This window comes from Eubalaena glacialis, chromosome 2, assembly GCF_028564815.1.
Source record: "Eubalaena glacialis isolate mEubGla1 chromosome 2, mEubGla1.1.hap2.+ XY, whole genome shotgun sequence".
Classification (NCBI taxonomy): Eukaryota; Metazoa; Chordata; class Mammalia; order Artiodactyla; family Balaenidae; genus Eubalaena; species Eubalaena glacialis.
The window spans coordinates 117,791,556-117,858,595 of record NC_083717.1 but is presented as its reverse complement, the minus strand read 5'-3'; the positions used below and the strand labels follow the sequence as shown (position 1 = coordinate 117,858,595).

Genomic DNA, 67,040 nt, shown 5'->3' with positions numbered 1-67,040 from the left:
CAGATAGGACTCACTTACCTGAAGATCTTACTATTGGAAACAGAGAGTAATAGAGCACCTGTGATTCTCCATTCGTAGAAATAGAGTTTCAAGGTTCAAAATTGCACAGAGATATAGGGATGTAATGAAAAGGAAAATATGCATGGGCCATCCTTTCTTTCCAAGTGTCCTTGAGGAGAGAGAACATATGAATTGTGCTCAGTGAAGCCACTGGGCTGGGATACAACAGCCTGACTCTTAAGTATGCTGTCAGAGCCTCCTAACGAGAGAGAAAGTGAATGTGTACAATTGGAACTTATTGTGATGTGCAGTATTTGATGTTTGGTGGATAAAGGCAAGGGGAGAGTAGGAGGAGGTGGTGAGGAGGGGAGGGTTTGTCTGAATCTGTCTCATTTTCAGCATTTGTTGATATGTTAAATCAGATGATCTTTCTATGGTAACAGTATACCAGAAACAGTATCTTTTTTTTTTAATTGAATCTTTACTTTATATTGGAGTATAGTTGATTTACAATGTTGTGTTAGTTTCAGGTGTACAGCAAAGTGAATCAGTTACACATATACATATATCCATTCTTTTTCAGATTCTTTTCCCATATAGGTTATTATAGAATACTGAGTAGAGTTCCCTGTGTTATACAGTAGGTCCTTGTTGATTATCTATTTTATATATAGTACTGTGTGTATACGTTAATCCCAAACTCCTAATTTATCCCACCCTCCACCTTTCCCCTTGAGAAACAGTATCTTTCAAGGGGTGAGAGTATTGTAGCTCACTCCCAATTGTTATCCTGAAGGAAGGCTTCCTTGTCTCCCTGTAAGAAGTCCAGCCTTACATTCCCTTTAAACGCGGTTATTCTGGTTTTTGTTTCATTTTGTTTCTAAAAAGGGGAGTGGCTGGATCTTCTGACTGTCCTTCGAGTGAGGAGATGCACATTTTCAGTCTTCCTAGCTCTTTGGTACTGACTTGAGCCAAAAATGCATTTTTTAAAAACACGAGTATTAACCTTACCATACCTAGTTCATGCCTTTGTGACCGCAAGTTGAGGTATTTCTTTTCTACATAAGAAATCACTGTTGAGGGTTGGTTTCCTTCCCAAAGGACCCTGTAATATTGATTATTTTACTTCTACCCAGGATGTTACTACATCACAGGAAGCTGACACAGTGGGGAGGTGAAAGAAACTAGCCTATGATTCTGTTATCAGGGACATTTATTTCAAAAGTTCAGCTGGGCATCTGAGACAGGAAGGGTACAATAAATTTTTAAAAAGTCTTTATCTCTGCCTTGGTATTTACATTTATTTAAAATATTTGTAATGAAGATAGTTCTATAAAGAATAATTAAGTATCCTTCTGATACTTAAAAACCTTAATATAGATGTAGAATTATAACTAGCTCCTAATATGCTTATCTTAGAGAAAACAGTTGTATTGCCTATTGGGAGGTTTTCTTCACAGACCTATTTATGGAGGGGACATAAAATCTGATGCAAAGATGGCAAAAATTGATACTTGCTAAAGCTGGGTGGTAATTACATGGGTACTGGCTGTCTGTTTGAAGTAATTCAAAGTAAGATATTAAAAATAAATAGGGGCTTCCCTGGTGGCGCAGTGGTTGAGAACCTGCCTGCCAATGCAGGGGACACGGGTTCGAGCCCTGGTCTGGGAGGATCCCACATGCCGCGGAGCAACTGGGCCCGTGAGCCACGACTGCTGAGCCTGCGCGTCTGGAGCCTGTGCTCCGCAGCAAGAGAGGCCGCGACAGTGAGAGGCCCGCGCACCGCGATGAAGAGTGGCCCCCGCTCGCCACAACCAAAGAAAGCCCTCGCACAGAAACGAAGACCCAACACAGCCAAAAATAAATAAATAAATAAATAAATTTAAGAACAGTTTAAAAAAAAAAATAAATAAATAAATAAATAAATAGAATATCAAGATATATTTCAGAGTATTTTAAAACGTTTTAGGGGGAAAAAGACTTTGCTCACTTGGGAGATTGGCTTCAAGATAGGAATCATTTGAGATTTTGGAATAATAGTTGTGGGAATTCCTTAGTAAATAGGAAATAGTGCTGGAGATGATCAGTGAATGGAAATGAATAAATTATTACATAACCAGTGTGTCACTGTGATTGAAATATGTTTTTTGGGGGATGGAAAATGATATTTCCTCTTGGAAAAAATCAAAGGTTGCTTTTATCCACTATATCCTGCTAGATATAAAATTTAGTTGTGTATGGTTTGTAGTTTAAATACTTGAGCCCTATCTCATTCTCAAAGTAAATTACAGAGCCCACAAACCTGGAATAAACTGACGGTAACTAAAATGCTTGGCACAATGTTATCAGTGACAGAATATTATAGAGGAAGCTTCTTGGATTTCCAACAATTAAATTCTGTTGATGTCTCACACTGCATTTTGCCTCCTTTTATGACATATTCTCACTCTTTGATTTCCATGCCTTACTTCTTGATTGCAAATGATATAATTTTCTGAGATTTTGTTAATTTTAGTTACTTCTGCGATATCCTAACCCAAATTACAGATGTTTAGTCCATGTTTATCAACTTGTAATTTATTTGACTCCTTGGTCTTGGTTGCTTGACCACTGTTGAGACAACAGAATAAATGAGTAGCAGTCTGCATGTCTAGCCAGCACTGTTTTGCTTGCAATGTGTGCCCACTTGGGCTAGCAAAAGCCAGGACTTGACATGACTCATTTCAGGAATTTTAGATAAGAGTATTTGGCAGTGTCTATACGGTTTTAAATGTGTGTATTAAAATAGAGAGGAATGCTTTTGTGGATCCTCTAGATGGCAGAACAGTTACAACAAATATACCTCAGGAGCCTTTCCAAGAAGTATGGGGAGGGGAGAGCAAGGAGAGATGGGGTGCGAAGGGAACCTTCTAGCTTGCATGGCTCCAGGCTTTCTATCTCAACCCAACCAGAGGAGGTCTGCTTTTATATGCTTTATCTTGAAGGTCTATCTGAGATCTTGTTTGGAAGAATGCAACACTGCTAAAAAATGATGGGATAAAGGTAAAAAAAAAAAACAAACCCTTGAGCTGTGCCCACCAACATCAAACCACAGATTTTTATGAGGACTAATGAATGCATTCGTCCACATACCCTGAGCATCTCTAGAGATTGTAGCTGACTCCACCCCAACACGTATGCTGATGAATTCCAGAGTGATACCGGCCTGCTTCCACACTCTTCTCACCTTAATTTCTATCAGAGAGGATCAGGTGCGGCATAGACTCTAGCCTTTGTCCCTACTTTGAAAGAGATCACCATTGTTGGCATAGATTTAACAGATAAATCTGATAATGCGGCTCTCAAACTCAGAAAGGAGACTAAACTTAGGTACCCACATAGATTCATTCCTCACGTAGAGGGAGCATAGAATAAATGTAAGATTGTAAGTATGCCACTTCCCCATTCTCATCTTTGAGTAGAAAGCTGATTGTAGTATTGCTTCAATTTCTTTTGCAAAATGCTCTCCCAATTCTCCTGTAATCACCTTTTAATAGCAAGATCAATTTCGGTCCCTTTGGACTATTGATGAAGTTCTAGACCACAATATGGTATGGCAAGTGTGATTTCCATATGTCAAATACAGCAAAAGTGTAAGGGATAAATTTGCTATCCTGTGTTTGCATACCTCATAATATCACATAACATGCTTAACAGATCTGATCTCTTTGTAGCCATTATTTCTGTATGACTGCTCCAAAAGATTCCTCACATTGAGACACTTCTGTATTTGTCTTAGTTGCTCATTACTAGTGAGTTGAAGCTAAGGTATATTTCAGGATCACTCTTCTTCGGCCTGTTTGAGATTGTACTTGAGAATGTATTAGGATACATTTGTACGTTGACTTAACTATTGATTAACTAGTCCTGTGCTTATCTTGGGAATAGACACATTAATGAGATGAGGCCCTCACCCACGAGGGTGCAGAGTTTAATAGGCAAGATAAGTATATAAATAGGTATTCAGTGCAATCTAACAAGATGTTACAAAAGAGGTGTTCCCAAAATGCTATGGAAGTTTCTAGGCATGAAAACTCTTCTGTAGGTATTACCACAAACTACCCAGAAATCACTGCATGCAGAGGACTGTGTCCTTGCAACACATACGAAGGAAAACATGCAATCGATGAAGGATTAAATATTAGAGTGGTAGCATGTTAGGTACTAAGCCTGATAGATTTAGATTGTGCATCAACCAGCATATTTAGATGATTGCACCAGGAAAATTCTATAAACAGCTAAAGATTTTTATTGGGATAACTGAACTGGAAGCTGTCTTTGACTTGCTACTTGAAGAACATTATTGAATGCTACATTCCTATAATGACAATCAGTAAATGGGAAACCCATGTGTTCTGATGATGACAACATGTGACATCGCACTATGAGTCTATAAAAGTGGTCTATAAAATTTGGTCTGGGTTATTGAGCTATTTCACTAATACCTTCAATACCATATGAAAAGTGGAGAATGACAGGCCCTTCCAACAGCTGTTGAATAATAAAGTGCTAGTAATTAACCAGCGTGTGGGACTGGAAGAATGCTTTAGGAATTCTCTAACACAGCATTGTTTCAAGCAAACTGAGTTACTATAGATGACAAGTCCTCAGGTTGGCTTCTAGTAATTCATGGAGTTGTTATTTTTTGTGAGTAATGTAATCATTACACAGACTCTGAGTTCAGCAGGCTAAGACACAAATGATAGATGTTGAGTTGGGGCTACTGCAACTAATCAAAGGATAAACTGCACATGTGTTCACTGTGGAAGGATTGGTGGTTCTGCTCTGTCCTTTGCAGCGAGAGCTGCATAAAAGATGATAAAAAGAGGAGAGATGGTCTACGTATGTTTACGTGTTTGTAAGAGGGGTCTCATTTTGTCTCCTTTGCTGAACTCTAACTTCCAAATTATTTTTTGCAAATTTTTGTTGAAGACTTTTATAGAACACACTAGGTTTGCTTATTAAAGAGATTCCTCTTTTATGAATTCATGTTTTCTTACAAGGATGTTCACCAGCTTCCTCCTCACCCACCCCCCCATGTTACAGTACTGTGTATGTGCCTCACACTAATTAACTATGTCATGGGTCACTTTATAACCCATATTTAGGGGTCTCTTTCTCATTCAGAGATTCCTTCCCGTTTTGAGTGTATTGATCATTTTCTCAGTTTCCTGAGCAGCGTCAGTGTTTGTTTGAACCAGGGTGGAGTTGTGCACCCATCCCTCACTCTCCGTGTCCCTCTTCCTTTATTGTCTGGTTACTCGCTGGTACTTTCCTCCCTCCCATTTTATCACTATCTGTGAGTTTTATTAACATGACGTTTACTCCCTCTTTTAAATTAATAATGAAGTAAACTGTGAAATGGTACTTTTATCTTCAATGGCTGATGCTGTAGAAGTGACAAATGCAATGCAAGCATCTTTGCCTAACTTGACTCCTGTCATGCATCTCAGTAGTGTCTCTGTGACAGGACTTGAAATGATAGCACCCACACGTCTTGCAGCTCATTCACACTGAAAGGATATCATCATCGGTTTGCTATCACAGCCACTTGCCCAGCTCAGACTGTGATGTCACGAACCAAAGATGATTCTCTCTCAGCAGGAAGAAGCTGGAGAGATGAATCTCCATGATGAACCATCAGCCTTATTCAACTTTGGTCACTTCATGAAGAAAAATTAACCATAATAAAGATCAAAGATACCGGCTAGTTGAAATACCCTGTTGAATTAAGCTTGAAAAACTTTTCCATGATACTGGAATGAAGGAAATTCTTTCAAAATTCTAAGGGAAAATTTGAGAGTTATAATAATGCAGATATCAGTAAATATTTATGGAATTAAAAATATTATGTAGTGCTGGTCCCTTTAAATGTTAACACTTAAAAATAACTTATAGGTATGTTTCTTATTTTCTATGCAAAATTATGTGGCTTGCTATTTCAGACAAAGATGACATATCAATCTGAAAAGAGTCAGCAAAGGCACAAAATGGATGTACTTTATTTTGACCTATACACCTACTTTTATGTTCTCATGGTTTAAATAAAAAGTACAGCTTTTGGATTATTTAAAAAGAGCAGAAGCTAAAAATACAGTACTAAATATCATTGCAAGGATTTGGTAGCCAAAATATTTGCTCCATTTCTATGAAAGAATCCATTAATACAAAATTATATGACTTTTATAATATGATACTTTTTATATCATGTGCGCATGAAAAACATTCTAAATTACAGAAACAATTAGACAGTCATTGAATACTTCCCAAGATGTTCAAAATCTCTTTAATTGTTAAATCTATCAACACACAACACAAAAACTCTCATAAATAAACCACATCTTCAGGTATCAAACCAAATGTTCTAGCATAAAATTCCTTATCCGTTTGTACCCATGAGATGCTAACGTTGAAGCAGTTTTCAACTTGAATCATTGATAAATGATGTGTTAAAAATTAGCTAATGTTTTTATTCTTTACTTTTTCACTTAAAATGAAGAAGAAACTGTAGATTGGGCTAATTTGGAATAAATTGCTATAGAGTCTTTTTTGGAAAGCTGTTATTTAAATCTCAATAATCATTATTCAGAATGGGTTATTATAGAGAAATAGCTTGATTTAGATAGGAAAGAAAAATGAAGATTCACTGGGACTGATGCTAACCAGGGCTAAAGGGGAGGTGGGTTTGCTCATCCATTGTCTTTAGAAGATAAATCATAGAAGCAAAGTCCCTAACCTGGTGGGACATGGGTCTCTTTGTACATTACAATGAGTAAATAAAATCCAGAAGACTTGAGGAATGTAATTTTATACCCCCTTCAGTTCTATTTATTGGAAGCAAATTGTTTGAGTATAATATTGTTAATCTCTTATTTTTGCCTAAGTTAAACAGTTCTTTGAGTTGAAATAGTTTTTTAACTTAAAAAATATATGCCTATTTTCAAAGCATGTCAGGTTACACAATATAATGAGGAAAAAGATGAATTCTTAAGGGTTCAGGTACATGTCAGTATAGTTAAAAAATACTTTTAGTTAGGGCTGGTATACAAAGTATTTTGAAATTTTTAAATAAACATTTTTCTCTGCAACAAATTGATACACTACAGTATTACTGCTTGTATCTGAATTGCTGCTTTCCTTTACTGGAAAATGACGGGTGAATTTCTGGAATGAATTCCGACGCAAAAGATTTATGACATTTAAGGTTATTGATAGACTGTCTTGAAAAGAGTGATGGGATCATGTAATTTACTCTATTAATTAAAATTTGAAAAAAGGAAAGAATTCAGTGAAATGGAAGAATTTCAAATTTGACTTATCAGGCAAGTACTGAATAATTACTTTAGATAAATTTCCTTATATTATCGGAAGATCTCTACAGTTAGGTGTGATTTGCTTTTACTGTTTCACTTATCTCCTGTCTTTTAAGATAATAGAAGCATATTATTTGTAGGGCTTCTTTATGAAAAGATTAAGCTTTGAACTTTTCCTATTGAAGTTAACTAATATGGTTGAATCTTTGCTAAAAATCTATGTAGGGAATTCAGATTCTGACAAATCCTTTTCTTTTTTTTAAACATAAGATAGTCTCTCTAAAAGTCTCATTATGGAGTGATTTCCAGGGAATTTCTAAAAGGCACTGTACCCTTTAAAATTCTGTGATGGTTTCAGTAGTTCTTTGCATTTTACGGTTTGGGCCATTTGATCTGAGTTAAAGCTTGTGAGGTATTAAGATACCATTTGTTTCTGTTCTGTTGTTAAATCAGAAAAATGTCCTCATTTATAAATGTTATGAAAATATGCCCAGAACCTTAGGGTATTTTAGCTCCATTCTACTGAAGTGCTTGCTATACCTTAGTTTACTAGAGATTGTTTTTCCTGAGTGTGAATGAGAATGACATCACAGGGTTTTTTTATTTTTTTTGGCTAATGATAAAAACCAGTCATTGAGCTTTGTTCTTTTGCATCAATAGAAATAATATTAAAAACGATAATTTTTCTTTGTTTTACCAAGTGCCCTGAGAAGCAAATTACATTTGAATGTGTTTGGTAAATAGCATCTCTGAATGACTCTTCTGCCCCATTCAGGGCTCTCTTCGTGCATTTTTCCCCCAAGCTATTAAATAAAACAAAACTGGGAGTTTTAAGACGAAGACAAAGATGGGACAAATCTATTGAAAAATGAATGGAATTTTTGGAGTGTTTTCTTACCTAGTTATATGGATGATTAGTTTATGCAGCATAAGTAAAAACAAGTGTTTACCTTACAAGGCTTAAATCTGCACAGAGCTCCAGGGAGGATCACATGAAATTCAAATCTACTAGCTCATTCACAGCATCAGCAGGTTTAGTTTCAGTGGTCGAGACATAAATTAATGTTATAAAATTAAATCTTACCTGGCAGTGGTTTGTTTGAAGCTCAGTCATTTGAACTCCGGCTGGCAATAGTAAGCTTCGATACCTGAAATGCTGTCTCTACTTCCTTTCGTGTTCTCTTTTACCACTGTGTTTTTCTTTCCTGCAGTCTCTGTCTGTATTCCTGGTCATCTTGGAGCATTAGTTAGGACAGCATGCAGTAGATGAAGCTTCCTTTTGGATAGGGTTATAGAACTAGAAGGGTGAATTTTGCCTTTCTGTGTCTGATGACAGCTGTCGATCTGACCGCAGACAACTTGAGTGTTCAGAACTTATTAAAAATTCATTGACTGTTTCAGCAATTGAGAAATCCTGGGTCTTTCTATAGACGTTTTACCTTCTGCAAAAGTTCTGTCCATATTTCAGAACTACACATGCTCCTGAATCAAGTTGCCTTAAAAAATTGTCTGGACTAGAAGCGTGGATGTTCTCTTGCGTTCTCTCGCTTTCCTTGTTTTTCCCTTTACCAACTTTTCAGTCCATGAGCTTCCTTTCTGTAGAGGTTGAAGGGATTTCTTCTGTCCTTGTGTTCCTGTAACACATAGTTCTGTGAATAGTGAGCGAAAAATCCAAAAGGAGGTACGGCTTTATCGTAATCTCCGGACAGTGAGCACACTTGGCATGCATGAAGAGCTGATATGAGCTATTCAAACCAGGCAGCAAACTGATGGGATGACGCTTTCGTACATAGTAAACCCATTAATTACTTCTCCTGATGGACAGCAGTATGCCCTGAAAGGAAAAAAGGAAGGAGCAGACGATCACATTCGGTTTAATAGGTGCTCTCTGAGCAGCTTGTCATTGAGAAGTGAATCCAGGAAAAGCTGCAGCTTTGGAATGTGATCAGGTAGAGTGGGCAAGAGTTGTTTTGACAGACAGTTAAGTGACGTATTTTGGGAGGAAAAAAAGAGCTGAGCACAGAGGTAGCTGGAATAAGGTTCCAAAATGCTTTTGAAAATGTTCATTTTCCCCTGTTAGTCCTTTTGGCTGGAAGAAAGTAATGTGTATTTTACCTCTGCATTATTTGCAGGGATTTTGCTGAGCTGTTTTCTCATGATATAGCTTTCCCTAAAGAAGGAAAATAATTTTTAAAAAGTCTGAGATAGAAAAGTATACTGTGAGTTTAAAAAATTCGTAGCAGGGAAAAGGCTACTTTTTTGTGAAAGATGTGTAAAAAAAAAAAAAACAATTGTAAGCTGTGTTCCGACATAAATCTGAGGGTAAGCAGAGAAAAGGCTGCTTTTTAAAAAATATATTTTTATGTTTTTATATATGTTTTAGGCACATGCATTTTGTTGCTTTGGAATAAAGCATCACTTGACATAAAAATTTAGCAGGGTCTTCCTTTTAAGAAGTTCCTAAATTAGAGGGAATTTTGAGTAGTTGTATAAATGAATAGATCTAAAAATGTCAATTTCATAATTTTTTACTTCATTTTTGAAATATCACAAGATGATTTTTTCCCCTACATAGAGTCCTTTAAGGAGGGTTTCTGGGCAATAGAATGCTTTTAAATGTTTTAAAAAAAAGTATTATGAGAAATTTCAAATTTATACAAAACTGCAAAAAATAATATATGAACTTCCATAAACCTACTACCCAGGTTCAATAATTACCAAGGTTTTTGCCATATTAGCTTCATTTAGCTCTGTTTTTTCTGCAGCTGAAATATTTTAAAGCAAATCTCATTTCACCCCTGCATACTTTAGTATGTATATGTTTAAAGCATTAACACTTTCTCACGTGACTACTGTGCCATTATCACACTTAACAATAATAATAATTATAATTAATAATTAACAAAGGGGTTAATTGTAATAATCATTTGGGGTCATATAATATCCAGACTATTTAAAATTTCTCATGTGTCCTAAACTGTCCCTTTACATAGGTTTTTTTTGAATTAGGATCTAGGCAGAGTCCACACATTATATTTAGCTGTTAGGCATTAGAATTTTAAACTCTGACTAAGATGATCACATATGAGGAAGAGGTAAAATTTCATTTTATTGTGGTATTCTACACACATTCATAATATGAATATCTACAGAGAACATATCTCTAGAATATTTTCTTGAATATTTTTCCACTTAACATTATGCATGATACCAAAAAAGGAATAATTTTATATGGTAATGATTGGCCATTCGTTAGGTTCATTGCTTTCTGTAAGTTTTGGTTTTGACTTGTTCTGGAGTATGTGTTGATAGTTCAGGATTCTGCGCAAGCTGTTGAGCCTACCATTTGGGCCGGGCAAGGTCAATCCGATGCATTCCAGTCAGTTCTGCTTTATTGCTGAAAAAGACCATCTTGCTTGTTTACCTTATCAAACACAGTAGAATATTGCGATAATAAACACTCCAAGTTTAAAGCCATTGATTATTAAGCCACTTTCAACATTTGAATGTGACCGACGAGTTCCGTGAAGATCTAAAAAGAAGTAAGAATCAGATGGGGTCATTGTGTTCATGAGGACCAATGACTGTAATACTATATAATTACATAATATCCATAATAGTGTATAATTTTATGAATTATTGTATAATTATTTCCAATAATAGCAGTTTTTTTCCTATGAATTTTTATTTTCCTGTGAGATTTGAACTCCCAGCCCCTTTCTGAAAAAGCAGAGCATTTGGCTGCCTACTTAACTTTCTCAGGAGTGCAATAACATGAGGTCCTTGAATAACTTGTGTGCTGCATTCTCCCCTGTTGAAATTCATTCTTCATTCTCATCCCGATTCTCTCTCTCCCTCTCCATCTTCCAGGTTGGCTAGATAAATGAGAATGGGGAAGATGAAATATGGGGGGGGGGGGTCACTAAAAGGGCATGGATGGAAATTATACCCAGGTTCAGAGCCAGTGCTGAGGACCATGCTCCCATTTCTCTGGAGGCTGTAGAATTCTGCTCTCCCAAGTTGTCCATGGATGGTACACCCCTGGCTGTATCTCCTGTCCCATGTCATGTTATGGCATGATTGTTTGTGTAACACTTCTTTATGTTGTCAAATCATGCCTAATGAGGTTTATATGTGTTTATTATCTACGTATGTGAAATCCTGGCAAATACTTAATGACTATGACCATTTTATACACGTAAATGGAATAGAAAAAGATGAGCCAAAATGCTTCTGCTTTCTGTAGGATGGACTTTCTGCTTTGAAGCAAGGCGTTATCGCTGTGAATAATATTGTTCAGAGATCTAATGGGTTGAGCGGCTAGTTGGGTAAATGGCTTGTTCTCCTCACCTCCACCTCCATAGGAAGAGGAGGGAAAGTCTCAGGGAGATAGATTTTATGTTCTCTTTGATGCATGTGAAAGGACAATTTTCTTTTGTCCAGATGTTTCAACTCCCATCTTCCATTTGGCAACTCCCTTTATTCTCTAAATTTAAGTTAATCTGAACTCGCCCATTTCCACTATAAAACTGAGCAAAGAACTTCAGAAGTTTCATAGTCTTTATAGATTTTTAAAGAGCTTCATGTATGATAAGATAAACGACTTTTCCCCACAAAGTTCTTTCTTGCAAGAATGTTTTGTCCATACCAAGAAGTATGCTCACAGCTGTTTCTGAGTCTTTGCAAAATCGTAACTGCTTTTATAAAGGAAAAAAAAAAAAATAGCCCCTTCTTTATGTTCTCCAGTTCTTAGATGAGTAGGATTTGTGTTTCAGGACTGCTTCTGTGGCAACTGCTTATTTTTAGGGCATTTTAAATATTCATCATCTCAATCGAGTGTCATTATTTTTCAGTTAATAAAGAAAGAAAAAAGTTGCATTTTAAGAGTATTGTAGAATCATGCAAGTTCTTTCTAAAATATGCTTTTTTTGGTTGCTCTTGTTAAAGACATCAAATCTTTGTTGGCTTACATGGGTCATTCTAGATCACTTTAGCCCATTAGTTGTAATAATTAACAAGTATTTGATTCCTTCCTAGGTACACGACACAACTCTAGATTCTTTGAGTGTGTAATAATCTACTTTTTTGTAGCTTTGGGGCAGAGACTGTTATCAATCATATTTTATAAAGGAGGAAATTGAGATACAGAGGGGCTAAGTAACTTGCTTAATTTGACCCAACCAGTAAGATGCTGAACTGTGGTATGAATCCAGTAGGATGCCCTACTAAGGAAAAAGAAAATGGAGCCTTTTCCTTTACATGTGAGACTCCCAGTATAATTTTGACAGTGGTGTGTCTCCAGCATAATCAACACTTTACCAAAATGAGGTCTGCAGTTTCTCTGAGATCCCAGATGACTGGCAGATGACCCTAAGAATTGACTGTCCTTGAGAAAAGGACAGTGAATTTAATCTAGAATGAATGTTGCCTTTCTAGCTTCCCTGCTTAACACTTATAAAGGGGTGATTTTTTCTTTCTAAAATTATTCATTTTATTCTTTTATAGGCTCTCAAATAGTAGTATGTTTTAGAATACCACTCACGTTTAATTAAACATTTTTAAACTGAGTGTGGTGCTATGAGGGGATATGAACTAGACTTGTACTTGATAATAAAATTGATAGGAAACAAGTCTTCATATGTGTCACATTCAGATAAACTGGCTGCAATTTTATCTTCTTTGGATTTGTTTTATGTTTCACTTTTAAACTTCTTTAGTTCATTACGCTACCGTAGCACTTACTTGTTTCTCTTGTCTTGGGCTTTAACCTGTGTCCTGGTGTTTGGCCCTTTCCATCCAGTCTGTCCTCCTTCAGATTTTGACTTCTCCTAGTGACCTGCAGACGACCCCTAGAGGTCTCCAGACCACAATTTAGAAGGCTGATTTTACAGGCACACCCCAGTGAGTGGGATAGATATGTTCCTGGGGAGATTGGTTACTAATATTTCTCATTAAATATTTATTAAGTGTTTCTAATGTTCCAGGTCCTAGACTAGGCTATGTTCTGGGGGTAGATTAAAAAAAAAAAAAAGAAAAAGGTAAGAACCTTGAGAACCCTGCAGCCTAGTGGGGACACTAAAGTGAACACATGGTCCCAAAACCGAATGTTAGGTATGGCCACATCATACGCTTTTAGATCCCAGTTACTGGGGCCCTTCAGATTTCCAGGTTTATTAGAGCTCTTCTAATACTCTTGAACTTCTCTGTAGCTGTTCCTCTGTTGTGAGATCACTTCTGCTTTCTCAGTGAGCTCTGATACTGCATCTTCATCAGTCTGGCAAGGAGCCATTCTCTGGAGCAAACTGGATTATTTTGATAGGCTGTGTTTTTTGTTTTTGATGCCCTTCTCAGTGGCTCTAGGCATCTAGTCTTTAGGGAATCACTTCATACAAGAGTCAGCCTCTCCCAATCCCAGGGAACAAGGTAATCCCCACAATTTGGGATCTTCCATTTCCATTTTGCTTTATACTAGAGACATGTTTTTAGAAAGCGTCTGTGTCCCGTTTGCATTTCTCTATGTTAGGAGTGGTCTCCTAGTAACATGCTTATAGACTTACTCTGAGTGATCCGTGAAGAGTACCCAGCACAGTGCCCCACATAGATGGCAAATGCTCAATAAATGTCAGCAGTTATGATTATGGAATTTAGTTTTAGTGCTGGAAGAACTTCAGCGATAATTTAGTCTAACCACCCATTTTACACAGTAAGTTTTTTTTTTTTTTTTTTTTAAACAACAGCTCCTGTTTATTTTTTTATTCTTTCTATTTATTTATTTTATTTATGGCTGCGTGGGGTCTTCGTTTCTGTGCGAGGGCTTTCCCTAGTTGCGGCAAGTGGGGGCCGCTCTTCATCGCGGTGCGCGGGCCTCTCACTATCGTGGCCTCTCTCGGTGCGGAGCACCGGCTCCAGACGCGCAGGCTCAGCAATTGTGGCTCACGGGCCTAGTCGCTCCGCGGCGTGTGGGATCCTCCCAGACCAGGGCTCGAACCCGTGTCCCCTGCATTGGCAGGCAGATTCTCAACCACTGCGCCACCAGGGAAGCCCTACACAGTAAGTTTTAATGTTCTTTTTCAGACGGGCCGTTGAACTGGAATTGTTATCTTTAGTGCTATCCATTCCAGAGTAGGAAGGCCAAAATTTTGATTCGGTCATTATCAGCTTAATGATTACACTATTTCATAGGAGTTTCTGTGTGGATAAATATTTTGAAGTAAATGGCAATTGTGCGTTTTAAAAGAAATTAAGGGTGAAATTGGGAAAGCACTAAACATTTCTACATAAACAGTGATGGTATAGAAAACCTGGCAATTTGTTAGTCTTCTGTCTGTAACAAAAGTTCCAGAGGGAATTCTGAAAATTATAGATTAGTAACTTTCTGGAGGGTATGTATTTATTTAAAATTAGTTTTTATTGGAGTATAGTTGATTTACAATGTTGCATTACTTTCTTCTGTACAGCAAAGTGAATCAGTTATACGTATCCATATATCCACTCTTTTTCTAGATTCTTTTCCCATGTAGGTCATTACAGAGTATTGAGTAGAGTTCCCTGTGCTATACAGTAGGTTCTTATTAGTTACCTATTTTATATCAGTAGTGTGTGTATGTCAGTCCCAATCTCTCAATTTATCCCTCCCCCCACCTTTCCCCCTTGGTAACCATACGTTTGTTTTGGTAGATCTGTTTTTTTTTTTTTTTTTTTTTTTTTAATATAGAATTGTGCAGCCACTTTATTTATTTTTATTTATTTATTTATTTATTTTTGGCTGCATTGGGTCTTCGTTGCTGCGCGCAGGCTTTAGTTGCGGCGAGCGGGGGCTACTCTTCGTTGCGCTGTGCGGGCTTCTCATTGTGGTGGCTTCTCTTGTTGCAGAACCTGGGCTCTAGGCACGCGGGCTTCAGTAGTTGTGGTACGCGGGCTCAGTAGTTGTGGTACATGGGCTTAGTTGCTCCGCGGCACGTGGGATCTTCCCGGACCAGGGCTTGAACCCGTGTCCCCTGCATTGGCATGCGGATTCTTAAGCACTGTGCCACCAGGGAAGCCCAGTAGATCTATTTTTAAAAGTGTAGAATCCTTGACTACTTAGGTGAGCAATTATTGAAGCAAAGGTAGCTTGGTTTCAGAAATAAATAACTCTATGAATGAATACAAGCGGGGGTTTTATTTTAGATTAAAAATATATATTTTGACAAAGTATATACCTTAAAATCTATTTTAAAAAGCTTAGTAAATAGCTGAACATTTAAGTAACCTTGGGGACCTTTAAGTGGATAGCCCAGTTGTCTGAGCCAGCAAGAAAACTGTAGGAATAGACGTCAGTTCTTGGAATGGAGGAGCTTTGGGGATTGTCTAGGAGTTGAGACAGTTTTCATTGAACATTTTTATAGATTATTTGAAAGACAGAGGATAGGAGGAAAGCCCCAAGATTAGGCAGTAGTATATAAATCTGTTAGGGATAAATTCTAGACTAGAGCTCTATGAGTGGGAAGTGGTAGATGCATTTTAGTGTGGGCATGAGTAAGTAAAACTAATATTGATAATAACTATGTAATGATAGGCCATAAGATAAGGGGGTAGTTATAGGAAGGTTTCAATCATTCCATAATTTGCCATGTTTTTATTTTACTTTTATTTATTTATTTATTTGGGTGAACCAGGTCTTAGTTGCGGCAGGCGGGCTTCTTGGTTGTGGCTCACTGGCTCCTTAGTTGAGACAGGCAGGCTCCTTAGTTGCGGCTCACCAGCTCCTTACTTGCAGCCTGCAAACTCTCAGTTGCGGGATGCATGTGGGATCTAGTTCCCTGACCAGCGGTTGAACCCGGGCCCCCTGCATTGGGAGCGCAGACTCCTAGCCACTGCGCCACCAGCGAAGTCCCCTTGCCATGTTTTTAAAAGATCTGAGTCCTGTGTGGCATCATAAGAAATTAAGAGATTGGTAGCCTAGTAAGGAGATGATTGTGATGATCTAGGCAAAGTATGATGGTTCCTATCTTGCTTAGGCTGCTGTAACAAAATACCATAGACTGGTGTCTTTTTAAAAATTAAGTAAAGAATTTATTAGAAATGCTTAATCCAAGTTTAATAAACCTTCTGTAATTCACTAGTATGTATTTTTAAAAATTGAAGTATAGTTGATTTACAATGTTGTGTTGATTTCTGCTGCATAGCAAAGTGATTCAGTTATACACATACATTCTTTTAAAAATTCTTTTCTGTTATGGTTTATCACAGGATATTGAATATAGTTCCCTGTGCTATACAGTAGGACCTTGCTGTTTATCTATTCTATATATTGTAGTTTGCATCTGCTAATCCCAAACTTTCGATCCACGCCTCCCCACCCTCTGTCCCCCTTGGCAACCACAAGGCTGTTCTCTATGTCTGTGAGTTTGTTTCTGTTTTGTAGATAGGTTCATTTGTGTCATATTTTGGATTCCACATATAAGTGATAGCATATGGTATTTGTCTTTGTCTGTCTGACTTACTTCACTTAGTATGATAAATCCATCCATGTTGCTGCAAATGGCATTATTTCATTCTTTTTTATGGCTGAGTAGTATTCCATTGTATATATACAATCACATTTTCTTTATGCATTCAGATCCATTCAGTGGACATTTTGGTTGTTTCTGTGCATAGACTGGTGTCTTAATCAACAAGCATTTGTTTCTCACTGTCCCAGAGGCTGGAAAGTCCAAGTTCAGAGCACCAGCATGGTCAGGTTCTGGTGAGGGCCTTCTTCCTGCCTTGCAGATGGCTCCCTTCTTTCGGTATCCTCAAACAGCCAAGAAAGGAAGCTGTGTTGTCCATTCGTCTTCTTATAAGGGCACTAATCCCATCATGGGAGCTCTACTCTTGTGACCTCATCTGAACCTAATTACCCCCCCAAAGACCCCACCTCCTAGTATCATCACATTGGGGATTAGGGATTCAACATATGGATTTGAGGGCACACAAACACTCAGTCCATAACAGTTCCTTAGACTAAGGTAATAACGGTGGAAAAGGAAAGATGTGGACAGATTAAAGGAATATTTTGCAAGTATGAAAGATAGAAGTTGCTGATGAATTGGGGAGTGATGGAGAGTGGAGTGATGGAGATGTGAATGTTGAGAATGACTCTCAATAGTCTGGCTTGAGTAACTGTGGATGGAGATGCCATTTGCTGAAATGGGGGAAGCTCCCTGAGGAGGAGCTTTGGGAGGGGGAAGATCACTAGTGAAAATACTGAACAAGCTGGGCTGTGGATCTGGTAAGGGTTACCTTCTTAGTTACTTGGGGCATGTGAAAGAATACAGTCTTTATAGGCAGGGGTCAACATACTCATATGTAATCTTTGTAATAGGCCTTTTTGTCTGTTTTAAATGATGGTTTCAGCTTCACTTTGTTTTCTCTTGTCTCCACTGTTTACATGTAACACATACTCATCATAACTTCTCTCCAGGCAGGTATCCCAGGGAGGTAGGAAAGGAGTGGATAAATTAATCTCTCTGTATGGGGTATGGTTTGAAAAAGTCACTCTAGTAGAAAATATGCCCATGCCTATTTCCACTCCCACCCCTCCCTGGTTGAGAATAATTAAAGAAAATTCTTCTATGAATGGTTTTCGACATGTCCAGATTTCTTTAACGTTTTTTTGGTTTCTTGGTCGCACTGGCTCATAGGCAGAAAGGGCTCTCCTCAGATGGTCCAGACACCTCATTTTCTAGATAAGAATGCTGAGCATCTGAGAGGTTGGCATTTACCCAAGGATGCAGATCTTGCAACTGGTTAACAGTAGACACATTAGAACAGTAGAACATCAAGATCAGAATCCCAGCCTATAATTCTTTCCATGAGACATACCATTTACTTCTCAACTTTCTCTCACAGGAGAAATTCTCATGAATAATAAGAGAAATGAAATATGTTTTATAAGAAATATGTTTGCTAAAGTAAAATATGTTGTTCTGTAGAGATTTCATATTTATTATTTGATAGGATTGATACTTTAGTCCTCAGTTGAACAGTTTAGCGCCTAAAATATCTGGATCATTGTGCAAGGGTGACTAAGGATAAACTGTTGCCAGGCAGCTGACATGGAGTGAGGGAGACAAGCATACAAACGAACAGTGTTGTCCTTAGTGTGAGTTACTAAAGTGGCTATAGAATAGTCAATAACACGGGGCTTACACGCAGGAGGTAACAGTGTTACCTGGAGAGATTAGGGAGGTTTTCTAGAGGAGGGGTGTCGGGGGTAGGCATTGGCTCGGTGCTCTTTGAACCCCTCCGGAAGAAATCAGTTTTAAGAAACTCATTTTCTTCTTCTTGTTTATCGCGAAACATTAACCAGAGGCTTGTTGTGTGCTAAGTGGAGAATTAGTTTGAGATAATATGTATAAAACATTTAAAATAATAGGAGTGGCAACAATCTGAGACACACACACATACACTCTCTTCCTCTTTTTAACCCAAGTATTCTAGTTGCCGTAACAACCTGATTGTGGGAGTGCATTTGCTAGTATGGTTGAGGTTGTGTCAGCAGATCCCATTATAAGCTGCAGTTTTCAGGAGTTTAAAATTCAATGTCATATTCACCGACGTGAATATAAAATCCCATCCATCGGTTTTATTTTCTTATCTAGTTGAGTACCCAAGAGTCATTCTCCTCTCCCCTCATGTTGACAAAGTCCATATATTCAGTGTCTAGGATTCTGCTTTTGTTTGTGAATATTTTACTGCTCAAAGAACCCTCCATATCTGATCAAGTGCTTTTATCTTACAGTGAGGAAATTGAGGCTCTGAAGGGTTAAATGACTTGCCTGAGGGCAAATAATTCAACAGGGATTTACTAGTTAATACATTACAGCAGTGATGGTGTTGGAGTTCAGCAGTGTTTGTGCTTAGTGATCTCCTTGATCTTTGGTTAAATCTCACAATGACATGCCTTTAATTTAACTATGTGTCTATATTTGATGTGTGTCCTTTTTCGTATAACAGCATTCTTTTGTCATACACGTAGACATTTGTTTATATGTCTGTTCAATCTCCACTAAAAGAGCTTCTCAAAGGTGGACACCAGGCTTTACGCATGTCTCCAGCATTTGCTGGGAGAGGTCAGCTCAGCCTCTTCTTCCTTCTTGCCTTGACTCAAGTTTCCTTGGCTTCTGATCTTCCTTGTTGCCTATTCCTAGTTCTTAGTCCTGATGACCTGTTACTGGTTTGTTGTAGTTTGACTCCTAGCACTGCCCTCTCACTAGAGAGCATGAGAGGAGGAGATCGGGAAAGAGGAAGTGATGAGGGGGAGGGAGGATGTGCGCGGCAGAGGCAGAAGCCCAGGGAAACGTCTGGAAACTCAGGAGAGGGTGGTACTTTGAGGGCTTTCGCGTCGCTAACAGTGTGAGACGTGGGTCAGAGAGATATTAAGGGGCCTGAAGATAGACTTCTACTGGACTTTCTGCTAAGGAATTTACAATTTGTCTAGTAGGTACTAGAGACCCATTGAAAGGTCATTAAGTGGTGGAGTGATAGAGATTACCTAGATCTACTGACTTGAAGACTGAAATGTGCATGTAAAAAAGAGTGAGGCATAGATAGATACACATTCTCTGAAGTAGGAAAATCTAAGCACAGAAAAGGAAGCAATTAATTCTGCCTGGGGTATGATGATAAGGAACTTTGAAAGTGGTGATATTTTAGCTGGATTTTAATGGGCAGCTAGGATGACACCAGGCAGGGAAGTGGGAGAGATGGCATTTTAGAGATGAGAAGCACCTTGAATGAAGGATTTGGAGGCAAGAGCATGGTTGGCATATTAGGAGAATCTTGACTGCCCATGTTGGTGCAGTGTAAGGTCCAAGGGGGCCAATGGCTCGGGATGAGACTGGATATGTTGGGCTGTGACCAGGTTGTCAAAGGTTTTTGGTGTCGACTTTGTGCTTTAGATAGATTGGAGCCATGGTCTTTAGAAAAGCAGCAGGAAAACACTGAGCTGACATAGAGAAATGGTTCTGACAATTGAGAGCCCGAATCCGACAAGGACAGAGGTAGGCTGTTCTTTTTTTTAAAAAAAAAAAGAGTGTCTGTTGAACGAGGGTGTGGGATTAGAAATACTAGAAATGGAGGGTAAGAATTGAAGAGGGAGGGGGGCATTTCAGAGGTGCATAGAGCAAAGGAGGGGGAAGGAGTGGAAAAGGGAGGTTTCTCATTCAAGCTTCCAGATGGATTCTTTTGCCATGTATCAAGATGCAGAAAACAGGAGGAGGAGATAGATTTGGGTTAAAGATAATATTTAAAGAAATATATCCAAATTCTAAAAATCGAGTTGTCACTTGCTTACAAAATGCTCGTATCGTAAGGGAACATTTAGGTGAGCTTTGACAATTGTATACACCTGTGTAATCACCCTCGCCAACAAGATATAGAAGAGTGGCGCTCAGCCTTTAGGGAGCATCAGAAACACCTGGATGGCTTGTTAAAGCATAGATTGCTGCACCCACCCCTAGAATTTCAGATTCAGTAGGTCTGGGGTGGGGACTTGAACTTACATTTCCAGCAATCCCCAGGTGCTGCTGGTTCAGAGCCAGCATATTGAAAATCGCTGATAGGATACATTACCATCACGCCAGAAAGGCCTTTTCCTCGCTCTCCCCTGCTCCCCAGGGAACCATGGTTTGACTGCTATCCTCATGATATAAATGTAATTACACATACTCTTTATGCTTGGCTTCTTTTCATACAGTGTAATGATTTGAGATTCACCTATGTTGCTGCATGTAGTTTATTCCTTTTTTTTTGCTGACTGCTGTCCTGTCATATGAATATAGCACAATTGTTTATTGATTCTGTTCACAGACATTTGTTTTAGTTTCAGTTGTGGGCTATTATGAATAAAATTTCTATGAACATTTACATACCAGTCTTTTTGTGGTCACATGTTTTCATTTTTCTCGGGTAAATACCTAGGAGTATGCTGGATCATAGGGTAGATATATTTTCAGTTTTTTTTTTAATTAATTAATTAATTAATTTTTGGCTGCGTTGGGTCTTCGTTGCTGCCCACAGGCTTTCTCTAGTTGTGGCGAGCAGGGGCTACTCTTCGTTGCGGTGCGCAGGCTTCTCATTGCGGTGTCTTCTCTTGTTGCGGAGCACGAGCTCTAGGCACGCAGGCTTCAGTAGTTGTGGCACGTGGGCTCCGTAGTTGTGGCTCGCGGGCTCTAGAGCGCAGGCTCAGTAGTTGCGTGTGGCGTACGGGCTTAGTTGCTCCGTGGCATGTGGGATCTTCCGGGACCAGGGCTCGAACCCGTGTCCCCTGCATTGGCAGGCGGATTCTTAACCACTGCGCCACCAGGGAAGTCCATATGTTGAGTTTTCTAAGAAACGGTCAAATCGTTTTCCATAGGGGTTGTAATATAACTGGTTGAACTGTGATTAAATGTTAATTGACTTTAGGGGCTTCCCTGGTGGCTCAGTGGTTAAGAGTTCGCCTGCCAGTGCGGGGGACACGGGTTCGAGCCCTGGTCCAGGAAGATCCCACATGCCGCGGAGCAACTAAGCCCATGCGCCACAACTACTGAGTCTGTGCTCTAGAGCCCGTGGGCCACAACTACTGAAGCCTGCGCACCTAGAGCTCGTGCTCCGTAACAAGAGAAGCCACTGCAATGAGAAGCCCACGCAGTGCAACAAAGAGAAGCCCCCGCACTGCAACAAAGAGAAGCCCCCGCTCGCCGCAACTAGAGAAGGCCCACGCATAGCAACAAAGACCCAACACAGCCAAAAATAAATAAAATAAATAAGTTGAAAAAATGTTAATTGACTCTCGTGAGGATACTAGATTTTGACTAGACTGAAGGACTTTTGTCAAAGAAGAAATGGCTAGAGTGGACAGGGAAGTTTGGCAAAACTACCCTTTGGGACATACACATAGTTAAACAACAGTGATGCAACTCTCCTCCAAGTCCTAAGAGAATCTATATCTATACTTGGTCTTAAAAAATGTAGATCACTATTCATTCAAAGGACCTTTAATAAGCAGTTACTGTGTGCTAGTCACAGAAAGGTACATGGGTCAAGATGTCTGCCCCAAGGAGCTCACAGGTAAATTCTTTAAGAAGGTATAAGGCAATGCTTTAAAGTCTAAATTGCTCTTAATTCTAGCTTACCTGAATGTCATTATCCTAGAAATCCTAAGCATCAAAGAATCATGACCTAAACAAATACCCCAAACACCCCAAACTTCAAGCATTTCATATCACTGGGAAAAAGACAGATTTGTCAGTCAATGATGTTGGTTCAAGTGGAGTCACCATCTGGGAAAAAAGTGGGTTGCAAACCTCAGACTGTAAAAGCGAATGAAGTCTACGTGGGTCAAATTTTTTTGTTTTAATAAATTTATTTATTTATTTATTTATTTATTTTTGGCTGTGTTGGGTCTTCGTTGCTACACACGGCTTTCTCTAGTTGTGATGAGTGGGGGCTACTCTTCTGTTGCGTGCACGGGCTTCTCATTGCAGTGGCTTCTCTCGTGGAACACGGGCTCTAGGCTCACGGGCTCAGTAGCTGTGGCTTGTGGGCTCCAGAGCGCAGGCTCAGTAGTTGCGGCGCATGGGCTTAGCTGCTCCACGGCACGTGGGATCTTCCCGGACCAGGGCTCAAACCCGTGTCCCCTGCATTGGCAGGCGGATTCTTAACTACTGTGCCACCAGGGAAGTCCTGATCAAAGTTTTAAGTGTTAAAAAACAAAAAAAAACAAGCCATAAAAGTATTAGAGAACAAATCACTGACAGATTCTTTTCTAATGTCAGAGTGGGGAAGGTCTTTCTAAATATCACACAAAATCCAGAAACCATAAAAGACTTAAATTTAATCCTAAAAATTAAGAATTTCTGCATGGCAGAGACCATAAGCAGAGCCAAAATACATGTGATGATGCGCCTGGTGGTGGCAGTTGGAGGATCATAGCTCATATTACAGAGGACTGATTTCCAGTATGTATATAATGAGGTTTAACAACCTTATTAAAAATGGGCAAAGGCTATCAGCAGACTGTTCACAGGAAATGAAATGCAAGTGGCTGTTAAACATGTGAAAAGATGCTCAACCCACTCATGATAAGAGAAATGCAAATTAAAATGGAACTGAAATCCATATTTTTCAGCTTTCAGATGGACAGACGTCAGAAAGTTTGGTGAGAGACTGCGTTGGAGAAGGGCATTGGGGTTGAGGGAACAGCAGGAGCAGAGACACGGAGGCTGAAAAGTAGGGTCAGCAAGTTGGAGCAGGGCAGGGAAAATGGGGGCAAGCATGCTGACAACAGCAAGGAGTGACAGCGGCAAACTCGTGTCGGGGAGAAGGCGGGGAAGCTAGACATCGAAAGCCATAGCTCAGAACGTTCATTACAGTGAAGGCAAACAGGCCGGCAGGTACCAGTAGCCTAAGAGTGTCACTTTATAATGACTGATCAGGGTCACCACAAAAGGTTGCATTATGCCCCCAATTTTTTATTTAAGAAAGCTTTAGGGTAGAGTTTTCAATTAAATGTAGCACACTCACATAATAATTCAAGGGTAGGTTTTTCTCAGCTATCTTTAGTTTATAGAGGATACTGTGAAGCTGCTGAGTAAATGAAATGCATTTTCTTACTGTTTTAGTTGCTTATTGCCACTCTTAGCTTCTCTTACAGTGAGTTATGTTACATCACTGAATGTTTAGGCCAGTAGTCGCCCCTCTGTCTCTCTCTGGTTGCCAAGGAATAGGTACCATAATTTACTGATGATGGGAGAGAGATGAGTTACGACTGCTTGATTTTGAAAAAGTAAGTAATATGTGGAATTTAACAGAACGGTGCTTTTGTTTTTAATTCCCATTCCCTCCCTTCCCCTCATATTTCTTATCCTTTTATTACTTCTGCTTCATTGCTCACTTTATGCTCAGAATTCTAACATTCATGATGCTCTTTAAAATGAGGTTATTGTCACTTTTTCATGACTAGTTGAGTATTGGAGGGCAGAAGGTGAGATCAGTTAACTGCTTGAGATACCTTCTGGTCTAGGATGTTATCATTCTCTGCAGTCTCCATGGTTTAAGCGTTGTACATTGTGGATTATGCCTTCAGATTTTATAAGTATTAGGGGCAAATAGGGCACCAAATATTTAATGAGATTCTTGTCTGCTTACATTCTTAACAAAGAATGTAATTATATGCTCAACCCAAAAAGTTAACTTAATTTACATCTTCCTTCTTTCTCACAATTTGGTTGCTATCTAGATTTAAAAAAAAATTTAATCCTTTGCCCAAGTATATTTCAGTTGTCTCTTTGAGTCACTAAGGCAAAAGCTTTAGCAAAAAAATAAACCTTAAGAGAGTACTTTGAATGCTGATGAGTGTAGATCCTATAGGGTTTTCTGATAGGCAAGGATGTATGTGCTATTTAAAAAAGAAAAAAAAAAAAAGGGCAGTGATGTTACATGATTAGTATCCTCTATGGTATCTGAAAGGTAAGCATATCGTTTTCTGTTGAATTCTTGGACAGGTAGTCACTAACCAAGATGTTTTGTACCCTTTTCAGTGCAAAGTTGTAGAAAGATGACCATTTGACACTTGTCAGTGGTCCTTTCAGGGACTTGTCTAGGTAGAGAATCTGATGATTAAGAAATGGTGACACTGATAACTCAGGTGTTATTCATCTCAATTAAGAAGAGTTGAGCTTGTGAGACTAGAAGTAGATGGAAAAATCTTGTTTACTAATACTGGGATACCTGGAAATCTGTGTGTGTCCTTGAAATGTTTTGTTTATTTTCTTTTTTAGATCCTGTGGGCAAAGGTCATGTCAGACTTGGCATTCTTGTGTGTACGTGGTTGTCTTCCTGTAGTGCCCTGTTAGATACTCAAATGTAGTTTTTGGGTGATTGACATTTTTGTCTATACTGTTTTCCTCAATTAGACCGTTTCGTCCCATATCCAGTTCAAATATCTCAGAAAATTAGATAAATTTGAGTTGAGTTGTTATACAAAAACCTAATGCATGATTACTCTCTATTTTTCTGTTTATGCTGTTTGGGAGCCATTTTAAAAAAAGAGTTAATTCTGTTTCATTATTTATGCAATTTCATATCTTTTCAGAGATTTATCGTAATTTTTGCCCTTGAGCGTGTTGATGACTGACTCAGAGGAGAAATACTGAAATTGCAGTAAATGAGACTTAATTTCACACTTCCCTCTAACAACAAATACTACAGGTGCTACCAATTATGGGCGAGCCTCTATATTGAAAGACAAAGTAGGATAAATTTAGGAGTCATCTTTTAATAGCTCAGGGAATAGGTTGCAAGGTGTTTTGCTGTCTTCTCAGTGCTTTGCTTCTTCCAACTCCCTCCACCTGTACCCTTGAAAATTAGAATGGATTTTTTTCTTTTTTGATGTGGAAAACAAATGGCATTTTTCTAATTGAAGATAATCACCCCCGCTCCCACCCCAGTCCTGTTTGTGAGCTGCTATTATCTATGTAGCCACCTAGGTACCGACTCTGATTCAAACTAGGCCAGACGAAGAGAATTTGGTTCTAAAATATATCTTTTGTGACTATGGCCACATAAACCCTGGGTGGTCTAGACATCTTGCTATTGTAATTGAATGGATTTTTGAGCTCTAGAGCTGTGTTTACTTGAATGGAAAAGAGTGAATTGTGTGTGGTAGGTATTTAGGAAATTTATGTTTGGCAGTGGTTTTATCTGACCTTATAGATAGAGGTGAGAGTGATTTCCCTGAAGGATAGAAGCATCCTTCTCAGTTAAGATGCCATTTAAATTTGAAGTCTATCAAACTTTTCCTCCTGTGCTACCATGGTCTTTCCTAAATAATTTCCTCTTAAAATTATTTTATATTCATTGTGTGTGTGATACTTTAGTAGTGGACATGGTCCTTGAACTTGGGAAGTAGCCCTCACCTCCATTTTCTTCTGCCTTATTGGCTTGCATGGCTTAGTCTAGGGTGACCGTAATTGAGTACGTAAGTACCTTCTCCCTCATAGTTGGGAGTGGACAAATAATAAGATTTTCCCTAGTTTTTTTTTTGTTGTTGTTGTTGTTGTTTGTTTTTTACAAAAGTGTTTTCTTAAATGTACAATAGGGTCCAAGACAGTATTTCATTCTAGCTATAGGTGACAACAGATGTTATGGTGGCGAATCCAGATGTTTAAACAGGAATGGATTTAAGGATAATCACTGCCTCAGGCACAAGGAACAGCTTACTTTTTGCCAGATTTGTATTCCACCTGTGGCCAGGGAGCTTTTCCACCGCGGCCTTCGCTTTTATTTTATTTTAGGCTGTGCCGTGCAGCTTGTGGGATCTTAGTTCCCCAGTCAGGGATTGAACCTGGGCCATGGCAGTGAAAGCACTGAGTCCTAACCACTGGACCACCAGGGAATTCCCGGCCGTTGCTTTTAGCTCTTCAATTTCTTCTGCTTCTCCTTCTGTTTCTGTTTGAATGCCTTATCTTCCTCATCCATCTCCTTGGCCTCCTTCCTGGGTTGCTTTAGGGGCTTCTTCTTGCTACCTTCGTGGCCCAGCATCCCTTGTCCTATAATGGACACTAGAGATGCTTGCCATTTGGCATGAAGTGAATTAGCTTTTGAGACCACGCTGGCTCATTTGGCTGAAGGTACCTTGTAACTTTTTATAGCCTTTGAGACCGGATGAACTAGATGCTGTAGAGGTAACTAAAATGATAAACTATAAATACTCTAACTTTTATTATTTGGTTAAATATTTAAAATAAATTTCATTTGTAGGAACTGTAAACAGAATAATCTTAATATTACGCGGGTATATATTTTAAAAATACAAATAATCTGTATTAACTTTTGATTACTGATTTGATGTTCATTCCAGAAACATCTGTTATACGACACCGTGTGTTTGGGTACTGTGCTAGGACCCTGGGGAGGTTGGTAGGGGGGTACAAAGGGGAACAAGACTTGGTTCCTGCCTTTGAGGAGCTTTCAAGCTAGTGGAGTGGATGGATATGCAAATATGTGACGAGCACCTGACAGAGGTACATAGAAAGGGTATGAACACAAAAGAGGAAGGGAGTATTCTCCTTGGAAACCTGTACCGAGAGGTACTCCTAGGGAACGTCAATATTTGAGTGATGTACAGAAGAGGGGTTTGGGCTTGAGAGAGGGGTAGAGATAAGAAAGAGTTTCTGGTGGAAAGGAAGAAGGCAAAGGAAGTGGTCAAAGATGTTAAATGCCATAGGGCTTCCCTGGTGGCGCAGTGGTTGAGAATCTGCCTGCTAATGCAGGGGACACGGGTTCGAGCCCTGGTCCGGGAAGATCCCTCATGCCGCAGAGCAGCTGGGCCCGTGAGCCACAATTACTGAGCCTGCGCGTCTGGAGCCTGTGCTCCGCAACAAGAGAGGCCGCGACAGTGAGAGGCCTGCGCACCACGATGAAGAGTGGCCTCCGCTTGCCATAACTAGAGAAAGCCCTCGCACAGAAACGAAGACCCAACACAGCCATAAATAAATTAATTAAAAAAAAAAAGTGGGACTCCTGATATTCATCCCACTTTAAAAAAAAAAAATGTGAAATGCCATAGAGCAGTAAAGCAGGATGAGGATTTTAAAAATATATATATATATTTATTTATTTAATTTATTTATTTAACTGTGCCAGGTCTTAGTTGCTGCATGCGGGATCTTTTTTTTTTTTTTTTTTTAGTTGTGGCATGCAGGATCTTTAGTTGCGGCATGTGGGATCTAGTTCCCTGACCAGGGGTTGAACCCAGGCCCCCTGCATTGGGAGCGTGGAGTCTTAACCGCTTGACCACCAGGAAGTCCCAGGATGAGGATTTTAAAGTGCCAGTAGTTGTGGCTTGGCAGTCCCCTTGGTGAGGGCAGTTCAGTGGGGCAATGACTACAGAAGCCAGGGTGTTGGGGTCTGAAGGATGAGTGAGAAGAAAATGGAGGGAAAGTAGGTGTAGCTCATGTTAAGAAGTCTGTTGGAGAAGAGGCAAAGGTTGAGGGAGAGACCAGGCCAAGGAAAGGGTGTGCATGGATTGTAGAATATTTAAAACATCTTCAAGTGTAGGAAACTTGAGCTTGTAAGTGGGCTGAGAAGAAGAAGCTGTAAAGGGTGACATTGAAATGAAAGAAAAAGGAGTGATAATCTTTAGCTCAAAGTCAGAGGAAGTAGGAGAGGATGTATAATATAAACAATTAATGCCATAGGTCATTTTGTTTTGTTTGTACCTACTCTGTTTATTCTCCTGGAACCCTAAAGAGCAATGTTATGCTCAGGCAAACTGGAAATGCAGTAGATATAAAATCAGTAGCATAATTCTTGACAGGCATCCAGTGTTATGTTTAGTATATGCTAGGTGAATTCAGAAAGGGAGTGAATTAGAAACGGAGCATAGAGGTTATAGAATTACTGAGGTTGTAGAGAAAATGTGCTAAAGGACATGAATGCAGAGCTTCAGTTTGAGAGTTTGTGTCTATTCCCATAGACTGGGAAGGAAATTTGTTTCTTATGTACGTGGAGTCATTTGGGCAAAATGTCTCCTGCCTTCAAGGAGACAGGTTTGATGAGAATGGAAAAGCATGGGCTCAAGGATAACGAGATGAGAGATGCTACCAGGAGGAAAAGGGAAATGAATGAAGGGATTTGAAGCCTTGTTTAATTTTTGGTTCAGGGAATAATGGCTGTAAGTATTACATTCACATGGTCAAGGTATTAATTGTGAAGAAATTGTCTCAGGGATACTGTGAAGCACGCAGAACCCAGGAGGCTAAACAGTGTTGGCCTCCCTCCCCCAGGCAGGCCTTCATAAAGGTTTTGGTGCTGGAGGTGTAGACAGGAGTGCCACACGAGACTTCCCAAGATCTGGCCTTGGCCAAGGTCCTGTCTCCTCTCTCAAGTTCACCCTTCTTTTAATGATAGCAGTTACTTACAGTTTCCTGAACATACCAGACTCTCTACCCTTTTACCGGTTGTTTTATCTGATTACACCCCTAACCAACTTTTCCCTTTTTCTTAGACTCTCACTCATCCTCATTTCCTTCCTGGAACTTTCCCTGATGGCCCATTACAGTCAGTCAGTCCTTCCTTTCTCTATGTTGTCTCTGTCCCTGGGACCTGTGTTCTCACAGCCGTGGTAATGACCTGTAATGACAACTTGTAATGTTTGGGCTCTGTCTCCCTCATGACTTGTAAGTTCCTTGAGGGCAGACGCAGTGCCTTTCATTTTTGAGGTGCCAGCACCTGGCGGGTTACTTGGCATATAGTAGGACATCTATAAATGTTTGTTGAAATGAATTGAGTTGTCATACTTAAACAACCTTCAAAAGCCAGACTTTATTTTAGATGCATTCTTGGGGTCTCAAACTCCTGCCATAGTATCCATGAATACAGAGATGGCTTTCTTCCTTACCTTTTTAATATACTATTTTTAGGTATTTATTAAAAGATACTAAAAGTATTCCTTAAAAGTATTGTTACTTTATTGTTATGCCTTCTGCCTTAATGGCATCTTTAAAATATTGATGTTCCTTAGACATTTACATATTTAAAATTTACTTTTAAAATATATCAATACAAAATAAATTAGTGGTGCTTGATTTTTTTTAATAAATTTAATTAATTAATTTTATTTTTGGCTGCATTGGGTCTTCATTGCTGCGTGTGGGCTTTCTCTAGTTGTGGCGAGTGGGGGCTACTCTTCCTTGCAGTGTGCGGGCTTCTCATCGTGACGGCTTCTCTTGTTGTGGAGCACAGGCGCTAGGCGCGCAGGCTTCAGTAGTTGTGGCTCGGAGGCTTAGTTGCGCCATGGCATGTGGGATCTTCCTGGACCAGGGCTCAAACCCATGTCTCCTGCATTGGCAAGTGGATTCTTAACCACTGTGCCACCAGGGAAGCCCAAGGTGCTTGATTCTTTACATCAGTTAGTATAGCAACTGATACAGCTGACATAGGCAATTAAGAAACATTATTTGATATTCTCTTAAGTGTATTAGATATTTTTAGAAATAGCATGTGGTCTCATGTTTGTATCTCATTGTATATATATTTGAACATGTAATCACGTATAGTTTTAAAAAATGTTATGTCATTCTTGAAAAGGAAAAACCTTTAAAACTGTGGGAATTAGTCATATATTTTCTACCTTAGAAATAGTAGAGACTTATTATCGCAGTATTTTCCATCCATCACAGATACAGCCTAGCTATCATTTTTGTTCCAAATGATTGTGTCCAAGGGAGTCCAAGCGATTATACTTCATGGTTAAATCACTTACTTAATTACATAGTCCCCAAATACGTCTACATATTACAGATATTTCTATTTTCGTCATCTTTTTGTCTCAGCCTCTTATGATGGTTTTTCGCTTTTCCTGTTCTGCTCGTTGGGGTATGTATACCTCTCAGTTTTTAAGAAATTAAAGCACAAGGAGCACCCCAGCTGTTTGGCTTTCCCTGCCTCACGCTGGGAGCGTTCACTGTGGCTATTTGCCCATGTCAGTCTCCAACAGATGTGTAGGAGTCTGGCTGCCAGGGTTTTCTGTCAGTGGTTTCTCGGAGTTAGATGGGAAAGGAGGCAGGAGGGGCTGGGAGTTTGTCACCTTTTACTTAGTCTCCCCGTTTTTAGTGGAGCCCCCCACTTCCTCCCACAGCTACGCCTGGCATCCCTGAGCCCAGAGCTCCTCTGGTTCCACACGTCATACCTATCAAAATTCAGATCAGAAACTCTGGGGTGGGACTCACTCACATTTTTTAAAGTTCTCCAGGTGCTTGGGAAGTGCGGCCAGGTGGGGGAATCATTGCTCCAGCGGGTCCTTCTGTGATCTGGCCCCTCCCCCATCACCGACCCCACCACATCAGCTTCCGCGTGGTTCGCCCACTGAGCGTGCTTCCCCGTCGAGGTCTGTGCAGCCAGCCTGCTGTGTCTCTCTGGGGGGATCTTTCCCTGGGTATCTGCGTGGCTCACTTCTCCTTTCTGTCAGGTTCCTGCTCCCTGTCCCTTGCCCTGCCGCACCTTGCTCCAGAGCAGTTATCACAGGTCCACTTGCTCGTTTCTCCCCACTAGAGCGGAAGCTCCATCGGGGGCAGGCCTTGGCTGTGTTCCCATGGAGACTTCTGGGCGTCTAGGACTGAGCCTGGCACAGAGTGGTTGCTCGCTGTCCATCAGCTGGACAATTTCTCTAGAGAAGTTTCCCTGCTGGCCTTGGAGGGAGAGTTGGTTACGTGCTTGTGTAGGGTTGGGCGGGAGCTCTGGGGAGCCTGATGGCTCTAAGATTTTTTCAACCTGCCTTTCCCTTTGCAGCCCTCCCTGCACCCACGCATCAGAGACACCCGTGCCTCCATTCCTAAGCCTTTCTTCTGGGCTGCCCTTCTGAGGTTCACATGACTCGGGCTGCTGGGTCCGTTGTCTTCCCCCGTTTGGCTGCTGTCATCTCTTTGTCCTTATGGATTTATGCTTCTTTAGAAAATGACTTTAACAGTTATTTAAGTGAGAGTTCAGGAGGGAGTAGAGTAACATTTGTGTTCAGTCCACTCTTTTTAGCCAGAAGTTGGGCCCCTCATCAGTTCCTCCTTCACTGTGCCAGATGCTATGAATAAAATATGCAGTTCCTGCTCTCACTGAGGTTGTGTCCTAGGGTTCATGAGTGGTGAATTTGGATGAAAGAATCAGTAAAGTTGATTTACAATGTTGTGCTAGTTTCTACTGTACAGCAAAGTGATTCAGTTATACATATATATATATATTCTTTTTCATATTCTTTTCCATTATGGTTTATCACAGGATATTGAACATAGTTCCCTGTGCTATACAGTAGGACCTTGTTGATTCATTCAATATGTAATGGTTTGCATCTGCTAACCCCAGACTCCCAATCCTTCCCTCCCCCACCTCCTTCCCCCTTGGCAACCACAAGTCTGTTCTCTATGTCTGAGTCTGTTTCGTAGATAAGTTCATTTGTATCATGTTTTAGATTCCACAAGAATAAGTTCTTTTTACTATTCTCGCAATATTTCTGTAAATTTGGAATTTTTTAAAAATAAAGTTTTTTTTTTTTTTTAATGTGTCACACAGGGACTAAATCGTCAAGAGCCTCCTATGCCATGTCAGAGATTCTGAAGGCTTTGTGAACCATGGAAGGTCTTAAGCAGGGGAGTGCTGTGATAAGTTTTGGATTTAGAAAGATTAACTCTGGGTGTAAACTAGGATGGGTTTGAGGCATGCAAGACTGGAGGAAGGGAGAGCAGGTAGGAGGCTTTTGCAATAATCCAGAAATGATGCAGGCCTAAGATGAGACCCTGAGGATGGAGCAAAGCCGCTTTTCCCATAATGCTCATGTTATCAGATTCCACTGGAAGTAAAGCTGTTTCTGTGGTAATGCAACCTGCCGATATACCATTATTAAGGAAAGGAAGCTTGGTCTTAGAGACTAAGTGTCTCTTGTGGTTGTACCCAGAGACGAAATACTAGGATTTATGACAAAATTGATACTGCCGTACACAAAAAGACCCACCAGAAAGTAACATGGATTATTACTGTTCACGGGACAACTCCGGGTGCTGTCATGATGCGACATTGCCTAGTACTGAATTTAGCTGGTCTGATGGATAAAATGTTGGAATTTGTACTAACACATTCCTTTATAGTTATCACAGCCATAAATTTTCTGTTTTATTGGGTTGCATATTTTTATTCTGTTGGACAGCGCTTGCTGGCTCTTGTTGCTATGGAAAGTCCGCCCCTGCTCTGCTAGGCTATTAAGTGCCTTAAGGATTCTCTATACATGTCTGCTTTAGTGGAAGGGCATTTCTATCATTTTTACTTCAAGTTTTTCTTTTAGCAAAGGAACTTTTGGTTAGTTGAATGTTTTAAAATTTATACTGACTTCTGTCCCACACGTGGGCATTGTTCTTTGTGCTTTACTATAGGGGAACTTTGCGCTTTACTATAGGGGAACTTTGCCCAGAGAAACTTCAGTCCTGAGAAATCCCACTTTTCTCCTGTAATTTAGCAGCTAATTGAGGAGAACTGTAGAACTGGTTGATTGATTGCACGGATAATAGGTTCCCAGCACTGAGCTAGGTGCAACTGGTTTCTCTGACTGCTCAGGGGCAGGGATCATGGCCTACTTAATCTTTATATTCTCTTTCAGTTACCACAGTCTCACTGCTTGGTTGATATCTGGTGAGTTGAGGAGGGGATCTGAGAGAAGTAGGTTTTGTTCTGTGAGCCACTTTCAGAGCTGCATGGCAGCTGAGGCTGCTTTATTCAGTAGGTGCCTGTGTATATGGAGTAAATATGGTAACATCAATTTTACTTGAAGATTTGGGACAAATAAAGTGATTAAAATTTTTAAAATTGTGGTAAAGAACACATAATGTAAAATTTACCACCTTGATCATCTTTATGTGACCAGAGCCTCCCATCAAGCCTCTTAGATAGCCTCATCCACCAGAGGGCAGACAGCAGAAGCAAGAAAAACTATAATCCTGCAGCCTGTGGAACAAAAACCACATTCACAGAAAGATAGACAAGATGAAAGGCAGAGGGCTACATACCAGATGAAGGAACAAGATAAAACCCCAGAAAAACAACTCAATGAAGTGGAGATAGGCAACCTTCCAGAAAAAGAATTCAGAATAATGATAGTGAAGATGATCCAGGACCTCGGAATAAGAATGGAGGCAAAGATCGAGAAGATGCAAGAAATGTTTAGCAAAGACCTAGAAGAATTAAAGAACAAACAGAGATGAACAATACAATAACTGAAATGAAAACTACACTAGAAGGAATCAATAGCAGAATAACTGAGGCAGAAGAACGGATAAGTGACCTGGAAGACAGAATGGTGGAATTCACTGCTGCGGAACAGACTAAAGAAAAAAGAATGAAAAGAAATGAAGACAGCCTAAGAGACCTCTGGGACCACATTAGACGCAACAACATTCGCATTATAGGGTCCCAGAAGGAGAAGAGAGAGAGAAAGGACCAGAGAAAATATTTGAAGAGATTATAATCGAAAACTTCCCTAACATGGGAAAGGAAATAGCCACCCAACTCCAGGAAGCGCAGCAAGTCCCATACAGGATAAACCCAAGGAGAAACACGCCGAGACACATAGGAATCAAATTGGCAAAAATGAAAGACAAAGAAAAATTATTGAAAGCAGCAAGGGAAAAACGACAAATAACATACAAGGGAACTCCCATAAGGTTAACAGCTGATTCCTCAGCAGAAACTCCACAAGCCAGAAGGGAGTGGCATGATATACTTAAAGTGATGAAAGGGAAGAACCTACAACCAAGATTACTCTACCTGGCAAGGATCTCATTCAGATTTGATGGAGAAATCAAAAGCTTTACAGACAAGCAAAAGCTAAGAGAATTGAGCACCACCAGACCAGCTCTACAACAAATGCTAAAGGAGCTTCTCTAAGTGGGAAACCCAAGAGAAGAAAAGGACCTACAAAAACAAAGCCACAACAGTCCTTGGTATCCAGGGACCCATTCCTGGAAAGTCACTCTTGCTCAAGGAAATCCATCCTCTCATTAAAAAAAAATCTTATGAAGCTACGTGAATGACACAAAGGACTTTTCCCAGCTCTAAGATTCTGTGTGTAAAACCTGTTAGTCTAAATTTACTTCCAAAATATAGACCCTCCTCGGGGTCTGCTCCTGCGGGGATGGTGGGACCCGCGCTTGTGCCGCGGCCCCCAGGTGTGGCTTCCTCAAGTTTGGGGTGAAGCCCCAACCCCCTTGGGCTCTGCAGCGCTGCGGTGGGCTCGGGGGACGGAGCACGGTCTCTGGGGTTTCTCAGCAGGAGATGCCGGGGCTGCCGCGCAGGAAGCCAGCGGCCCTGGGTGGGGCGCAGACTCGCCAGGCCTGGGTGTCCCTGCTGCGCAGGGCTGCTGAGAACAGGGTCCGCGATGAAGCTCTGCCTGGCAAACGGGGACTGTCGGCGGCTCCATCCTCCCCTTCCGTCGGCACAGCCCCATCGCAGCCCTCCTTTCCGACAGGCAAAGCCTGTGACCTGCGGCCGGACGGCTCCACACCCTCAGGCCCCGGTGCTCGCCCCGTGCTGGGAACAGGCACAACCCCTGGGCCGGCCTCTCCGGACGGCTCGAGCGCGGGACGGCTTCTTCGGCGCGCCTGTCACCCACCCCGAGCCCAGGGGCCGGCAGGGAGGTCTGAGGGCCGCTGGGGCCTGGGCGGGGCGGAGGCCCGGGCTTCGCGGCTGGGCCGGCCCCCCTCGCCGCCTCCTGCCTCTGCGCCCTGGCCCGGCGTGGGCTTCCCGTGGCCCTGTCTCCTTCCCACCCCCTTCGCGTCTCTTGCCCCCGGAGCCGCGGGCTCCACCCGGAGCGGGAGGGCGCCCGCCCTCGGGGCTTCCCCGACACCTACCTGCTGTTCGGCCACGTCCCGGACGGGCAGCGGCAGGTCAGTGGAGCAGAGTCGGCCCGGGTCTCCTCCCCCCTGAGGAGGGGCGACCGGCACCGCGCACGAAGCGGCCCTGGCGGGAGGGAGACCAGGGGGGAGGGGGTCGGTGGGGAGCTTGGCTCGCAGTCACTTCCGAGGGGACGCTGAGCCCCCAGAGCTGGGGGCTGACTGGCCTCAGCACTCCCACGAGGGGGTGGTCGGGAAGGAGGGACCCTGTCCCTGGGGCCCAGGGCGCTCCCGGGTCAGCCGGAGTCGCCAAGTGTGTCGGGTGCCCTGGACAGCTGAGGCACTTTTCGCCCAAAGGAAGGTTCCAGCGCATTGCAGAGAGCAGACGAAATACAAGTTGGTGAAAACTCACTGTTGCTAAGGGTTGAAACGAACCAGTAATTCCTCCTGTTTCTCAGGGTGTTCCGTTTGGCTGTTAATGAAATATATTTCCAAGGAAGGCAGGCATGTGGCTGAAAAGGCCCACAGTGCCTGCGGGTCACAGCGAGACCCTCCCATCTCGCCCCCCTGGACCATCCTGTGCTCTGGGAGCAGAGCTCTCAGCCAGAAGTGAAACATAGTAGCTTCCATATCCGGATTCTAAGATTTTCTAAAGCCCTTGAAAGGCCCCCTTCTCTGAGTGGTGCTTGACCTGCTGGTGTTTGGGGGGGGAGGGTGGGCTGGGTGGAGGGTCTGAGCGCCGTCCCGAGGGCAGGGCTTTGGAGGCCTGTGTGAGCCTGAGACCAGGGGGCCCAGTGCACGTGTCCGAGGGGAGGCTAGCGCTGACTCCAGCCGTGCCGAGCCAGATGTCGCCCTCCTTCCCAACAACCCAGCCAAGCCTGTCGCTCACATTCCTGGCTGTGCTGCTTACACTTGCCCTCTGGGAAGGCCAGCCTGGCAGAGCTCTGTTCCTGCCCTCTGGGCTGCTGGTAACTGAGTACCTAGCCTGGGTGCTGGAGGGGAGGATCCATAGATGGTGGAGGCCCAGTGCCTGCCCAGGGTGCTGCCCCTCTGCTGAGGGACGCTTGCCCAGCCGGTTAGACCTGTTCGCACCCAACTGCCCACAGTCAGCACCCAGGCTAGGAACAGCAGCCTCCCCATTTCCTCGGTGTCTTCTAGTTTTGTTCCTTTCTTCTTTTTGCTGCCTTCCTCCCCAAAGAGGCAAGATACTCATCTTCAAGAACCAAATCAGGCCATGATTTTTCCAGCTAAACTCATGACAGTTGTGCACTTCTGAATGAGTAGGTACAAACATTTGCAAGGGTGAGCTCTTGGGTGAGGCGCCAGCCAACTTTTCTAGCTTCATCTCTCTTGTGTGTGGGCACCCCCTGCTGCCCCAGATGCCTTGACTCCTCCATTTTCTTATACTCCTCCTCAGAATGCTGCCACCACCCCATCCTGGCCTTTGGGAATGTTAGCTGGCTGTTCCCCACAGCATCCTGTCACCCTGGTCCACTCTTTCTAACCTCTGTATGCCCTTCTAGGAAATCTTGTCAGGTCCAACTGGAGGAAGAGCACCTGTAGGTCAGTTAGCTTGGGAAGGAACCCAACTGTGTGACCTGCTTCCCCTTTCCCAGTGTCTTTAAAATAACGTTAAAAAAAAAAAAGAAAGAAAGAATGTTGTTCTAGAGCTCCTATACCATCTCTTACCACCATCAGAAAACCACCCCCCAAAAGGGGGACCTCATTCATATTGAAAATAACTTCTTAACGTGCAGGCATTCCAGTAGGGCATTCTAGACACTGGGGGAGGGAAAAACCATTGTATTTTTTTCTAACATTCATGTTAAACTTATTTCCAAAGTTCTTTAAACTGTGGCATTCTTACAGGTAGACAGTGTTGCTGAACAAGCGTTTGTTCCTTCCCTTTTCTTCCCCCAGGCTCAAAGATTTGGAAAGAGATAGTTAACAGAAAAGGTAAGGTAATCTCCACCTTAACAAAATATATGATCAAATGTGACCATTTGACGGATACTATGGAGTTCATAAAAACAAATTTAAGTGGAATTGGCTCTCTTTTCCCTAATGTTGAGGATAACATGGATGTTTCTGTCTAATGTGCTGTACTAATAGGCTATTATGGGTTAGCTTTTGGTAACTCATCGAGTTTCCCAGTCTGGGTTCCGTACCATCAAGTCTGGATTATAACTTGTCCTGGTCACACTGTTTTTCAAAATCAGTTTTGTTCTAGTACTCTATTCTGTGTCTGTTTCACCTCTAATCTTTCCATTTTTCACCACTCTGGAGATGGTGTGATATGATCTTAACGGAAACATCAGGAACATGTCTTGTGAATATTTAGTTTTCTTTTTGGCCGACTCAGCATTGCCTGCCATTCAGTCATTGTTATGTGACCAGGCAGTGTAACTGTTTGTGTATGAGTCCATTGGTTCCTACCTTGGGAATGTGGAGACTTGTAAACCTCTATCCTTCCCTTAGGAATGCATGAAGGAGAAATGGAATCTCTTGCATGAATTTCTGCAGACAGAAATAAAGAATCAGTTATGTGACTTGAAAACCAACCTACCTAAAGAAGAATTATCAGAGGTAAGTCGTCAGCATCCCGGCGGCTAGAAAACGTTTCCTCCCATGTAACTTGTCTGTGACCAGGGAGGCAGAATAATCCCACCTCTCCCTGTTACCTGATAGTTATGAAGGAAGCGCATGTGTTTCCTTATTCTCTCATGGCCCCTTGTTTACATTCACTGCTACTTAAATTATCCTTTCCTGCTGTAGGAGGGCTACCTGGCTCAAGTCAGATCCCTTTTAAATAAAGATTTGTCCTTGGAGAACAGAGCTCATGCTTTCAGTCGGGAAGTGAACGGCTGTCTAGAAAACGGGAGCCAGACAAGTGGTGAGGAGCGCAGAGTGGAAATAGCAGAGAAAAAGAAGTCCCCCAAACCTGTTTCCAAACTTTGCATGCCCAGAAGAAGCAAGTCCGATGGAGAAACCAACTGTAAGAGCGCTTGACTCGTTTGACCTCGTTAGAATCTGGTACCACCTAAGGGGAGGACAGACTTGGCGCCATAGGGTCTGTCTGTTCCCCCCACACACAACCGCTCCACCGGCAGTACTTGTTTTTTGTGTATCTTTTTTTTTGGGGGTGGGGGTGGTGGCTGTGTTGCTCGGCTTGTACGATCTTAGTTCTCCAACCAGGGATCGAACCCCGGCCCTTGGCAGTGAGAGTGCCGAGTCTTAACCACTGGACCGCCGTGGAATTCCCTCTTGTGTGTACTTCTAACTAGCTTAGATATATACTTTAAATTTTTGTCTTCAACCAAGTTATAGAGCATTAGATCCCCAAATGCGGTTGAATTTATGAGGTATAAGATAACAGTAGCTGCTGATATTTATGACTTCTAAGTTACATGCCTGTTTAAGCTAAACATTTATTCTTAGACTCCTTCCCCACTTGTAGTCAGAGTAACTCTTCTGGAATTTTTTAAAAAAGAGCATGGGACTTGAGCTCAGGTCAGGTGCTTGGCCACTTCATCTTTTGACGAAATAAACGGAGGCTCTGTTTCCTTGTGCGTCTCAGGGTTGGGCCCCTCATACAAGAGCTTGTGTTAAAATGGCCCAGCAGACTGGCAGGTGCTAATTTGATGGGTTTATCGAGATGGTGGTTGCTTAGAAGAAGAAGAGAAGGTTACTTAATCCTCAGAACCTGGTCTCTGCACCAGCTTGGTAATGCTGAAGAACTGTACCTTGGCTGTGAACTCTTTATTCATAGTGGCTTTTTTGTTCCTTTTTCTTTAAGCAGCTGAAGTCTCATCTAGCCCCAGGATTAGAAGGCAAACTACCAGGCAGACCACCATCACATCTCATTTCACAAGGGGGGGGTCAGTGTATAAGGAATGGACAGCCCCATTTTAGGGGCCAACGGTTTTTGGTAAAACACATATAAATTAGTAGGATGTAACTTAGTAATTCTGACTTCCACATTGCTTAGGTTTTCCTTTTGATATTCTGTTATTAGACATTCATGAACAGCATTTCTGAAGATCTCATCCATTTTTACTCTTAACGTAGGAAACTTCAAATGTACATACACAGAATTACCAAGGATAGTAAAATGAACCCCTGTGTACCTATCACCCAGTGTCAACAGTTAACATCTCCTGGCTGTTGTTTCATCTATACCCCCATATGCTCCAAGTGAAAATTATTCCAAATGGATTACAACTCCATACACACCCATATCCTCCCAGTTGGATTACTTTGAAACAAATCGGACATGTCATCTTATCCACACATACTATATTTCTAGATGACAAGGTCTCTTTCTCTGACAAGTTTTTTATTCATATTTTGCTATGATTGCTAACATCTAGCAAACAGTCTTTTGAAGAAGACAAAACATGCCTTATAAAGTGTAACAGTTCCTTACTAACAAATATATAGCAGTGTTCATTCTTCCCCTTGTGTAACAGAGTTTGGTTGATTTGCTCCTTAAGCCTTTCGAGTGATAGATTCCTTATTTTCTTGCCACTTATTTGAAGAAAATAGGTCTTTTTTCTAATAGCTTCTAGGTCTGGCTGACTGCATCGTTTTGGTGGTTAATGTGTTCCCTTGCCTCCAGTTTTCTGTAAACTGGTAGTTAGGTCTAGAGTCTTGATCAGATTCCAGCTTTATTTTGTGAGACTTCATTGACGGCATGGGGCTGTCCATCAGAGGCATGTAATGTCTCTTCGGTGGTTCTAGCAGCCATTGATCAAAGTCTAGATCCATTATGTCTTAAGGTTTGCAAAATGGTGGTATTCTGAACCTGTCATCCAAAGAAACATGAAGCTTGAAGCTTCTTTTAATGTCCTGGCAAAAAGGGCTTCTCAGAGGGAAGAGGGGACCATGCCCTGAATCTTTCCAAAGAGAGGGTACTCTTGGTAGGGAGGAATATGAGTTGTTTCGTGCCCACTGGAGGTCTAGGGTCTGGTGAGCTAACAGCTGGCTTTACTGTGTGTGACAGCCCTGCCAAACGGAAACCTGAGGAAGACCCTGACAAAGCAAAATCAGATGATTCTGTCGATGAAGAAGAAAAAGAGCAGGTAGGGCTCGCATTTAAGTTTCTTAACTCTGCCTTTTTTTGGTACACTTGCTGGCAATTGTGAATTTATACTTGGTCTGTCTATGGACCGTAAGTGACTGAGAGGGTGTTAGAACACATCCCTGGACCCAGGGCAGTACGAAGTGTATCATGGTTAGACCCGAGGACTCAGCAGGCCCGTAACTTTGGTCTGTTCTCTCCTGTCTACCTTCCTGCGTCTCCAGCTGTCAAGATTTGACAGTCGAACCAGCAGATGTGATGTGTTCAAAGCATTTGCTTCTGATGTCAGATAAGCTCCTTTCCCACCTCTAATGTCTCTATAAAAGCAGAATTGTCGTGTTATTATGTGTATTGTGATAATGCTGCTTAGACTTTTTAGGTTAGAAAACTGGTGGCTTGCCAGAGACCTCCAATATAGAAAATGTCAGTCTCTAGCACTGTCCCATGTGACTTGAGGGGCAAACCTAGATAATACCAGATGGTCACACGCTCTCTATTTCATTCCTGCCACAGGATTAGCTGTGTAAGTCGGGAAGTCTGTGGGTTTACAGGTGGGTAGTAAATGCCCTGTTACCTGCTAAAGATGAGTATCCGTGGTTTGCTCTAAGGCAGGGTTTCTCAACCAAGGCATTGACTTTTGGGACCAGATAAACCTTTGCTGTGGTGTGTGAGTCCTGTGCATCGTAGAGTGTTTAGCAAGGTCCCGACCTCTACTCACTAGGTGCCCGTAACATTCCCCCTCTCTCCTCCCAGTTGTGACAACCAAAATCACCTTCAGACTTTCCCAGATGTCCCCTGGGGGGGCACAGTTGCACTCAGTGAGAAGCAATGGACTCAAGGCTACCCATATCTTTGAGGTAGACTTGACGTCCTGTTGTAAAAGACATACTCATTCTCCTGTTTTTATTTTGGAAATTAGATGCCACTGTTGATGATCCTTATTCAGATGTCTGTAATTAAGCTTAGTCAGACTACCCACTCACAGGTGGGACACTGAGACAGAGGGAAACAGCTTGTCCAAGTCACATGGGCACATCCCTTGCCTCCTAAGAAAACGTGTCACAAGTGAAAGCAAGCTGGCTCTTGTAATATTGACAAGTCTTTTTTTTTTAAGCAAATGTGCCAGTTTTAGAGTTGTTCTTTGCCCTCTAACCTTTTGGAGGGCTTCCATAGCCTTCAAGCTTCTAAAGAAACGAACTGGGGCACTCTTTCCCAAGCAGGAAGCAGTTTCACTGGCATTGTGTGAGAGGCCTTGGGGACTTGGAGGATGAACACTTGTCGAAACAGGGTTTATCTCGATATGCTAGAGTAAGGCTCGGTGCACCACACCGGTGTTATCAGGTGGTGTTGGTCAAATAAGTAGTACTACAGAGAGAATCTTACTTTAGTCAGTTTCAAGTTTTGAGGTCTCAGTATGTTTTTTAAAACAGGTATTAAATACATGCATTTGGTAAAACAGTACAAAAGGCTGTTTGGTACCTAGCAGCCAAAGAAAAACAATGTGGCTATTCCGTGCTGAGCTATGCTGTGAGCATTATCAAATAGATACTGGATTCTGAGGCCTTTGTTCAGGAACAAAAAAGAATATAAAATATCTCATTACCACAACTAAGGAGCTGGCCTGTGGCAGCAAAGACCCGGCACAATTAACTAACTAACTAACTAACTAACTAACTAACTAACTGACTGTTTTTTAAAAACTCATTAATAGGTATTTAATATGATTTTTAAAAATTTATTTATTTATTTAATTTATTTATTTTTGGCTGCGTTGGGTCTTCCTTGCTGCGTGTGTGCTTTCTCCAGTTGCGGTGAGCGGGGGCTACTCTTCGTTGCGGTGCGTGGGCTTCTCATTGCGGTGGCTTCTCTTGTTGCGGAGCACGGGCTCTAGGCGCGCGGGCTTCAGTAGTTGGGGCACGAGGACTCAGTAGTTGTGGCTTTTGGGCTCTAGAGCGCAGGCTCAGTAGTTGTGGCGCACGGGCTTCATTGCTCCGCGGCGTGTGGGAACTTCCCGGACCAGGGCTTGAACCCTTGTCCCCTGCATTGGCAGGCGGATTCTTAACCACTGCGCCAGCAGGGAAGCCCAGGCTCCAACCTTCTTAAAAATGTGTTCCTTCCACCTTCATGGAGCAGGCGTAGGGGATGGGGAGGAGTGAGAAGCCGATTGGCAGGGGTCCGGTCGCAACCCCGGAAGGGGACGGGGGAGGATCTAAGAGGTGGCAGCGGGCCACAGTTGACCCCCAGTGACAGCTAACAGCTGCACTGTTGCCCCTTCCTGCCCCAGGACCTGAGCTCAGGTCCCGGGGCGGCTGGAGAAACGCACTGTTTTTGGTGAGATGCTCTTAGTTACTGTGTGGAGCTGCTCCGGCTGCCCCGGCGACCACACCCCTGCAGGGCCCTGTGCCCGTCCTCCCTGCCCCCTGCCCCCTGCCCCCTGCCCCCTGCCCCCTGCCCAGGGCTCGGAGAACAGCAGTCTCTGTGGGGCAACCTGCTTCCAAGTCCTTCAGTGACCACGGAGGACTGGGAACGGGCTGGGCTGCCGGGGAGCCGGGGCATCCAACACCTGAGCTCAGCCCTGGGGGCTCACGTGAGGGCAGGGGCTGGGGGGAGCGGGTGGTGAGCGGAGGGGCCTCCAGCCGGCGTCAGCCTGGGCCCTGGACCCGGTGAAAGGCCTCACCCTCTCAGTCCTGACCTGCCGCTCAAGAACCCTGTGGCCCACCAGCCCGAGGCCTGTGTCGCCCGCCACGGACTGCCCGGCACACAGCTGGGGTGCCAACGCCACACCTGGATTTTGCACGGGGACCATCTGGGGGCTCGGTGCACAGGAAGACGAGCAGCCCCCAGGCCCCGACGTGCCCCTTCCATAGCCATCGAGAGGTGCCTGATGGAAGGCCGGCTGTGCTCCTTTTCAAGCCCCAGGGAATTCACACGAACAGCCCTCCCGGCCACGGGGTGCCTGCCCACCGGCTCTGGGCCTGCGACCAGCCCAGAACACAGAAGGCACCGAAGTGGGTGCAGGGAGCTGAACCGGGGCTGCAGAAGGGCAGACACCACAGCCTGGTCCACAACCGACTGGCCTAGGGCGGGTGAGAACGGGCGGGCAGGCTGAGGGGAGGACAGAGCGTGGCACGGCCTGCCCGCCTGGGCCACGGGGAGGAGGTCGGGGCGCCGCCCGCGCCCTCGCTCCGCTGCCTGGCGTCCTTTGTGGGGGCGAAGGGCCGGAGGCAGGGCTCCCGAGGAGCTCAAAGGCCAGGGAAGGACGCACGGGACGGTCCAGAGCCACCCTACCGCTCCAGTGGTGCAGCACCCTCTCTGAATTCCTACTGCCACCAAAACACATCCCTAAGGCCTTTGGGAAGAATCGCTAGGACCCAGGAAGGCAGCCCCTTGCTGTGGTCCAGACTTCGGCAGCTGCCGATGACCAGAGGGAGCCAGCCGGCCGGCCGTGAGCAGGAGGACGGGACACGGGGACAGGGACAGCCACAGCCGGGCTTCCCGCAGCTGTGCCCACCGCCAGAACGAGCTCCAGCCAATGACAGCCCCCGAGATGCCAAACAGTGACGGGCAAGAGGCCGGCAGGAAACTGACACCCCCTCACTGGAGAGCCTGCCCGGCCGGGGTGCGGGGCACCATCCCCGTCTGACCTCACCCCACAGCTCAGCCGTCTCCCAGTGACCCAGACGCGTCACCACGGCCCCAGGGCTGATCCCCGACCAAGGTCAGAACTCCCCCCAGTGTGACGGCCCCCATGCCACTCCTGTGGTGGAAGGGACGGCAGGCAGAGACCAGGAGTAGAGTCTTTTTATTAACGGCTGCGTTTTCAAAGAACCGTTTTGTTACCAGGAAAGCTCCCCAGGAAGGGATTGCATTAGTGCAACAAGGGGGAGCCTTGATGCCAGGCTCTCCAGACACTTGCAGGTGGAGACTTTTGGCCTAGGCCGGCCACCGGGAATCAGGGGCTGGGAGGACACGCGGCCCCTCCCCCGCCCCGACAGGGCTCTAAGGCACCCGGCCCCCCTGGGTGGGCAAAACCCCGTGCCTTCAGCAGGCCGGCGGCTTGCAGCCCTCAACCTGCAGCCCTTTGCTCAGGAGGAAGGCGTCCTGCGTGGGGTCACAACCCAGGAAGAGCTTCACCATGCCCTTGGCATCCTCGGAGCCCCCTGGCCTCAGAATGCAGCTTCTGTAGTCCATGGCAACCTGAGGAGAGGGGGCGGGGCTGCAGGAGGGTGGAGCACCCCCTTCACTGAGGGTGTGGGTGTGGCCACCTCTGCTGTGACTCAACAAAGGGCAGGGGAGCAGGGGGTCCAGGGCAGGGCCCTCAGAGCCTGGCAGGCCCAGGCGGGCGGCACAAGCATCTAGGCCCAGGCCAAGGACCTCCGTGTTGGTCTGCATGGCAGGCCGGCCTCTCACCTTGCCACTCAGGACGCCCTCCCGCTTGAAACGTGTGTGGAACGTGTCCGCGGAGTACACCTCGCTGCACAGGTAGCCATAGGACTGGGCGTCGTAGCTTCCTGCCAGGTGGCCGAAGGTCGCAAGCAGGTGGGTCCCTGGGACACACGCGGAGAGGCTCCTGCCCGGCCCCCTGGCCGCTCCGTGCCCCTTCCCCAGAGCGGGGGGCCTCAAAGCAGCCCTGTCCGAGTCCCCTGCCACTAGAGGGAGTATTGGCCCAACACTTCTAGAAAACGGGGACCTTGCGGGCAACTCAGTGGAGGGACACAAATAAATTTTTGCCGACTTTCTGCTGAAGCTCACGAGGGTTCACCCCTAAGCCTCTTACAAGGTCAGCTGCCCGAGGCTCCGAGGGATGAGTCAGGGCTCACCCTCCAGCACGGGGAGAGCGCGGGTTCCAGCGCTCACGAGGGAGTGAACTGCGTCTCCGCACTGACACGCACGGGCAAAGCTCGTCGACGCGTTCCGTCCGGGGTATGAAGCCCTCTCCTGCCTCTTCCAGGCTCTCCAGAAAGCACGTGCAGATACGCCCACCCCACCCTCGGACTCCGCGGGCCACAGCTGAAGGAACCAGCCGAGGAACCGAGGCAGGAAGAGGCCAGAGGTCAGCGGGCCTCGGCCAGAGCCCGTCAGTCGGTCCCCCTTCACACACCACCAGAGGATCCTCTTGACCTGGGCAGTAGCCGCCAACCGACCGCTAAGGTGGGCCCGGCGCGCACTTGGCTACCTGGCGTGGCTGGGACCCCGAGGATCTCCTGGCAGAGGCGGGCATTCTCCTGGGCCGGGTCCACGGGCGTCTGCGTGTGCAGGGCCTGGTCCACCTTGGCCAGGACGATCTGGCGCAGGTTGAAGAGGCCTGGAGGGCGGGAGGAAGGAGACGGGGGGCTGGCACTGTGTGCAGGCCGCGCTTTCCAGCCGGGCGGTCCGGGAGCCCCTTTCCTTTCCCTCGGCCCGACCGCACCGGGGTTGGCCAGCTGGGACTTGATGAGTTGGCCAGCAGCTCCTGGGGACGGCGCTGCCCGTGCCCCACCGAGACTGGCAGCAACACCAGGGCTTCACAGGGCGCGGTGCTCCCGGCCCCAGAGCCTTCCCTCTGGTTCTCGTCACCGGCTGTCACCAGAGTCGCAGGCAACGTGCCTTTCTTGTCGTTTGTCTTTTTTCCGGCCCTCAGCCACGCAAAGGTGTGAAGCCCTGACACTCGCTGCCACGTGGATGCACCCTGAGAACACGATGCTCAGCGAGAGAAGTCAGGCACAGAAGGGCACACAGGGTGTGACCCCACTGAGGGGAAACGTCCAGAACAGGTAGATCCACAGAGTCAGAGTGGGTTCCTGGTTGTCAGGGGCAGGGGAGGGGAGGGAATGATAACTAAGGGCGTGAGGGACATTTTTGGGGTGAGGGAAATGTTCCAAAGCAGGGCAGTAGTGACGACTGCACAGCTCAGTAAAGTGTCCCCACGCGCTCCGGTGCAGCCTGTGAGAGCATCGCTCTCAGGACGAAGGGCTGACCGCAGGAAGACTGAACGAGCACTGGGTCCTGGGCCCAGACGCTCAGCTGCGGAACCCCCCCGTGGGGAAGTCACTGGGACTTGCTGAGCCTCCACCGAGACTGGCAGCAGCCCCAGGGCCTCACAGGGCGCGGCGCTCCCGGCCCCAGAGCCTACCCTCTGGTTCTCATCACCGCCTGTCACCAGACTTGCATGCAACATTCCTTTCTTTTCTTTTGTCTTTTTAAAGGCAACTCTTGAATACATGTATTTAACATGCAGGGAACCAGTCCTGACTCCTTGATCTGCGGCTTCCAGCCTCCAGAGTCTTGAGGACATCCACTTCCGTTGTTTTCGCGCCCAGTGCGTGGGGTTTGATGCTGGAAACTGACACCGAGGGCGTCACCACGTGCGGGGTGACATCAGCGGAAGAATCCCGTGGCGAGGGCCTGCCTGAGGACCACGGGAGAGCCCGGGCCCTCCCCGCCCCCTGCCTGCAGCCCCGCGCCCGCACCCACCTGGGAGCGGAGCTGGTGCATCGCTTGCCAGAACTCATGGAAGTAGGTCTCCAGCTCATGCTGCAACAGGGAGGGCGGGTTGGGCGTAGGCTTGGTGAAGTTGGCCACCATGGCCGCGATGGCCATCTGTCGCCTCCCATCCTGCTGCAGGCAGCCCGGCTGCAGGCCAAAGCAGGCCATGTGCCCGGACTTCCCTTCCCTGGGGAGGGACGCGGGTGAGGTGAAGCCCCGCTTCCACAGAGGAGCCCCGGCTCACAGCCGACAGGTTCCCCCATGCATGCACCGAGGGTCGAGGTCCAGGTAGAACTTGCCGATGGATGACCTTGCCCGCGGCCGCGTCCCGGACCGTGTAGAGCCTCACATGTTCGTGACACATGTTGGCGCCCTCCTCCAGGTCGAAGGTCAGCCCCAGCAGCTCCTGGGAGATGCCCAGCCGCCCGCGCGTGACCACCCGCATGGGGAAGGACTCATTGAGCAGGTACTGGTCCACGTGGTAGCGCGTCTCCTCCCCCTGGTTCATGTAGTAGCGCAGGTCCTAGACATTGATGGGCCCGTCAAAGTGCAGGCCCCGCCTCTGGCACTCGGCCTTCTTTCGCTCCAGGATCACGGCCGCTCCTGCTCCCCAAGGGGCTTCAGCTTCTGGGCCAGCTCATCTGCGGGCGGAGGGGAGAGGCTCGGCTATGTCCCTGGGGCAGCCTCCCAGCCGCCACCCACCCCACGCCCCTCGAGGCAGAATGAAGGGTTGGGGAAGGCGACCCCCAAGGGCTGACACAGTGGGGTCTCAGGCAGCACCACGTCCAGTCAAGGTCCACCTGACCCCTGTCCCCCCTGGGACTCGGGGAGGCGGGGTTACCTAGGAAAGTGGCCACCACCTGGCTGGTCTTGGCCATGCTCATCTCCAGCACGGAGTCGGCACGCATGCTGAACCCCAGCAGGCGGGACTTCTGAGCCTGCAGCCTTACCAGCTCCCCGAGGATCGCGCAGTGCTCCTGGAACCCAGAGACGGCCAGCGCTGGGGACTGTGGGCCACGCCCTCGCCACGGGCCCCGGGCCAGGTCTCTGCGGGCGGGCAGGGCTCTCGGGCCACTGGCGGGCACAGCCAATCCCCCTCCGTCCTCCTCCTGGCCCGGATTTCTAGACACTTTGGTGCTGTCCTAACACGTGGTCTTTATGAACACAGGTCCTTTTGGAACCAGAAAGGGCGTGAACCGTGATGAGCTCTAAGGCCAAGGGCAGGAAGAAATGTGACCAGGCTCTCCAGGAGCCACCCAGGGGCCTCCCCGGGCTCAACAATACAAACTCGGCTGCCGTGCAGACAGCAGCTCATCCCCACGGTGCCCGAACACCCAGCCCCTGGACGGCGAGACGCCTGTTGCTGCAGGTGGCCCGGGGCTGGCTGGTGAGGCCCGGCCCCAGGCGTACGCCACCTTCTCTGGGGCCACCTCTCCCGCTCTGCGGTGGGGTTCTCCTGGGAGCCCCCAGTCACCACAGGACCAACGTGGCCTGTCTGCAGCCCAAGAAGGTGGGGACACAGGACTGTCCCCCGTGCCCCCCACATCACCCGCGAGGCCGAGCAAGCAGCAGTGGTGTCTGCGGGGAAGATGAAGGGCTCATGCACAGCCCCCATCTACTGAAGATGCTGAACGGGAGAAGCACAGACTGCAGCCACACGCGGTATGGACCAAACGCAAGTGTCCTTGCAGGAACCGATGTCTGAATGTCAAGGCCGTACCCGGGCCACAGTGAGAAGGCCCAGACCCCACGCAAGGCACAGAGAGGGGATGGGGGGAATATGTGCGAATCTGAGCTCATCGGGCATCACCCCAGAAGGAGAGGGAGAGGGAGAGAGCCAGAAGGAGATACGGAGGGAGAGGGAGAGAGAGGGAGGTACAGACGTCTCTCCCTTCCCTGGGGGTTCTCTAGTGCAGCCAAGGCTGAAAACCACTGCATTTTGGGAGATGGGTCCTCGTGGAAAAGTTAAATAGTAGCTCATGGCATTATCGACACATATTAAAAAGGCCCCAAATCTTGGGGAGTCAGGGAGGGGAGCTGGCGGCTGCCTCGTAAACGAGGAGAGATTGGGCGTCAGAGGAGGTGCCTGTGCAGCCCGCCGCCGCCGCCGCCCAGGGCCCCGCAGACTTCATCTCCCAGCTGTGGTCCCGGGCTGGAAGGCAGCGGGGAGGTCAAGCCGTCCAAGCATCAACGTTGACTTCAGGGCTGATCTAAAAGGCGCCTGGTGTTTGTTGAAGCAGAAAAAAGAGAAAGCAGTGGGGAGAGGATGGGAGGGGGAGGGAGCCCCCATCAGCGCTTCTCCCTGTCTCCCTCTCTGTCTCCCTCTCTCCCTCTACCTCCCTGCCTCTCACTCTCCCTCCATCTCTCCCTCTGCCTCTCTCCCTCCCTCTCGCCCTGTCCTGTCCCTCTCTCCCTCCCTCCCTCCATCCCTGTCTCTTTTTCCCTGTCCCTTTCTCCCTCTCCCTATTTCCCTCTCCGTCTATCCATCCCCCCTCCCTCTCCCCGTTTCCCTCTCCCTCTCTGCCTCCCTCTTTCCCTGTCCCTGTTTCCCTGCTCCGCTCTCCCTCTCCGTCTTTTCCTCTTTTCCTCTCCCTCTCTCCCTGTCCCCCTTTCCCTGTTCCGCTCTTCCTCTTCCTCTACCTCTTTCCCTCTCCCTCTCTCCCTCTCTCCCTCTCTCCCTCTCTCCCTCTCTCCCTCCTCTCTCCCTCTCTCCCTCTCGTGCTCCCTCTCCCTCTCCCTCCACCTCCTTCCCTCTCTGGAGAGGGAAGGAGGTGGAGGGAGAGGGAGAGGGAGCAGGAGAGGGATGGGGGAGAGGGAGAGAGAGGGGGGAGAGGGAGAGAGGAATAGAGGGAGGGAGGGAAAGACAAAGACGTCTCTCCCTCCCTCCCTCTATCCCTCTCTCCCTCCCTCTATCCCTCTCCCTCGCTCCCTCTCCTCCCTCTCCCTCTCCATCCAAGTCTCCCTCTCCCTCCGTCTCTCCATCTCCCTCACTCCCTCCCAGAGACAGAGAGAAGGAGGAAGAGGCAGAGACAAGGGAGAGGGAGAGAGGGAGAGGGAGAGACAGAGGGAGGGAGAGGGAGAGAGGAAGGGAAAGGGCGAGGGAGGGAGAGGGAAGGAGGGCGAGACGTCTCTCCCTCTCCCTCCCCCTCCCTCTCTCTCTCTCCCTCCCTTCCTCTCCCTCTCCTAGAGGGAGAGGGAGGGAGAGGGAGAGACGGAGGGAGAGGAGAGGGAGGGAGCGAAGGAGAGGCGGAGTCGGAGAAGGAGGTAGGGGGAGAGAGGGTGCCTGCTTCCCTCTCTGTCTCCCTCCCTCCCTTCCTCCATCTCCGTGTCCCTCTCTCCCCCCTCTCCCTCTCCCTCTGTCTCTCCCTCTCTGGGAGGGAGAGAGGGAGAGGGAGAACGAGGGAGAGTGAGAAGGAGGGAAAGTGATAGAGGGAGGGAGAGGGAGAGAGGGTGAGGGAGAGGGAGAGAAGGAGGAGAGAGGGAGAGGGAGAGAGGAAGAGACATCTCTCCCTCTCCCTCTCTCCCCCCTCCCTCTCCCTCTCCCTCTCTCCCTCTCCTTTGTCTCTGCCTCTCCCTCCGTCTCGTCTCTCCCTTTCTGGGAGGGAGTGAGGGAGATGGAGAGACGGAGGGAGAGGGAGGAGAGGGAGGGAGGGAGAGGGAGAGTGAGGAGAGGGAGGGAGGGAGAGGGAGAGAGGGAGGGAGAGAGGGATAGAGGGAGGGAGGGAGGAAGAGATGTCTTTCCCTCCCTCCCTCTATCCCTCTCTCCCTCTCCCCCCTTTATCTCCCTCTCCCCCTCCCCCTCCCTCTCCTGCTCTCTCTCCCTCTCCCTCCACCTCCTTCCCTCTCCAGAGAGGGAAGGAGGTGGAGGGAGAGGGAGAGAGGGAGGGAGAGGGAAAGAGGTAGAGGCACAGCGGAACAGGGAAACAAGGACAGGGAAACAGGCACAGGGAGAGACGGAGGGAGAGAGGGGCAGGGAGAGAGGGAGAGGGAGAGAGGAGAGGGAAGAGGGAGAGGAAAGAGGGAGAGGAAAGAGGAAGAGGAAAGAGGCAGAGGAAAGAGGCAGAGGGACAGAGGGAGAGGGAAGGGAGAGGAAAGAGGTAGGGGAAAGAGGCAGAGGAGAGAGGAAGAGGGAGAGGAAGAGGGAGAGGAAGAGGGAAGAGGGAGAGAGGGAGAGGAAAGAGAGAGGGAGAGGGAGAGAGGGAGGGAGAGAGAAAGAGACAGATGGAGAGAGAGAGAGGGAGAGGGAAAGAGGTAGAGGGAGAGCGGAACAGGGAAAGAGGGACAGGGAGAGAGGGAGGGAGAGAGGGAGGAGAGGAAGCAGGGAGAAAAGAGAGAAAGAACACACCATCTACATTTCTGTCAAATGACACCGGGGATCCTTACACAACCAGGAGAAAATGACACAGGGAGGCTCTTTCTCAGCTGGAACTGGAAGTGCAGAGGGGGCCAAACACCACCAGGCTGGCCACACATGTCCAGCCGCCGCTCCAGCCCCGTCAGCCTTGAGTCCGGTCACCAGGGCTCTGAGTGTCTGCTCCAGGGAGCTGGGGTTCACCCTCTCACCGGGGAGGCCGGGCCAAGACAGCAGGGCCCCGGGCTGGACACATAGGGGAAAAAGCATCCCCACAGGACAGCTTGTGCGAGCAGATTCAGCTGCCAGATTCTAGAGGCCCGGGACCACCCTGTGGCCGGTGAAACCCAGGAGCCACGAGGGTCTTGCATCGTGATTCCTGTCCGTTGGACTGTAAAGTTTATGTAGGGAATCTTGGAAACAGTGGTAACAAGGCTGAATTGGAACGAGCTTTAGGCTATTATGGACCACTCTGCAGTGTGTGGGTTGCTAAAAACCCTCCCGGCTTCGCTCTTGTTGAATGTGAAGATCCCCGAGATGCAGCCGATGCTGTCCGAGAACTAGATGGGAGAACACTATGTGGCTGCCGAGTAAGAGTGGACCTGTCGAATGGGGAAAAGGGAAGTCGAAATCGTGACCGCCTCCTTGTTGGGGTCGTCGCCCTCGAGATGATTATCGGAGGAGGAGTCCTCCACCTCCCACACGTCTCCAAGATGGAGAGCCTTCTCCGTCAGCCAGAGCAGGTCCCTTTCTAGATACAGGAGAAGAGAGAGATCCCTGTCCCAGGAGAGAAATCACAAGCCGTCCCGATCTTTCTCTAGGTCTCCTAGCCGATCTAGGTCAAATGAAAGGAAATAGAAGACCACTTTGCAAGAGGAGTGGTGTACAGGCAATAACTTCATTTGACAGGAGTATGTACAGAAAATTCAAGTTTTGTTTGAGACTTCCGAAGCTTGGTGCACTTTTTAAATGTTTTAGTTGTTCACATTTGTTTGTCTCTTGGGACAGTGACCCATAAAGGTGTCATTCTCTATGGTTTGAAATGGGTCCTATGAGGCATGTAATATGAAGAATTGTTACCTTACAATGTTCCCTTAAGCAAAATTGAATTTGCTTTGAATTTTTGGTCTTGCCTAGACTGATAATAAAACTCTAACTCCTGCCCACCTAAAGTGTGATGCTTACTATTATGGAAACAACACTGGCAAACATTGAAAAGACTTTCTGTAGCTGGGATATGGTATGCAGCTGTAGTTAAGCAAGCAGTCTTTAAAAGGTGCTGTGAACACAAGCCAGCAGGTAAAAATGAAAGCCGCACCCTTCCCCTAGATTAGAGGTTTAAAAATTCCACTAGTCTTCACACCGGACAAGAGGTTGTCCAGGGAGTTTAGAATCTAAGAAGTTTCAAGGAAGTTAGTTTACCTTTGAGTGAGGTCATAAGTCCCCTCTGTGATTGCTGTACATGAATACATAGCTCTTTGTAATCTTTTTTGGAAATTTGAGATTATCAAGATATCAATGTCCTGCCAGATTAAGAGTATATTGTAGAGCTGAACTTTGAGTTACTGTGCAATTTTTTTTTTCATGCTGTCATTTGTAATGTGTTTTGTGAGAATCCTTGGGATTAAAGTTTTGGTTGCAAAAGAAAAAAAGAAAAGAATCCGCCTGCCAATGCAGGGGACACAGGTTCAAGCCCTGGTCCGGGAAGATCCCAGGTGCCGCAGATCAACTAAGCCCGTGGGCCACAACTACTGAGCCTGCGCTCTAGATCCTGGGAGCCAGAACTACTGAGCCCCCGTGCCACAACTACAGAAGCCCGCACGCAACGAAGACCCAACACAGCAAAAAAAAAAAAAAAAAAGACGATACTGGCCAGGTGATCAAGGGTAAAATCGTTTGTCATAAGTCCCGTTGATGGTGTGTATCCTTGATGTGACCTGAGGAGAATGGCATTTTTATCTCTGTCTGGATCTTCCGCCCCAAACCCCATAACTCCAGACCAACCATAAGAAAACATCAGAAAACAAACAGACAGACAAATTGAGGGACAAAATACCTGACCAGTCCTCCTCAAAACTTTCAAGGTATCAAAACCCAGGGACGTCTGAAAAATGTCACAGCCCAGAGGAGACTGGCACAGAAAAAGGATGTTAGGGGAAAACTAGGGAAATTCTAATGAAGTGTGGACTTTAGTTAATAACAATGTATCCATCTTGGTTCCTTAGTTGGATAAACATGTCATACTAACGTACTAACGTGTTGGAAATAGGGGTACTGGGTCAGGGTCCATGGCACTCTACACTCTGTACAGATATTTGCAACTTTTTTGTAACTCTAAGCTATTCTAAAATTAAACGAGTACTGAACAGAGATAAGAATGTTATTTCCGGACTTCCCTGGTGGCGCAGTGGTTAAGAATCCGCCTGCCAATGCAGGGGACACGGGTTCGAGCCCTGATCCGGGAAGATTCCACATGCCGCGGAGCAACTAAGCCCGTGAGCCACGACTACTGAGCCTGTGCTCTAGAGCCCGCGAGCCGCAACTACTAAGCCCGCGTGCCACAACTACTGCAGCCCGCGCGCCTAGAGCCCGTGCTCCACAACGAGAAGCCACGACAATGAGAAGCCCACGCACTACAACGAAGAGTAGCCCCCGCTCGCCACAACTAGAGAAAGCCCGCGTGCAGCAACGAAGACCCAACACAGCCATAAAATTAATTAATTAATTTAAGAAAAAAATGTTATTTCCCTGATTTGAACATGCCTGAGTTTCTTTTCATGGTCACATTTTTGCTGTCTGGATGTGTCTTGGAATCAGTAGCAAAGGAGAGTTGCCAGCCCCTGGGAAGATGTGGGTGGTTTGCAGGTGGCTTGCTCTGGAGCTGAAGACCATGGTGGGAAGTCTGCAGCCTCGGGCTGCACTTAGAACCATGGGAGGGGATGGGCCAGCTTAGTTAGGGATGGAACCTATAAATAAACCTTTTTTCTTTTCCATTATGGCTTATCACAGGATATTGAATATAGTTCCCTGTGCTAGACAGTAGGATGTTGTAGTTTATCCATCCTATATTTAATAGTTTGCATCTGCTAACCCCAAACTCCCAGTCCAACCCTCCCTCACTGTTTCTCCCCCTTGGCAACCACAAGTCTGTTCTCTATGTCTGTGAGTCTGTTTTTGTTTCGTAGACGAGTTCATTTGTGTCGTATTTTAGATTTCACATATAAGTGAGATCATATGATATTTGTCTTTCTCTTCTGACTTACTTCACTTAGTATGATAATCTCTAGGTCCATCCACGTTGCTGCAAATAGCATTATTTCATTCTTTTTATGGCTGAATAATATTCCATTGTATATATGTACCACATCTTCTTTATCCATTCATCCATCAGTGGACATTTAGGTAGCTTCCATGTCTTGGCTATTGTAAATAGTGCTGCAATGAACATTGGGGTGCATGTATCTTTTCTTTCTTCTTTCTCTCTCTCTCTCTCTTTCTTTCTCTCTCTCTTTCTCTCTTTTTTCTTTCCTTCTTCTTTTATTGTCACACGGCATGTGAGATCTTAGTTCCCTGACCAGAGATGGAACCCATGCCCCCTGCACTGGAAGCACGGAGTCTTAACCACTGGACCACCAGGGAAATCCCAGGGGTGTATGTATAGTTTTGAATTAGAGTTTTCTCCGGATCTATGCCCAGGAGTGGAATTGCGGGACCCTATGGCAGCTGTATCTGTTCCTGCACGTCTCACATCAACCACCTGCACTCCAATCCTTGCTCTCAACGTCATCGTCGGGGAACCCAACCTGCGACAGGGACCTTGACAAGAAGAAATGGCTCAGGGAAAAGCTACCTGCACAGGGAGGAGATAGAGGCCATCGCCCCTGGGGTGCGGCGGGGAGAGTGGGCACAGATTTGTCGTTTCACCCCCGATACTCACCTCAGCCCTCCTGGCTGCCCCACTCTAGGTCACCTTGGGATACAGAGGTGACCCGGTTAGAGTCCCTGCCTGTGCAGGAATCTGGGGGCACCAGCGGGTCTGAATCATATTAGTGCAGGGTCTCCCCCGCGGCACTGGGGTTATTCGGGGCGGGTCATCCTCTGCTGAGGGCCCCTCCTGGGCACTGTGTGGGGTTTAGCAGCATCCCTGGCCGCACCCATTTGATTCCAGGGGCCCCTCCCCCCCAGTTGTGACAACCACAGATTTCCCCCACACATCACGGAAGAACTGGGTGAGGCGGGGGCAGGATGGCCCTGGGCGAGGACAGCTGTGTTGAAGCAACCAGCCTGGCCCAGGGCAAGGTCTGCCCCAATCCCGTCAGCGCCTGCATTTAGAACTGCCCCTTTCCTCTCCCACCTCCCCTGCCCTGCAGTGGTCTCCGAGACATCATCCCCATGTAATAAATCACACCTTCTCAGTTTACTGTTTGCTGCCCTCGCTAGAACGTGAGCTCTTTGAGGACAGGGATGCTGTTATGTCCCCAGCACCTAGAAGAGTGTCTGCTGTGTAGTAGATGCTTCATAAATACTTGCTGAATAAAGGAGTTGAATAAAGGGATGAGTGGATGAATGAATGAAGGTTACAATGGAAGGAGGGGGGAGATTCCCTTTCTGGCTCTCGGGGGTTGGGAGATCAAGTGAAAGATCCGTCCTAAATAGGCTGACCAGCCTTCTGGGCTTCCCCGGGACTGAAGGTTTCCCCAGAGTTCCAGCGCTCAAACCTGAGCGGTCCTGGGCAAACTGGGGGCGGGTGTTGGTCACCCTATCTAAACACGGTAACAATTCCAGCTGCAATAGCAATGGCCAATGACCTCTACGGTCTTATTGACCATGCACAGTTCTTTCCCTGGCAGGGAAGGGTGGGCCGGGATTGGAATTCTGGTGATCCAGGGCGGGTGAGGGCACACCCCGGGCTTGTGTAGGGGAGTCCAGGAAGGTTCTGGAGGAAGTGACAGTGACACAGGGGGGAGGGAGGAGTCTAAGGAAGAATGTCCCACATGACAACGTGTGCCAATGGCCCTGGGCCCAAGGTCACACCTGACCAGGGCTTGCTTTTTTTTTTTTTTTCTAATTTACTTTTTCCCACATGGATATGCAATTGTCTTAATGCCATTTATTGAAAACTCCTTACTTTCCCCACTTTCTGTCATATCAAGTTCTCATATATCTGTTTCTGGACCTTTATTCTATACCATAGAGCTATACGTCCCATCCTTGCACCACTAGGGCTGTTTCATCACTATAACTTTATTTTTTATTCATTTATTTTTTTTGGCCCTGCCGTGCGGCATGTGGGATCTTATTTCCCTGACCAGGGATCGAACCCGCGCCCCCTGCAGTGGAAGCTCGGAGTCTTAATCAGTGGACCTCTAGGGAAGTCCCCAGGGCTTGCTTTGACATCCATCGAATGGTGGCAGGTGGGCACGGGGAGCAGCTGTCTGTGAGCCATCCTGTGTAGAAATGCAGGGTGGAGGGGAGGACAGATGGAGCTGGAGGGGAAGAAGCAGAGGAGGGAGGGAGGGAGGGAGGGAGGGAGGGCGGGCGAGAGACAGACAGAGCATGAAAGCTGAAAATAGCTCCTAGTGCGGGGAGCCTTGGAGCCAGAGCCTGGGAGCCAGGGTGACTGGCTCTCCTCCCTGGTGTGTGTGTGTTTGGGGGTGGGGGTGGCTCTGGGCTTCTCAGGCTGGGAATGGGGTGCACAGAGCAGGGACAGAGCAGGGGCCCTTCTCTCTGGGATCTCATGGGCCATCCTCAGCTCACAAAGCTGAGCCACTCCTGGCCCTACGAGTGAGGGGCTTATCCTCCCTGTCCCCTGGATCATACCCCCTCACACACAACTTCCCCGTGTATGTTCCCAGCAACCAAGAGAATCTGTTTTTAAAAGATTTGGGGGAGGGGGTAAACATACAAACAAGAGCAGAATGGATACTTTTTCAGAATGTGATTGACTCTGTGTAAGCCCACCCCCAGGGTAACCACAGTCCTGACCTCTAACACCCTTGACGAGTCAGCCTTGGTCTGGGCTTGCGGACCCACGGAAGCTTCCTCATCCCCTCCTTCAGATCCCGTCTCTCCCTTGGCGTCTTTGTGAGAAGCACCCGGGGAAGTGGGACTGCTAGGCTGTACTGCTGCTAGAACTCCACCTGGGCTCCACCAGGCTCCAGCCCCCCGCCCTGTGCACCTCTCTGACCCTGAGGCACCTCAACTGGTAGGAGCCGCATCACCTTCCCTCCTGGGACTTGTGACACTTAAGGGAGACACCGAAAGGACAAGCCTTTGGCTCCCTGGCTGGCAAAGAGCAGGTACTCAATTGTCATAAGTGTCCGTATCAGTGAGGGTTCTCCAGACAAACAGAATCCATAGGGTGTGTGTGTGTATATACACACACACGTACATATGTACACGCATACAAAAATAGACAGCTGTGTACATATGCAGTATGCATACACACATATACACATACAGTATATACAATACACACATACATATATACACACATATAAAATGCATAGTTTGTATATATACAGTATGTATACACACATATACACATAATATATACAATACACACATGCATATACACTATACATACACACATATAAAATGCATAGTTTGTATATATACAGTATGTACACATACGTATAGCATATGCAATATACACACCTAGGTACATATATATCATACATATATACACACATACAAAGATATTTAGGTGTGTATATAGACAGTATACATACATACACATATAATATATGCAATACATACACGTACATACATACAGACACACATATACACCTACATATAAAAGCATATAGCATAAAAATATATATGTACTGTATATATAAATTCATCGTATATATACATACATATATCATATGTATAAGATATATACACATACATATATACAATGTATACACACACATACACACCTATATGTAAATATGCGCATGTACATACACATATAAATACATACGCAAGTGTGTATACAATAGTATATACATATATACATATAATACTTAGAAACATATACAGGTATACAACATATATACACACCTATATATAAATATACACTGTATACATACATACAGTGTACATATACTGTATATATACACACCCATATATCAATATATGGGTGTGTGTATATATACAGCATGTTCACATTTATAATATGTATACTATATCTATACACACAAATATATAGGCTTGTATGTATACTGTATATAGTACTTACACATATACTACAAACGCACGCACATATAAATATGTGTATACGTATATATAATATTAATAGGCTTGTATACATATTAATATATGTACACATATACAAATTAATAGGCTTGTATATATTCAGTATTTTTACATATATAGTTTTGTTTAAGGAGTTGACTCATGTGACCGTGAGGCAGGCAAGTCAGGGCAGGACTCTGGGCTGGAGACACAGGGAAGAGCTGATGTCCCAAGGCCATTGGAGGAACAGTTCCCTCTTTCTACGGAACCTCATTTTTCTCTCCAGTCCTTCAAATGATGGACGAGGCCCACCCACGCCGCGGCATTGACAATCTCCTTTACACAAAGTGGACCAATTTCAGTGTTCATCTCTTCTGGAAAATACCTTCCTGGCCACATCTGGAATAATGTTTGTGGTTGCCGGGGCCCCACGCAGTGCGCACATGAGATTAACCATTCCCGTGGCGATGATGACACTTTATTTTCTCCCTTGACCATTGTCACTACTATTCCAATTAAAATGGCAGCGCCATGAGGGTAGGGCATTTCCTTTTTTGCCAGTACTGAGCGTCCAGGGTCTGGTGCCTAGCATAGGCTAAATACACGGCATTTTTGTGAACAGAAGCCGGGATTCCGGCTGTCATATTTAATGAGGAATTACAGTCCTATTATTCGGTGAGGGGGGGGGGGTCACGGTACGTCAAGGGCGGGAGTCGAACCCGCCACCCCAGGCCCCGAGGGGTCTCCCCGGGTCCCCACTTCGGGCCGGTGGGGGTGGCCGGGGGCAGCCGAAGACGCGCGTGCGTGGGAGTCCACGGGGTGGGCGGCGCGCGCGCCGCGAGTGGGTGGTTCAGCCCGGCCCCGGCTCCTTGTGCTCGCCTCACGCCGGCCCGAGTTGGCGGCAGCGCTGGAGGTCACGGGCCTGTGACCACAAAGAGGGAGCCGGGGGCAGGACGGGAGCGCGGCTGCGGCGGCTGAGGCCCAGGCCAGGCCCCCTCCCCTCAGCCGCCCGCCCGCCCGCCTGCCCCGCCCCCGCCGGCGGCGCCCCGCCCTTCCCCCAACCGCCAGACTAGCCTGGTGCGGGGGCCGCGCGCGAAGACATGGGGGAGAAGTTGGAGCTGAGGCTGGAGTCGCCCGTGGGGGCCGAGCCCGCCGTCTACCCGTGGCCGCTGCCGGTCTACGTGAGTGCCGCCCGTCCCCTCTTCCCGGACCCACGCCCCTCTTCCCCCACGGCGCGCGCTGAGCCCACCGAGAAACGGAGCGACTCGAGTCGCCAGACCCTCTTTGGAGCCCCCCTTCCCGCCCCGCCGTGGTTCTCCGCGGCCGTTTCCAGCCCCCGCGCGCAGGGGGGGCAGAGGGGAGCCGGGGCCGGCCGGGGACGCAGACTCGGCCGCGGGGACCCCGCGCTTCCGAGGGGCGCCCGAGCCGGTCTGCCGTTGGCTCTGTAGGGCTGGGGACCCCGGTCCCCCCGGGCCTGGACTGCCGGCGGGCTTGCCCTTCCGTACTTTACGATCTGACACGTCGGGTTTCTTTTTCCTGACCAGCTTTACCAGGCTTTACCTGACTAGCTTTACCAGCGTCCCCTGATAATGTGTTAGGTATTCAAGTTTTAGGGCCCGGTCCCAGCCCTGTGGAATCAGCAACTCTGGTGGGGCTCAGTGATCTCTGTAATAACAGGCCCTCCAGATGATTTTTATTCACCTTAAAGTTTGAAAATATCTGCATTGTCAGCTGGCCAAAGCGTCCACCAGCAGGTGAAGGGGAGGGGCGCCTGGAAAAGATAGGGACTAGCCAAGGCAAGTACAAAAGCATTTGCCGTGGTAGTAATGGAGAATGCCTTTTCTCCACTGGTTGGCACAGACTAGTATCTGGGAGCAGTGGCAGGGTTATTTAGGATGCTTTACATTTCAATGTAGAGTGACCGCTGTCCTGGTTTGCCAGGGACTTCCCCTGTGTGAGCACTTAAAATCTCATCCTGGCAAACCCCTTAGCCTTGGGTTTGAAAAACTTAGGGAATAACATGAAATTTAGGGGAAACATGATCTAGGTTTTGGGCAAGTCACAAGTGCTAATTAAAGCTAAGCAAGTATGGACAACATCTAGCCTTCTTTACCCCTTTGCGGGGAGGTAAATCTTGATTGGGTGAAAGGACTTATTGTTAAGAGATCTTTGTAGAAACATCCCCTTCTGCTTAGTCCGCTGGTTCTCAGGTCTGGCTAGACATTGGCATCGTCTGAGGAGATTTAAAATGATTTTATTGGTCTAGGATGACCAGCCGTCGGTGTGAGGGTTTTTAAAAAGTGCTTCAGATGATTCTAATGTGCAGCCAAATTTAGGTGCCACTGCTTAAGCTTTTGAACCGCTGCTACATATTTTCACCTCATCTTCCTATGAGAATATCCAACTGTAGTTGAGGTTTGTTTTTTTTCTTTTTCTTTTTTTAACTGTCTTATTATAAGATTTACTGTCTTAAATAAGATTGAATGTACAGAAAATCCTGCTAGTGCATCTGGTATAGCTGGATACCCAGAATAATATCGTTAAGGTGTGTACCATTTAAGTATTGTGACTGGCCTTTTTAAAATTAACATATGCATTAAATTAGTATTGATAGTATAGATCTCTTTCGAAGTTGTCATGTTGGGGAGCTATACCTCTAATCTGCTGCCATTGCTAAATATCTGGACACCTCTTATTAGGAATTGCTTTTAAAAATCTTTAGGGATTAAAACCAAGATTGCTGTATTATTTGTACTGGGACCACAAAAACCTCACAAAGTTCCCCCGCTGTACCTTCTACCCCCATCTCTAACCCTTGGCAGCTTCTAATCTGTTCTCCATCTCCACAGTTTTGTTATTTTAAGAATAATATGTAAACATAATCATGAATTACTTAATCTTTGGAGATTGGCTTTTTAAAATTTTTCTCTCGGCATCATTCCCTTGAAGTTCGTTTCAATTTTTGCATATATTAATAATTTGTTCCTTTTTGTTGCTCGGTAGTATTCTATCATAAGATTTTATCACAATTTGTTTCAGCATTCACCCATTGAAAGACATTTGGGTAGTTGCCAGTTTTTGGCTATTAGAAATAAAACTGCTATGAACATTTATGTGTAAGTTTCTGTGGGAACTTCATTAAGTTTTTGTTTCTTTTGGGTAAATGCTCAAGAGTACAATTACTGCATTGTAGGGTGAATCTACTTTTAGGATTAAAAGAGACTGTCAAGCTGTTTCTCAGAGTGGCTAAACCATTTTATTTTCCCACCAGTGATGTGATATAATTTTTCTACATACTCGCCAGCATTTGATGTTGTCACTATACTTTAATTTTAGTTATTCTCTGGTATCTCATTATGGTCTTAATTTGCATTTCCCTAATGGCTAACGATGTTGAACATCTTTTCATGTGCTTCTTTGCCATGTGTATATTCTCTTCCATGAAATGTCTGTTCCTGTCTTCTGCCTGTTTTCTAGTTGGATTTTTTTAAGTTGTTTGGAGAGTTTTTTGTATATTATAGATACAAGTCATTTGTCTCATATGGGATTTTCAAATATGTTTTCCCACTGTGTAATTTGAGTTTTCATCCACTTAAAAGGATCTTCTATGAAGCATTTTTAACTCATTTTGATGTGATCCAATTTATCAGTTTTTGCTTTTATTGATCATACTTTCGGTGTCAAGTCTAAGAATTATTCACCTAGTTCTAGATGCCAAAGATTTTCTCCTATTTTTTTTTCTAAAAATGTCCTGCTTTAAGTTTAAGATTATGATCCACTTTGATTTAATTTTTGTGTAAGGTGTGTAAGGTTTAGGTTAAGGTTCATTTGTTGTTTGTTTGTTTTTGTCGAGGGATGTCCAACTGTTTCAGTACCATTTTTTGAAAAGTCTATTCTTCCTTGATAGCTTTTGCACTGCTGTCAGAAACAAGTTAAATGTATTTATGTCAGTCTGTTTCTGGGTTCTCTGTTCCATTCCATTGATCTATGTATCTACCCTCCGTCATTACTGCAAAATCTTGAAATTGGGTAGATTAATTCCTCCCATTTTAATCTTCCTTTACGAATTGTTTTAGCTATTCTTCAGTCTCTTCTTACCATATAAATCTTAGAATAAGCTTGTCTATATCCACAAAAACCTTGAGGGCATTTTAAGAGTAATTGTGTTAAGCCTCTTAACTTGGGGAGAATTGACATCTTTATTATGTTGTGTTTTCTAATCCATGAACAAGGTATGTCTCCCTATTTGTTTGGGACTTTTAAAATTTTCTTCATCAGCATTTTGTAATTTTCAGTATAGAGGTCCTATAAATGTCTTATTGGGCTTATATTTAAGTATTTATTTAGGTCAGGTGTAAATGGCATCACATATTTTTAATTTAAGCTTCTACACATTTGTTATTAATACATAATTTGATAAAATTGTGTTGATCTTGTACTCTAAAACATTTACAAACTAATATTATTTCTGAAGCCTTTTGTGGATTCCTTGGTATTTTCTCCATTTAGATTATCATCTCATCTTCAGATATAGACAGTTTTACTTTTCCTTATTCAATATAATAGGATATATTACTATTCAACATTCAGTAGGATATATTCCTTCCTATTCAACATAGTAGGAATAGTCCTTTTATCTTTTAAATAAACTTTTTAAAAGTTTAACTTTTAAATTTATGTATTTATTTATTTTTGCTTTATTTTCTTACTAGAACCTCCAGTAATATATTTAATAAAAGTGGTGAGAGCAGATATCGGTGCCTTGTTTCTGATCTTACAGAGAAAGCATTCAGTCTTTCACAGTTAAATATAATGTCGGTATAGGTTGTTTGTAGATCATCTTTATGAGTTTCAGTATGTTCCTTTTCTATTCCTAGTTTGCTTGGAGTTTTTTTTCTTCTTTTTTAAAAATCATGAATGGGATTGGATTTTGTCAAATGCTTTCTCTGCATTAATGGATAGGACCACATGACTTTTCCCCCTTAATCTATTGGATATGGTGGATTACATTGTTTGATTTTCAAATATTTAACCAACTTTGCATAACTGGAATAAATACCACTTGGTCATGGTATATTATTCTTTTTATATATTTCTGGATTTAACTTGCTAATATTTGGCTGAGGATTTTTACAGCCAATTTCATAAAAAATATTGGTCTGTAGTTTTCTTCTTTCTGTACTATCCCTGTCTGGTTTTGGTATCAAGGTAATACTGGCTTCATAAAATTAATTAGGAACTGTTCCCTCTACTTCTATTTCTTATCAAGTCATGTAAAATTGGTGTTAATTCTTTAAGTCTTGGGTAAAAGTGAAACATCTAAGCCTGAATATTTCTTTTGGGAGTTTTTAAATGAAAAATCAGTGTTTCTAATGGTTACAGGGAAATTGACATTATCTATTTCATCTTGGCTGAGTTTTGGTAGTTTTGGGTGTAGAAGCATTGGTCCATTTCATCTACATTTTTGAACTTATAGTGTAGACTTGTTCATAATAACTTGTCCCTTATTAACCTGCAGGATATGTCATGGTATCCCTGGTTGCATTTCTGATATCTGTGATTTGTGCCATCTTTCTTTTTATCTTTATCGGTCTTGCTACATCTTTATTGATTAGATTGTTTATTTCAAAGAACCAGCCTTTTGTTTCATTGATTTCCCCCCCCCCTATTTTCCTGTTTTCAGTTTCATGGATTTTTGTTTCATCTTTATTATTTCCTTCTTTCTGCTTGTTTAGTGTTTTTTCCTCTTCCGTTTTTACTATTTTAATATAGAAAATTAGATTATTGCTTTGAAATATTTTCTTTCCCAATTTAGTGCTATAAACTTCCCTTTCAGCATTGCTTTCACTTCATTCCACAAACTTGGATCTGTTATATCTCCATTTTCTTTTATTCTATGCATTTAAAATTTTTTCCTTGACTTTTTACCCATGAGTTATTTGGAATTGTGATGTTTAGTTTTCATGTGATTGAAGATTTTCCTGTTGTCTTTCTGTTATTGATTTCTAGTCTGATTCCATTATGGCTAGAGAACATACTCTCTATGATTTTAATTCTTTTAAATCTGCTAATTTTTTTTATCACCCAGTGTATGGTATATGAGTGAATGTTCCATGGACACTTGAATACGTATTCTGCTTTTATTGAGTGTGTTCTTTAAATGTCAGTTATATCCTGTTGATTGATGATGTTTTCAGTTCTTCCATATCCTTGCTGATTTTTCTCTCTGGTCGTTGTATGAATTGCTGTGTTGAAGTCTCAAATAATAATTGTGGATTTAAAATTTTCTCCTTTTACCTTTTTCAGTGTTTGCTTCATGTGTTTTGAAGTTCTGTTGTTTGGTGCACACACATTTAGTATCACTAGGTCATCTAGGTGGATTATTCCTGTTATCTTTATGTAATGACCCTCTTTGCCCCTAATAATTTCCTTTGCTCTGAAATCTACTTTATCTGATATTAACATAGCCATTCCTGCTTTTTCTGATTAATGTTCATATAATATATCTTTTTCATCCTTTTATTTTGAACTCCCTGTATCATGATGTTTAAAGTAAGCTTCTTATAGACAGTATATAGTTGGATCATGCTTGTGATTTTTTCGTCTACTCTTTCAATCTCTGTCTTTGACTTGGTTATTTAGATCATTTACAGTTAATGTAATTATTGCTATGTTAAAGATTAGGTCTACCATTTTATTTTTTGTTTTGTCTTTTACCTTAGTTTCTCAATCCTGTGTTTCTCTTATTTTGCCTTCTTGTGGGTTACTTAAACATTTTTTAATAAGTCCATTTTAATCTAATTTATTTATAATCATTTGTGTATACTGTTTGTATAGTTTTCTTAGCGGTTGCTTTTGGCATTACACTATACATATGTAACTTATCATAGCCTACTGGAATCAGTGTTTTATTACTTCAAGTGAAGTTTCGAAATTTTACTTCCATTTAGGTCTCTTAATATTCCCCAGTTTTAAAGTATGATTTTCTATAGTGTTTCCTTTATATACATTGAGAACCACATCAGATGGTGTCATAATTTTTGCTTTGACCATCATATAGAATTTAAGAAACTCATGAGGCTAATGATAGTCTCTTATATTTAGCCCATTTGTTTTCACCCATTCCATTGTTCCCCTTTTCTTTCTGAAGTTCCCAGTCTTCTGTTATTGTTTTTTTAATGTTTTCATAACAGTAGGTGATATCTGGGCTTTCCGGTGCCATTGGATATGAGTTTCAGGAAACACTGAGCCTGGCTCACTTAATGCTACTGAGTTGGAGGGTTTGTATATGTTGGGCCTGTTGGCACAGCAGATGCTAGCAGATTAGACTAATGTTGATGGGACTAGTGCCACAGGAGGATGCATTCCCATTCAGGCTATGCTGCTGCTACAGTAGATCAAATCCCCCTCTACCCCAAGTGTGGGGCAGTGACCTGCTGCTGTCACTGCTTCTTTATTAGGCTGCTTTTGCCTCAGGTGTGTGGTGGGATCCCTTGGAAGCTGCTGCTGCTGTCAATCACAAGGTTAAATTCATTTTAGAAATACTTAAATATAAATATATAGCCTGGCTCTTGTAGGACCTCTGTATTTGTTTTTTATTGCTTTCATACTAATTACCACAAATTTAGTGACTCAAAACAACGTAAATTTATTACCTTACAAGTCTGACATTGGTCTCAATTGAGTAAAGTAAAAGTGTTGGCAGGATCGACAGATGAATGGATAAAGCTGTGGCACATATATACAATGGAATATTACTCAGCCATAAAAAGAAATGAAATTGAGTTATTTGTAGTGAGGTGGATGGACCTAGAGACTGTCATACAGAGTGAAGTAAATCAGAAAGAGAAAAACAAATACCATATGCTAACACATATATATGGAATCTAAAAAAAAAAAAAGAAAAAAAAATGGTCAGAAGAACCTAGGGGCAAGACAGGAATAAAGATGCAGACCTACTAGAGAATGGACTTGAGGATACGGGGAGGGGGAAGGGTAAGCTGGGACAAAGTGAGAGAGTGGCATGGACATACATACATACATACACTACCAAACGTAAAACAGATAGCTAGTGGGAAGCAGCCGCATAGCGCAGGGAGATCAGCTCAGTGCTTTGTCACCACCTAGAGGGGTGGGATAGGGAGGGTGAGAGGGAGGGAGACGCAAGAGGGAAGAGATATGGGGACATATGTATATGT

At 44.8% G+C, this 67,040-nt stretch overlaps 1 protein-coding gene and 2 pseudogenes across 1 annotated transcript; 2 read left to right on the top strand and 1 right to left on the bottom strand.

Annotated features, from left to right (window-relative positions):
- The first annotated feature begins 42,947 nt into the window (after positions 1-42,947).
- LOC133084667 (basic salivary proline-rich protein 1-like) lies at positions 42,948-44,366 on the top strand. Its single transcript, XM_061181458.1, has 4 exons — positions 42,948-43,048; positions 43,262-43,392; positions 43,510-43,813; positions 43,910-44,366. Exons 1-4 carry the CDS (start codon positions 42,948-42,950, stop codon positions 44,364-44,366), a joined length of 993 nt encoding a protein of 330 aa, XP_061037441.1.
- A 480-nt stretch (positions 44,367-44,846) lies between these two features.
- On the bottom strand, positions 44,847-48,193 carry LOC133084666 (thimet oligopeptidase-like; annotated as a pseudogene).
- A 3,548-nt stretch (positions 48,194-51,741) lies between these two features.
- Positions 51,742-52,714, top strand: LOC133084665 (serine/arginine-rich splicing factor 3-like; annotated as a pseudogene).
- Positions 52,715-67,040: the final 14,326 nt, after the last annotated feature.

What these genes read in the sequence shown, in the direction of transcription:
- LOC133084667 (XM_061181458.1), top strand. Translation starts at nt 42,948, where the DNA reads ATGGGGAGGAGTGAGAAGCCGATTGGCAGGGGTCCGGTCGCAACCCCG. An exon ending in CGGGCCACAGTTGACCCCCA is followed by an intron (nt 43,049 to 43,261) that starts GTGACAGCTAAC and finishes CCCCCTGCCCAG; the next exon opens with GGCTCGGAGAACAGCAGTCT. An exon ending in GCTCAGCCCTGGGGGCTCAC is followed by an intron (nt 43,393 to 43,509) that starts GTGAGGGCAGGG and finishes CTGCCGCTCAAG; the next exon opens with AACCCTGTGGCCCACCAGCC.